The 72089-nt window shown below is 35.8% G+C and overlaps 3 protein-coding genes and 1 pseudogene across 4 annotated transcripts; 3 read left to right on the top strand and 1 right to left on the bottom strand.

Annotated features, from left to right (window-relative positions):
* Positions 1-24755: 24755 nt before the first annotated feature.
* LOC100777132 (cyclin-A2-2) lies at positions 24756-31648 on the bottom strand. Of its 2 annotated transcripts, XM_006596057.4 has the most exons (12): positions 31485-31647; positions 30765-30981; positions 29777-30035; positions 29317-29453; positions 28929-29021; positions 27855-27988; positions 27055-27130; positions 26877-26953; positions 25823-25856; positions 25563-25712; positions 25333-25467; positions 24756-25196 (listed from the first exon to the last, which is right to left on the bottom strand). In XM_006596057.4, exons 2-12 carry the CDS (start codon positions 30954-30956, stop codon positions 25098-25100), a joined length of 1386 nt encoding a protein of 461 aa, XP_006596120.1. In that variant the 5' UTR covers positions 30957-30981; positions 31485-31647; the 3' UTR covers positions 24756-25097. The 2 variants fall into 2 exon arrangements, with proteins under 2 accessions (XP_006596120.1, XP_040865027.1); XM_041009093.1 differs by lacking the exon at positions 24756-25196 and having other exon boundaries at positions 25331-25467; positions 25563-25647; positions 31485-31648.
* A 12262-nt stretch (positions 31649-43910) lies between these two features.
* On the top strand, positions 43911-44623 carry LOC100776598 (protein SOSEKI 2-like; the record flags this gene model as incomplete). Its single annotated transcript, XM_026125389.1, has 2 exons — positions 43911-44022; positions 44109-44623. Coding segments are annotated over 2 exons (627 nt in total), but the record flags the coding sequence as incomplete, so codon positions are not given.
* A 3845-nt stretch (positions 44624-48468) lies between these two features.
* LOC121173437 (uncharacterized) lies at positions 48469-57395 on the top strand (annotated as a pseudogene).
* A 2864-nt stretch (positions 57396-60259) lies between these two features.
* LOC121173436 (secreted RxLR effector protein 161-like) lies at positions 60260-61090 on the top strand. Its single transcript, XM_041009032.1, has 2 exons — positions 60260-60368; positions 60441-61090. The coding sequence occupies exons 1-2, from the start codon at positions 60260-60262 to the stop codon at positions 61088-61090; spliced, it is 759 nt and encodes a 252-aa protein (XP_040864966.1).
* Positions 61091-72089: the final 10999 nt, after the last annotated feature.

The raw sequence follows: 72089 nt of genomic DNA, 5'->3' as shown, positions 1-72089 counted from the left end.
ACGACGGTGCGGGACTTTGAGAGCTGCTATTGTAATGGTGGTGCGACTGAACCCTCCTCCTCTGAGTGCTTGTGAGGGCTTTGCATATAGGCAAATTTGCTTGCCACTTTTATCTCAACTATATTTCTACACTTACGTGACTGTTTATCAACATGATTACTCTCTTCAGATTTATCTGTTTGGCAAATCAAAGATTTTATCCCTTGATAACTTCTGGACTTCAATTACGTGATTGTTTCCTTTGATTAAGTCTTCTCCATATTTTCTTTTGATTATGCTTTTTTTCAAAATTATTTAAAATACATTTTTTAAATAAAATTACACGAGATAAAATTGAATATTCATAGTCAGATGCACCAGAAGGCCCACAACAGTCACAAGTATTTAATTGAGTAAAATATTTCTATTGTTTAAAAATTATAAGGCTTAATATCCAAATTTGGTACCTTAATTTATTTAAGTGTCTTAATTTTTTGACAACTATTCAATTAAGTGTCTTAATTTTTTGACTATGCAATTAGGTCTTTTGCTATTTAAAATTACTTCAATTGAATCCTTTTTGTCCGATTAAGACGAAAGCGGTTAGGTTGTGTTTACCAGTATTATTCAATTACAAATAGTTGAAGTAAAAAGTCAACACTAGATTTATTATTATTTTAAATTTAAAAATAAAATAAATATAATTTATAACTATTAAAAATAGGAATTTTTTCATTTGGTGTACATATTTTTTACACAATTTTACTCTCCATTAGTTTTTTTACAATTGTCCCACTACTTTTTAGTTAGTTACTTTCTTTCCTAGTTTTTTTTACTTCTAAACCTTTCTTATTTTTTATTTTTTTATTTAAAATATATAGAGAGTCTCTCTTTCCTTAGTTTAAAAGATAAATAAAAATAAGGTTAAAATATCTTTTTCATCCCTATAAATATCGAAAAATTTTGAATCTATCCCTTAAAATTTTTTTATGTGTTTTTCATCCTCATAAAATTAAAATATGTTGTTTTTTTGCCCGAAATTAGGCTTGGACGAATCCAAGCCTACACAACATTTTTTAAAATTTAAATTATAGGTTAAAATATATTTTTCATCCTTATAAATATGGAAATGTTTGGAATCCGTCCATGCATATTTTGAGTCTTTTTTTCATCTTTAAGAAATTGAAATATGTTATTTTTTTGTTTGAACGTAGGTTTGGGTAAATCTGAACCTACGTGTCATTTTTTCGTAGGTTCCATTGATAACTATGAGAGTATGTGGTTTTTGAGGATTAAAAAACACCACAAAATGTAGAAAAAGCCCACAAATTTGTAAGTATCTCTTTCCTAACCTCCTTCTTCCCTAATTTTCTTAATCTTCTCCATCCACCAGGCTAATCCGAGTGAGAGATGTATTCTGAAGTCAGGTTGTTGAGTTTGTGAGTGACATTTGATTCCAATAGAACATTAAAATTGATATTCGTAACATTGAGTTTGGGAGTGAAGATGTTAGGTTTTTGAAAGTAAAGAGAATTCAAAGAAGAAGAAGAAGATGACAGAGTCAATAAGGTGGTGTTGACCATTGCAGTTGAATAAAATATTTAAAAAAAACAAAATTATTTATTTAAATTCCAAGAAGATGAAAAAAGTTAGTGAAGAAGGAAGTAGGAAAGAGAAATTTAAAAATGGAGGGGGGGGGGGGGGTCTGCATTTTGTGACGATTTTTAACCCTAAAAAATTACCTACTTCCATAGTCATCAATGAAAGAGTGACATGTAGGTTCGGACTGGTCTGAAAAGTAATAGTTTTTAATTTTTCAAGGATGAAAAAGAGACTCAAAATTTTGTAGGAACAGATTTTAAATATCTCGATTTTTTTATATTTAAAGGACAAAAAACCATATTTTAGCATAAAATACAGTTAAAACCTTCCACTTTATTTGTTATTAATTATTTTTAAAAAAATTCAATCACAAATCAGAAAAACAAATTGAAGTCCCTTTAGAATTTTCACAAGATCAAATACTAACATTTTTTAGTATTTTGAAGAACAAGATAATGAACAAAATTTGACATAAAAAAGGCAATTAATCACAAATTTTTTAGCCAATTACAACATAAACAAATTTGGATACTTGAATAGTTCAATAGATCTGGACCGTGTTAGCAAAGAGCGTGAGGCTCTCGAGAGGACTAGGGGCTTTGTGAGCACAATAGGCAGAACTGGACACACGACTGGGGAGATTGGGCACATGAGATTTGTGCAGTGGAGGCGGCACGTGAGATGGCTGGCAGCGACATTTGTGCGGTGGAGGCAACATGTGAGATGGCTGGCAACAACATTTGTGCGGCGGAGGTGATGTGCAAGATGACATAGGCATCGTGTCGTCAGTAGGGATGGACATGGATTGGATTTTTAAGAATCTAATCCACATTCAATCCATATCTACTTAAATGGATTGGATCTTAAATTTATATTCATATTTTTTTAAAAAAAATTTGGATTCAAGATCCAATCCATTTAACTGAATATGGATTTGGTCATATCCAATTTATATCTACTTAAATGTTATAAGGATTTTTTTTCACAAATTTTAGTAATTAAACACTAAAAAGTGAAAATTTTGCATTTGTCCATTGAAGAGCTATTTTCAACCGATCTTAGTTAAGACTATTTTCGATCGATCTTGATTATGGTATTTTTGACCTACCTTAACTAGGGTGATTTCGACTGACATCGACCCAAACATTTTTAGACCGACGTCAACCAGGACTATTTTTTGGCTGACACCGGTTAGTTCATTTTCGGTCGACATCAATCAATGATGTTTCTGGTCGATCTTAGGTAGGGTTATTTTTTAGTTGAGGTCGGCTAGGGTTTTTAGTCAATGTCGATCGGTGGTATTTTTTGCCTGATATCGACTAGGGATTTTTCGATCAACATTGATCTTGACAAGTTTTTGGCCGACATTGGTTAAGGTTTTTGTGGCTGACATCGATAATGTTTTTTTTTTCCGATGCCGGTCATTGATATTTTTTATCCAACATTAGCCAGGGTTGTTTTTTGGTCGACGTTGGCTACGTTTTTTTTGCTGATGTTGGTTGAAACTAATTCTTTTATTGGTGTCAACTAGGGTTTGTTGGCCAACATTGACCTTAACTATATTTCCTTCGGATGTTGTTGGCTAGGGATATTTTTTGTTGACATCAACTAGGGTTTTTTCTATCAACTTCAATTGGGGGAATATTTTGGCCAACATTAGCTAGGTTTTTTTTGGCTGAAGTTGGTCGATGTCAGCCAAAAAAAATCCTAGTCGACGTCGGCAAAAAAATAGTCTTGTCTGAAGTTGACCAAAAAAACCTTAGCCGATGTTAGCCAAAAAATCTACCCAACATCGACCAAAAATAATCTCAACAAATATTGGCAAAAAAAAAAAACCTAGTTGACATCGACCAAAAACTAACCTCGACTGGTGTTGGTCAGAAAAAATTTGGACGACATCAGCCAAAAAATAGTTTTGATCAATGTTGGCCAAAAAAACCCTTACCGACATTAATAAAAAAGAGTCTCAACCGATGACAACTTAAAAACATGATCAGTTGAGGTTGGCCAAAATAAATCTAGATGAGATCGACTAAGAAATTGCTCCTAACGAAGTTGGCCAAAAAAATCTAGTTGTCATCGTCCAAAAAAATTGTATTGGATTTAAAAATCCAAACAAATATCCAATCCATATCCAATTAATTGGATTGGATTTAAAATCCAAAAAAGAGGATTTGGATGTGAAACCAAACCATTTAAATGGGTTTAAAGTGGATTAGATTGGATTGGATATGGATTGGTTTTATATATTTGAATTTTTTAGCACAACCCTAGTTGTTGGAACCAAACTATAATCTATAAAGATGGTGTGGGACTGGTTTGATTGGTGACAATGGTGTCTAATGGTGGCGTGTCGAGGTTGGTGGTGGTTTAGGTTGGCACTGTCGATGGGGTGGCGCAGCGTTGGTGTTTGGTTGGAGTGGTGGTTATGGAAGGTGGGCGTTGGGAGTTTTGAAGAGAAGATCTGTAGTGTAAAGGGAAAAGGGCCAAGGGGTGGGTCACAAGGGTTTGGACCTCACAAAAAATTAAATCAATAACCAAGTGCCGCGTATGTATATGAGGTCTCAAACCTGTGACTTACGCGTTATTAGCACGACGTTCTAAGCAAGTAAGCTAATAGGCCAATTATGTTAAAAAAGAATTAATGTTGTTATATATAACACTAAAATTTCTAATATATATTTAAGATACATATAAGTTTATATAATAAATTTTGTAACAATTAATTTTGATCTAATAATGTATTTTTTTTACATATATAAATTTTTATTAAACCTATTATTTTTATTTAAAATTTGAGTGAATAGGCAATTTAGTCCCTGAGATTGTAACCAGTTTGCATATTAGTCCCTGACTTAAATTTTAATTCAAAATAGTCCCTAACTTTACCTCCGTTATACAAATAAGTCCCTGCTGTTAAAATCTAATTTCCTCCGTTAGTCAAATGTCTATTTGGCAAACCTCAGTCCACGTAAGCATCCCAATGTGGCAAGTTTGAGTCCAAGTCAGCAATCCTATGTGGCAAGGACTGAATTGAAAAATTAGGGTAAAAAGAAATAAAAAATGAAGTAAACGCATTTTCCCTTTCACTGTCTTACTGCTCGTAGGGTTTTTTTAACTGTTTACAGTTTGTTCTTCCCTCCCCTGCATCCTCTTTGTTGGTGATTGTGAGTGTTCGCGCTTGGCAGTCAGGTTGGTGGTTTTTTTGCGTTCATTTCGTTTGCATTATTTTGGTGGATTCATTTGGGGTTTTATATGTTCAAGGGGTTTCATTTGCATTGTCTTCGCGCTTCGAAGGGAGGTTTATGATCCTTTATTATTTTCGTTTATGATGCTCTGTTTTTATAGATGACATTGCATGTTGTTGTGTGATGTGCCTATGTTTGAGTTTGAGTTAGGTTTTTTATTTCCTAATATATGACAATGTTTGTGGTTTCTGATTGTGTAGAATGAATGACAATATAACTTTAATATTGCACCATGGAGGAAGATTCACTCCACATGCCAGTGATGGAAAGGTTGAATATATAGGTGGAGAATTTGACATTTGGGAGGATATGATTAATTTTTACTTGATCACCATTGATGCAGATGTTGGTGCTGGAGAGCAGAGAGATGTTGGTGAGCAGAGGGATGCTGATGCTAGTGAGCAGAGAGATGGTGGTGAGCAGAGGGATGCTAATGCTGGTGAGCAGAGAGATGGGGGTGAGGTGAGCAGAGGGATGTTGATGCTGGTGAGCAGAGAGATGGTGGTGGTGAAGAGAGAGATGTTGGTGATAGTGAGGAGGAAAAAGGAAGTTGACAGTGATGTGTGGTTTACAAATTTCTCTTGTATGATGAATGAAGTTGAAGCTGAAGTTGAGACAGATGGTTATCATTCAGAGGAGCTTAATATCCCCATTAGTAGTGATGATGAAGATGAGGATGTTGAAGTTTATCCTCAATATAGTCAAAGTAGTGGAGTTGGTGAACAGAAGTTGGAATTAGGGATGGAGTTTGGTACTCTAGATGAATTTAAATATGCCTCGAGGGAGTATAGCATATTGATGGGCAGGGAGTTCAAGTGGAAGAAGAATGATAAACAGAGGGCTAGAGAAAAATGCAAGAAAGCATTTTGTGATTGAGAAATCTACTGTGCAAATAATGAAGTTAGAAACTCTTTTCAGATAAAGACATTTAAGCATAACCATAATTGCTGCAGAGAAGTGAACAACAAACAAGCAAATAGACAGTGGGTGGTCAGTAAACTTGAGGGCAAACTCAGAATGCAGCCAACCCTTAAATGTGTTGAAGCTTTGGAATATTTCAAGCAAGAGTTTGGAGTGCACATTGAAGTTACAAAGATGTGGAGAGCCATGAAAGAAGCAAAGCAACTAGTGGAAGGGAATGAGAGGGAACAATATGCCAAAGTATTTGATTATGCACATGAATTGTTGAGGAGCAATCCTGGATCAACAGTTAAGATCAACACAGTGCCAAGTCCAGAAGGTCCACCATAATTTCAGAGGCTATGTATTTGTCTTCCTGGCTGTAAGAAGTGGTTTGTTGCTGGATGTAGACCATTCATAGGTCTAGATGGATGTTTCCTAAAGAGTGCATTTGGAGGAAACTTGCTCTCTACTGTTGGGCTTGATGGCAATAACCACATCTTTGTTATTGCTTATGCTGTGGTGGACATTGAGAACAAAGACAATTGGAAATGGTTTTTAACTTTGTTACATGAAGATCTTGGGGATTATATACAGAATGGGTGGAATTTCATGTCAGACATGCAAAAGGTATGACATGGTGTGATTTGTAATTGTTATCATAAGTTAGGTATTTAATTGAAGTTAATGACATAAGTTAGGGACTAGTCCAAAAGTATTTACTACTTTGCTACAATTTTTCAGGGACTTATTCCAGCTTTACAGGAAGTCATGCCTGGTGCACCTCATAGATTCTGTGTCTTGCATCTTTGGAAAAAATTTACAAAGCAATGGAAAAGCAAGGAACTTAAAGGAATTGTGTGGCAATGTGCAAAATCCACTACTGTTGCTGAGTTTGAAGGCCTTATGGCCCATTTGAAGACAATCAACTGCCAGGCCTGGGAGTATTTGAATAAATGGCCCAAACAAGCATGGACAAAAGCCCACTTTAGTACAATACCCAAGGTGGACAATATATGCAACAACACTTGTGAGGTATTCAATTCCAGAATTCTGCAGTATAGATGCAAGCCTATTATCACAATGCTTGAAGAAATTAGAAGTTATATCATGAGAACCATGGCTGCCCGCAAGGTTAAACTTTCTGGAAAGCCTAGACAATTATGTCCAGTGCAGTATAAAAGACTAGAAAAAGAAATTCATTTTGCTAATCAATGGACTCCCATTTGGTGTGGTGATAACATGGGTCTGAGATATGAGGTCCACATGTGGGGGAATAAGGTTAAGGTCAATTTAGCTGAATGGACATGCACTTGTGGAGTATGGCAACTAATAGGTTGTGTTCTTTACAGTTTTTTTTTTCATTCCTAACCTATATGTGTGCTGATTTTACAACTTTGATGTAGGGATACCATGCCGACATGCCATTGCAACAATAACTCACAAAGGAGGGAAGCTTGAGGACATGTGTCATAAGTGGCTGTCAATAGAAGCTTATAATAAGACATACCAGCATTTTATTGAACCAATCCAATGACCACAATATTGGGCCCAGACACAGTATACACACCCTGTTCCACCATGTCATACCCTAATTTCGTCCGGGGACCTTTGCTTGATGACATGCGACCTTTCTTTGGTCCTTGTGAGGTGCTTGGCACCCATCATTAGGCAATTTGTGAAATTCCAGGACATGCCGGAAAACCAAAAAATATTGATGCACAATCCGTAAGTTTCCGTGACACACTAGAAATCAAATGGAAGCATCGTTGCATAATTAAGTGAGGTTCCGTAACATTCCGTAAGTCAAAAAGGGGATAATTATGTAATCCGCAAGGTTCCGTAACATTACGGAAAGAAAACAAGTATCGTTACGAAATTCGTAAGTTTCCGTAACTTTACGAAAAAAGAATCACAAAAAAAAAAGCAGAGGGGGTGTACTTAGTAAAAATGGGGGTGTAAATAGCACCCAGGCCCACTTGGGCCCTCCAGAATATTCCTCCAGAAGGCTGTTGCTTCTGGAGGAAGCAACCTGGCTCGCCTGGGCGAGCTGAGCTCGCCTGGGCGAGCTGGGCGGCAAGCACCTCCCTTATTTTGCTATAAATAGGGGAGGAAGTGAAGAAGAAAAGGGTCCAGCCCCTTAGGCACTTCTCTCTCTTTCGAATTTGCTTGGAAAAATTGTTTCCGTGAAGAAAATCTAAGCCGAGGCGCTTCCGAAACGTTTCCGTAACGTTTTCCGTGAGGAATTTCGCGAAGGTTTTCGACCGTTCTTCGACGTTCTTCATTCGTTCTTCATCATTCTTCGATCTTCAACGGGTAAGTACCTCGAACCAAGCTTTTCGATTCATTCTATGTACCCGTAGTGGTCCACATTGTGTTTCGTGCATTTTTATTCTCGTTTTGTTTACTTTTTATACCCCTGTTGACGTGCTTAAGCCATTTTACTTAAGTCATTTCTCGCTTAACTTAAAAATAAAAATCAATTTCCACCGAACGTTTGAATTGTATTATCCGTTAACTTCGGTTAAAATAAATTCCGACCGTTCGGTCGTGCCGTAACCACGTTGGAAATCAAAAAAGAGGTAAAAATAATATAATAATCAAAAAAACATCTTTTAGCAAAATAAAGCGGAAAATCAATCGGACGTTTTCTCTTTGGGATTTCTCATTCTTAATCGAATTGATTAATAACTAAAGTGAAACTAAGGCTAAAATCAACTCGCCTAGTCAAGCTCGTCCATAAAAATAGGCTTTTGAAGTTTGTCATTTCAATTTCTCACTAAGTAAAATGGATCATTTTCAAGGTCCAACGCCTTAAAATGATCACCTCTTAAGTAAAAAAGAATCACTTGATAAGAAAGAACTACGTAGGTCTGATTTCCTCATCGCAAATTGAGGAATACGTAGGAGCAAAGGGAAACACCCTTGTCGACCACAAAAAAGGAAAAATATAAAAAGGGTATAAAGGATATAAGGACATAAAAGGGAACATAAAAATCAAAGTCATGTTTGCACATTCGATTAAAGGCTGCCGTCCCTTGGGACGGACGTGTGGGGTGCTAATACCTTCCCCGTGCGTAAATACAACTCCCGAACCTTTCACTTAAAAGTTCGTAGATCGCGTCTGTTCCGGTTTTTCCGACGTTTTCCTCAAATAAACGTTGGTGGCGACTCCGCGCGTATTCCTTTCGTGGAACACGCATCCCGCGAGTCTCGCGTCGCCCTCCCGCCGTAGGGTAGGTTGCGACAGTTGGCGACTCCACTGGGGACTGTTTTTAGAGAGTTAGGCCATTTAATCTTGTGCAATGTTTTACCGTGACTTATCCCTTTGTTGGTTTCCCTTCATTATGTTCTTATGTATATAAACTCTTTGTTGCTTTTAGTGCGTTTTAAAATGTATGCATGGGGTAAATATTTATTCATTTGATGCACACAAACACCAACACTATTTGCACACACTGTGAGTGAAAAAGGGCCCTATACCCGGGTTCATGGGAACATAAGGAGCGGAGGTGAATATGTGATCATGCTAGGTCTCTGACTTGCTTGATTACAGTGAACCCTCATCTAGAGCTTTTTTCTTTGAAACCTTATTGTTGCTAGTAGTCCCTATTGCTGCAATATGTTTTTTGAAGAGAATGATACCTCTAGAAACTATCAAAAGAGATATGACTACCTTGGGGGTTATCACTAAATGCCTAGTTAGTTCTCTCCCTTATAAGTCCCTTAAATAGGGGCACGAGCAAACACGCTGCGTGCCATTTTTCACACTGCCATGCATAAGTATCATATACCCTTTTGCTTATGTTCAGTGAATATTATCATACTGTGTACATTCCCGCATTGTGTCTTTTGCATAGGCATCGCATATGGGTTCTGTCTTGATCCCTTCTGTATACAAACCAACGGAGGGTCCGTGTCGCCTTCTTAAAAACGTACGTTGGGGCACTTTGCTACCCCTAGACATTGTGTCTAAGAAGGGGACGAATTCCCCGGACCCCCGCATTCCTAGATTGCATCTGTGTTATATGCATTCCTTCATGCATTCATCCATTCCACCCATGAGATATCAGAGTTTTGATTTGCACCAGCTTTTGTCTCACTTTAGCAAGCATGGGAACAAATCAAACCGGCAAGAGGTTCTACCAAGTCAAGGTTAAAAGCTTAGATACCACCAGCATCAAGGAATTAGGGCGGTTGATGGAACCTCTCTAAATGCAAGCTTTCCGCAAGACTTACGGAAAGATCTTAGAGTTGACCTTAGCAGAGGTATCCATAGAAGCCATTGCATCACTCACCCAATACTACGACCAGCCTTTGAGATGCTTCACATTCGGAGACTTCCAATTAGTACCAACCATTGAAGAATTTGAGGAAATTCTAGGATGTCCTCTCGGGGGAAGAAAACCATATCTTTCATCCAGGTGTCTCCCCTCTTTGAGCAGAATTGCAACTGTGGTCAAGGATTCAACAAGAGGTTTGGACCGCATAAAACAGACTCGGAACGACATAGCGGGCCTACCACGGGGGTACCAAGAAGACAAGGCGAGGGGTATGGCCAATCAAGGAGATTGGGTCCCATTTATGGATGTGTTAGCTTTGCTAATTTTTGGGGTTGTCCTCTTTCCAAACGTGGATGGTTTGGTGGACCTAGAAGCAATCGACGCTTTCCTTGCCTACCACCATAGCAAGGAAAGTCCGGTGGTAGCTGTCTTGGCAGATCTATTTGACACATTTGACCGAAGGTGCGAAAAGAGTAGCGCACGGATCATCTGTTGCTTGCCCGCCCTCTGTGTTTGGTTGGTTTCGCACTTGTTCCAACAAGACACAAGACATCCATGTCCGCTCCTGAGCCATCGCTCGTGTACTGAAAAGAGGAGAATAGATTGGGACCAGCTTTTGGCCGGGATAGGAGGTAGAACAATCAGTTGGTTCCCCCGATGGAAGGAAGGAAAAGAAGGAGTCCTTTTCTCATGTGGAGGATACCCAAACATTCCGCTGGTAGGAACGAGGGGTTGTATTAACTACAATCCCGCACTCGCTATAAGACAACTAGGGTACCCCATGAGGGGAGCACCGATGGAAGAAAGCATGTCTCCTTTCCTTGTGAGGGATTTCGGCGCACAAAATTCCAAGACTATACAAAGAATCCATAAGGCATGGGAAACCCCGTTAAGGAAAGATCAAGAACTTAGAGGCATTCGTAATGGCATCATTGGTGGCTACCATGAATGGCTGAAAGTTCACATACGAGGTTTATATTGGCTCGCCAAGTTAAAAGTCATCAGCGAAGAGAGTTTTGAAGCACCGGAAGAGGACGAAGAAGTCCAAGCTCTCAAAAGCGAGTTAGGAAAGGCGAAACTTGCCAAGGAGAAGTTCAAGTTGGCCGCAACACACATTCGGAAGGAGTGTGCCGGGTTACGGGAAGAGAATGCAATTACCGCAAAAGCCCTTGAACAAGAGACCAAGAGGGCTCGCAAGGAAGAGTATGGCCGGAATAAATTTCGCGGAGCTCTATGGGGTAGCAATAGTGAACTCAAGCTGCGAAGGGAAGAGATGGACCAGTCGCGAGCACATAGCATGGTTCTGAAAGAGGAGTTAGTTGCTTGTTCAAGGTCCAAAAGAAGCTTGTCTCAGCGTTTATGCGAGACGGAGACCAACATGCTAGCTATCATCGCCAAGTACCAAGAAGAGTTAGGTCTAGCCACGGCCCACGAGCATAGAATCGCGGACGAGTATGCTCAAGTATACACGGAAAAAGAGGCTAGAGGAAGGGTGATCGACTCTTTACACCAAGAGGCAACCATGTGGATGGATCGGTTTGCTCTTACCTTGAACGGGAGTCAAGAACTTCCCCGCTTGTTAGCCAAGGCCAAGGCGATGGCAGACACCTACTCCGCCCCCGAAGAGATTCATGGGCTTCTCGGCTATTGTCAGCATATGATAGACTTAATGGCCCACATAATTAGAAATCGTTAGGAAACTTGTATGGTCTCTCAGACCTTGACTAGATACGACTTTCTTTTTGAAATAAAATGAGTTGGTCCCATGTTTCTACTCCAAAAAGCTTGTGCAAATCAAATCACTCCTACATTTCATCTCTAGCATGCATTTTTTCTTTACCCACTCCTCACGTTTGGTTTTTTAGGGAAAAACACCATAACTAAACGCGCCACAAGGCATCCCTATCGCACCAGATCCAAATCTAGAACGATGGGTGATCAAGAGGAGACGCAGGAACAGATGAAAGCCGACATGTCGGCTCTGAAAGAACAAATGACCTCCATGATGGAGGCCATGTTAGGTATGAGGCAGCTCATGGAGAAGAACGCGGCCACCGCTGCCGCTGTCAGTTCGGCTGCCGAAGCAGACCCGACTCTCTTGGCAACTGCGCACCATCCTCCCTCAAACATAGTAGGACGGGGAAGGGACACACTAGGGCACGATGGCAGCCCTCACCTGGGATACAACCGAGCGGCTTACCCTTATGGATTGCCGCCCAACTACTCACCACCCGTCTTGCAAGAAGATGCGGGCCACATTGCTTCTCCCGTCCTTGAAAGAGAGCCTCCTCAACAGCCCGACGAAGTCCACAAAGACCCTCAAGACTATGCTCGAAGGGATGTCGAGTTCTATCCCCCGATCCCCGAAGGGCCGGCACCAGGCACGTTGCCTCAACCCAACATCGCGGCGCCACCAATAGTTTTGTCCACGGAAGGACCGCCCCCAGCAACTGAAGAAAGGAGGAAGCTCGATCTCCTTGAGGAAAGATTGAGGGTCGTGAAAGGATTTGGGGACTATCCGTTCGCAGACATGACGGATCTTTGCTTAGTACCCGATGTTGTTATTCCCCCGAAGTTCAAAGTGCCGGACTTCGACAAGTATAAAGGGACGACTTGTCCCAAAAACCATCTCAAGATGTACTGCCGTAAAATGGGCGCCCACTCTAAGGATGAAAAGCTATTAATACACTTCTTTCAAGATAGCTTGGCCGGAGCCGCGGTAGTGTGGTACACTAATTTGGAAGCTTCCCGTATCCGTACTTGGAAGGATCTGATTACTGCCTTCCTAAGGCAGTATCAGTACAATTCTGATATGGCTCCCGACCGCACTCAACTGCAGAATATGTTCAAGAAAGAGGGTGAAACCTTTAAAGAATATGCGCAGCGGTGGAGGGATTTGGCGGCACAAGTAGCTCCTCCCATGGTTGAGAGAGAAATGATCACCATGATGGTAGACACTCTGCCAGTGTTCTACTATGAGAAGCTAGTAGGTTACATGCCGTCCAGCTTTGCGGATCTAGTATTTGCCGGGGAAAGAATCGAGGTAGGATTGAAAAGAGGAAAGTTTGATTACGTTTCCTCCACAAATGCGAATGCCAAAAGAATCGGGGCAACAGGGGCAAAAAGGAAGGAAGGAGATGCCCATGCCGTCTCTTCAACACCCGCGTGGGTCAAACCCCAGCAAACGCCTCATGGTACCCATCAGTACGCGCAACATCACCCGAGCTTCTCGGCTCATATCGGGAACGCCTCTAGTTCAACACCCGTGCAGCCTAAGGAACTCACCCAGAGGGAAGCTCCCCAAGTTCCAACTCCGAACACGACTCGCCCGGCCGGTAATTCCAACACGACAAGGAATTTCCCTCCGAGGCCATTTCCGGAATTCACCCCACTCCCAATGACGTACGAAGACCTTTTGCCATCCCTCATCGCCAATCATTTGGTCGTGGTAACTCCCGGAAGGGTCCTCGAACCCCCTTTCCCGAAGTGGTATGACCCTAACGCAACTTGCAAGTACCATGGGGGTGTCCCGGGGCATTCCGTTGAAAAATGCTTGGCCCTTAAATACAAGGTCCAACATTTAATGGATGTTGGATGGCTGACTTTCCAAGAGGATCGGCCCAATGTGAGAACCAACCCGCTCGCCAATCATGGAGGGGGAGCGGTTAACGCCGTTGAGTCCGATAGGCCGCACAGGTCTAAACCTTTAAGGGATGTGGCAACCCCTAGGAGGTTTATCTTTGAGGCCCTACAAAAGGGAGGTGTGATTCCCCATAGTGGGTGTAAGGAGGACTCCTGTTTGCTGCATTCCGGCGAGCTGCATGACATGGAGACATGTTTGGGAGTAGAGGAATTGTTACAGCGGATGATAGATCAAGGTCGACTGGAAGTCGGCAGTGAAGGAAAAGAAGAGCAGCATATATGCATGCAGTCCACGGAGGGGAGCAGTGTTGCGAAGCCCAAACCCTTGGTGATATACTTCACTAAAAGCGCAGCTTCACAAAAGCCCGGACACCCCTTAGTAGCCAAACCTGTTCCTTTCCCGTACCAAAATAGCCACGCAGTCCCGTGGAGATATACACCTCCGAGGGAGAAGGAAGAAGAAGCCACTGACGTCAGCTCGTTGTCAGCTAAAGTAACAAATATCACGGGACTGAGTGGTGTGACCCGTAGTGGTCGTGTGTTCGCGCCTCCGGACCTACCAATCCAACTCGCGGACGTCAAGGGAAAAGGAAAAGTGGTGGAGGAACAAGATGGCGAAGCACCCCACGCTTCGAATAAAGATATTCCGGCAAAGGGCCCCCCGGAGAAAAAGGATGGTAAAAAGGAGGTGTCGCTAGAGGAAGCCAGCGAGTTCCTCCGGATAATTCTGCAGAGCAAATTCAAGGTTATCGAACAGCTCAACAAAACCCCGGCCAGGGTCTCGCTGTTGGAGTTACTTATGAGCTCCGAGCCTCATCGGGCTCTGCTAGTAAAAGTTCTGAACGAGGCCCATGTGGCCCAAGATATCTCGGTAGAAGGTTTCGGAGGGCTGGTCAACAATATCACTGCCAACAACTATCTTGCCTTCGCCGAAGAAGAAATCCTTGCCGAGGGGAGAGGGCATAATAAGGCTTTACACGTATCAGTCAAGTGTATGGACCATATCGTAGCCAAGGTGCTCATCGATAATGGTTCCAGTTTAAACGTGATGCCTAAGAGCACTTTGGAGAAATTACCATTCAATGCTTCCCACTTAAAGCCGAGTTCAATGGTGGTTCGTGCCTTCGACGGCACTCGCCGAGAGGTTAGGGGAGAGATCGATCTACCAGTACAAATAGGCCCTCACACCTGTCAAGTCACCTTCCAAATAATGGATATTAACCCCCCTTACAGCTGTCTGTTGGGGCGCCCGTGGATCCACTCAGTGGGAGTTGTGCCTTCTACACTCCACCAAAAGTTGAAATTCGTAGTGGAGGGGCACTTGGTCATCGTGTCTGGCGAGGAAGACATCTTGGTAAGCTGCCCATCCTCTATGCCTTATGTGGAAGCCGTAGAAGAATCGTTAGAAACCGCTTTCCAGTCTTTTGAGGTGGTCAGCATTTCCTCCGTGGACTCCTTCTCTGGGCAGCCTTGTCTGTCCGATGCAGCAGTAATGATGACCCGAGTTATGTTGGGGAACGGTTATGAACCCGAAATGGGTTTAGGCAAAGACAACGGCGGCATAACTAGCCTGATAAATGCCCAAGGAAATCGTGGGAAGTATGGTTTAGGCTATAAGCCCACTCAGGCGGACATGAAAAGAAGCATCGCGGGAAGGAAGAGCAGTGGTCAAAGCTCGCGTTGGAGACAAGAAAGTGAAGGAAGCCCGCCCTGCCACATAAGTAGAAGCTTTATAAGCGCGGGTCTGGGAGACAAAGGTCAAGTGGTCGCGATATACGAAGATGATGTTCCGAGTACATTAGATTTGGTACGACCATGCCCTCCAGATTTCCAGCTGGGAAATTGGCGAGTGGAGGAACGCCCCGGCATTTACGCAACGAGCATAATGTAAACCTTTACGGTTTTAAAAGCTCTATAGTTGGGCCTAGGCTTTAGAGTTTTTCCTTTTGTTAAGGCTTTGTGTCTTTTGTTGTTGATTTTATAATACAAGGATCTTTTTCATTTGTTCCTACGTCTCTACCCATTCTCATTCATTTGCATGTTTACTTCTTTTTCTGAAACGGCAGATCCGATGACGAGTCCCCCGAAGGTACTAATACCTGGGACCCGCCTATCGACTTCGAGCAAGAAATGAGTCAAACGGAAGATGAAGGAAACGAGGATGTGGGACTTCCCCCAGAATTAGAAAGAATGGTCGCCCATGAGGACCAAGAAATGGGGCCTCATCAAGAAGAAACAGAGCTGGTAGACTTAGGAATTGGCAGTGGAAAAAGGGAAGTAAAGATAGGTACAGGTATTACCGCACCTATCCGTGAAGAATTAATAATCCTGCTAAAAGACTACCAAGACATCTTTGCTTGGTCATACCAAGATATGCCCGGTTTGAGTTCTGACATTGTACAGCACCGATTACCTCTAAATCCCGAGTGTTCCCCGGTAAAACAGAAACTGAGAAGGATGAAGCCCGAAACATCCTTGAAGATAAAAGAAGAAGTGAAGAAGCAATTTGACGCTGGATTTCTGACCGTCGCTTGGTATCCAGAATGGGTTGCCAACATCGTACCGGTTCCTAAGAAAGATGGGAAAGTACGAATGTGTGTGGATTATCGGGACCTGAATCGGGCCAGTCCCAAGGAAAATTTTCCTTTACCACACATCGATATCCTCGTAGATAACACGGCCAATTTCGCTTTATTTTCCTTCATGGACGGTTTCTCTGGTTACAATCAAATAAAGATGGCGCCCGAGGATATGGAAAAGACTACTTTCGTCACCCTGTGGGGGACGTTCTGTTACAAGGTGATGTCCTTTGGACTCAAGAATGCCGGGGCAACTTATCAACGGGACATGGTAGCTTTGTTCCATGATATGATGCATCAAGAGATCGAGGTCTACGTGGACGACATAATTGCTAAATCTAAATCCGAGGAAGAACACCTTGTCAACCTGCGGAAGTTGTTCGAAAGGCTTAAGAAATATCAATTAAGGTTGACCCCCGCTAAGTGTACCTTTGGGGTCAAATCAGGGAAATTGCTTGGTTTCGTTGTAAGCCAGAAAGGGATAGAGGTAGACCCCGAAAAGGTGAAGGCTATCCTTGAGATGCCAGAACCCCGTACAGAGAGGCAAGTCCGAGGTTTCCTGGGACGCTTGAATTATATTGCCAGATTCATATCGCAGCTCACCGCCATTTGTGAGCCGTTGTTCAAGCTCTTACGCAAAAACCAAACTGATAGCTGGAATGAGGATTGCCAAGAAGCTTTTGGAAGAATCAAGAAGTGCCTTATGAATCCTCCCGTGCTTATGCCACCAGTACCTAGAAGGCCTCTCATTTTATACATGACAATCTTGGACGAGTCAATGGGGTGTATGCTGGGGCAACACGACGAATCCGGGAAGAAAGAGCGCGCTGTTTACTACCTAAGTAAGAAGTTCACCACCTGTGAGATGAATTACTCCTTGCTCGAAAGAACGTGTTGTGCTTTAGTATGGGCATCCCATCGCCTAAGGCAGTACATGCTGAGCCATACTACCTGGTTGATATCCAAGATGGACCCGGTTAAGTACATCTTTGAAAAGCCAACTCTCACAAAGGAGGGAAGCTTGAGGACATGTGTCATAAGTGGCTGCCAATAGAAGCTTATAATAAGACATACCAGCATTTTATTGAACCAGTCCAATGACCACAATATTGGGCCCAGACACAGTATACACACCCTGTTCCACCATGTCATACCCTAATTTCGTCCGGGGACCTTTGCTTGATGACATGCGACCTTTCTTTGGTCCTTGTGAGGTGCTTGGCACCCATCATTAGGCAATTTGTGAAATTCCAGGACATGCCGGAAAACCAAAAAATATTGATGCACAATCCGTAAGTTTCCGTGACACACCGGAAATCAAATGGAAGCATCGTTGCATAATTAAGTGAGGTTCCGTAACATTCCGTAAGTCAAAAAGGGGATGATTATGTAATCCGCAAGGTTTCGTAACATTACGGAAAGAAAACAAGTATCGTTACGAAATTCGTAAGTTTCCGTAACTTTACGAAAAAAGAATCACAAAAAAAAAGCAGAGGGGGTGTACTTAGTAAAAATGGGGGTGCAAATAGCACCCAGGCCCACTTGGGCCCTCCAGAATATTCCTCCAGAAGGCTGTTGCTTCTGGAGGAAGCAACCTGGCTCGACTGGGCGAGCTGGGCGTCAAGCACCTCCCCTATTTTGCTATAAATAGGGGAGGAAGTGAAGAAGAAAAGGGTTCAGCCCCTTAGGCACTTCTCTCTCTTTTGAATTTGCTTGGAAAAATTGTTTCCGTGAAGAAAATCTAAGCCGAGGCGCTTCCGAAACGTTTCCGTAACGTTTTCCGTGAGGAATTTCGCAAAGGTTTTCGACCGTTCTTCGACGTTCTTCATTCGTTCTTCATCGTTCTTCGATCTTCAACGGGTAAGTACCTCAAACCAAGCTTTTCGATTCATTCTATGTACCCGTAGTGGTCCACATTGTGTTTCGTGCATTTTTATTCTCATTTTGTTTACTTTTTATACCCCCTGTTGACGTTCTTAAACCATTTTACTTAAGTCATTTCTCGCTTAACTTAAAAATAAAAATCAATTTCCACCGAACGTTTGAATTGTATTATCCGTTAACTTCGGTTAAAATAAATTCCGACCGTTCGGTCGTACCGTAACCACGTTGAAAATCAAAAAAGAGGTAAAAATAATATAATAATCAAAAAAACATCTTTTAGCAAAATAAAGCGGAAAATCAATCGGACATTTTCTCTTTGGGATTTCTCATTCTTAATCGAATTGATTAATAACTAAAGTGAAACTAAGGCTAAAATCAACTCGCCTAGTCAAGCTCGTCCATAAAAATAGGCTTTTGAAGTTTGTCATTTCAATTTCTCACTAAGTAAAATGGATCATTTTCAAGGTCCAACGCCTTAAAATGATCACCTCTTAAGTAAAAAAGAATCACTTGATAAGAAAGAACTACGTAGGTCTGATTTCCTCATCGCAAATTGAGGAATACGTAGGAGCAAAGGGAAACACCCTTGTCGACCACAAAAAAGGAAAAATATAAAAAGGGTATAAAGGATATAAGGACATAAAAGGGAACGTAAAAATCAAAGTCATGTTTGCACATTCGATTAAAGGTTGCCGTCCCTTGGGACGGACGTGTGGGGTGCTAATACCTTCCCCGTGCATAAATACAACTCTCGAACCTTTCACTTAAAAGTTCGTAGATCGCGTCTTTTCCGGTTTTTCCGACGTTTTCCTCAAATAAACGTTGGTGGCGACTCCGCGCATATTCCTTTCGTGGAACACGCATCCCGCGAGTCTCGCGTCGCCCTCCCGCCGAAGGGTAGGTTGCGACACACCACATAAAAGGGTCCAAAGAGGAAGGCCAAAGAAAAATAGAAGAAGATCTGTAGATGAAGACAATGTCACAGGACATAGGCTAAAGAGGAAATGGGCTGACTTTACATGTGGAAGGTGTGGCCAAACCAATCATAATATTAGAAGTTGTAAAAATATTGGAGTTCCTGTTAGGCCAAAGAAATATGTTGCCCCATCAACTTCAAATGAGGATGACCACCTATTATCTCAAGATGAACAAGCTTTGAATGAGGCTGAAGAAGCTGCTGCTCATGTTCAACAAGATTCGGTGGAGATTAATTTATCTCAGCCTCATTTGTCACAAGATAGTGATTTGGAGTTGATGGTAAATATTTGTCACAACAAAGTAGTTTTATCTTAACCTAATTTGTTGCAGCACTCCATTTTTATATATTACAATTATTCATGTTTGGCATTTGCATGTAGGTCCCTGCAACTATTATTGTTCCACCAATAACAAGGAATAAGCTAACTATAACAAGAGACAAACAAAGGAAGGTTGCTGATAAAGATGATGCAATATAAAGAAAAATGAAGACCCATTTTTTGTTGCATTTTGATATTAAGAAGTGTAGTTGTATATTTTGAAAGCTTCACTGGCATGTGAAATGATGTAAACATTATGGCTTACTGAACAATTGCTTCTAACTACCATGCTTTGGGATGTCAAACATTATGTGAAATTGATTTAATGTCATGTTTCTTCTCTTTCTTTTATAAATTATACACTGTGTTGGATTTGGAGTTGGAGTAGGACCACCTAGTTTAGTGCTACTTCAATAACTTCAAAAATTTATACAGCAACAAATTTATATTTAATAAACTGCAAATTTCAGCAACAAATTTCACCAACAAATTATATTTAATTGAAATGGGTAATTGACAGTAGCAACAAATTACTTCCTACTACAAATTCTTCAGCAAAACAACAATTACAATATCAAAAGATGCTATTACACATTTTACCTAAAATACATTCCCCCTAAAACTAATATTACAATTAAAAATGAAAAACCTAACAACACAATGTTTGCCAAATTTCTCATTTTCTTCTGCAAAGCTTCAATTTGTAGCCTCAAATCAGTCACTACCATTGTTTCTCTTGAGACAGAAGACGAATTAGAAAGTTGATTTTCTTCTTCAACCCTGAAAAAATTGACAGTTATCTAGGTCTGTTTGAGGCAATGCACAAGTATAGAATAGCCTTCCTGGGTTCCTCCTTGTTCTTGCAGTTCGAATAGTTGCACGTCTTCCATGGTGGCATTGCCGAATGAAACTACCAGAAAATGCACAACAACTGCCACTTGCAGACATGGAGAAATCAAGTGAACAAGCAGTAGCGACTGAGCGTCAGAGGAGAAGAAGAAGAAATGACTCAACGTGGGAAACCAGCAGCTTCGTAAGACTCAGCGTGGGAAACCAGTAGCTTCGTAAACCCTAATTTATTTGGGGAAGAAGAAGAAGCAACCTTGCGTGAGAGAGAATTTATAGATGCAGACCTCAGTGCCACGTTGGACAGTCTACGTGGCACTGAATTGCCACCTATGCACCTCACTAACGTCGTCACCTGAGAATTTAACGACAATGACTATTTTGCAAAACTTATGTAAAGTTAGAGACTATTTTGAATTAAAATTTAAGTCAGGGACTAATATGCAAATTGGTTACAATCTCAGGGACTAAATTGCCTATTCACTCTTTAAAATTTATATATATAAAAAACACATTATTATATTAAAATTAATTGTTACAAAATTTATTATGTAAACTTATATGTGTATTAAATATACATTAGAAATTTTAGTGTTATATATAGCAACATTAATTATTTTTAACATAATTATTTTATTAGCTCAGCGTGGAAGTCACAGGTTTGAGATCTGCATGGACCATTAATTTTAAATTATTTAAAAAAAATGTATTTTTAACTATCCGTATGGGTCAATCCATATGAAAAAAGGAAGGAATGAAAAAGAAGAAGTAAAAAAGGATAAAATTGGAAATTTTTAAAATATGTTAAGTGTAGAAGAAATTCAAATGGTGTAACAAAAATAAGCCTCAATTGTATAGTTAAAAAATAAAGAGATTTAATTAAACACTTTTATTAAACTAAAAGGACCAAATTAGATATTAAGTCAAATCATAATAATAATTTAAAATTAGAAAAGATAAAATATGTGAGCACATATATAAAGGGAAAATAGGATGTTTTTAAGGTCATCAACAATGAAAGATTTTGAGGAGTTTCTTAGGATAAACAATTATTTTTTATTTTCTTTTATTATTGGAGCAAGTCTAATTGACATTATGAGTTTTTTTAAGTTTTGGCATGAGTATTTTATATAAGCATTTAATCTCCAAAGTTTCTTCAGAATAAAAATTAATTTAATATGTTTTAAGATACTCAAAATGAATATCTTAAGTTTTGGTGATTAGAAATGTCTTAAGCAGAGATTATAAAGTAAAAATGTTTGTTGGTATAGAGACTAAATAAATAATTAAATCTTTAAAACTATATTTAGTAGGAGAAGAAGAAATAAAGGAAAAAAAGGTAGGTAGGTGAGAGAGAAAAGAATAGAAAAATAAGTTGTTTAATATAAGAGTGAAAATAGAAATGAAATATTTAAATTAAAGTGTGTTATGTTAACATAAAGATTATTTGAATTGTTATCATTATTATTATTTGGTTTAATAATAGTTAATTATTAGTGAAATAATTTGCGGCTCTGTGAGCGTGAGGGAAGCAATTCTTTGCAGCACACAAAATCAGGTCCTCTCTCTTCTTTTTTTCTTCTTTTTCGTATATAGCCGACATTGGAACTAGACGTAACACACAAAACGAGGCTATTTCTTCACAAATCTTTGCATATCACAATTAGGACATTTATTATATTCTTTGGTACTTAAAATATTCTAGGTTGAGATATCTTTATAACTTTTAGATAAAATTACATTTTTTTTGTCTCCCATTTTAGTTTTAATTTCACATTTGGTCCCTCGGTAATTTAATTCACTAATTTGATCCTCCTATTTTATAAAATCCTGCAATGTTGGTCCCGGACGCCTCAATTGGACGTTGACTGTTAAGCAGTGACGTTGACTGCCACGTGTCAACGTTTGAGAGGCACCTTGAAACTGCTTGTGTTTTTCTTACCCATCTGTGGTAAATTTTTTTTACGCTGAAAAATCCCTAAAACCAATTTATTTAAATGCGCATTTCCAACACGACATCGTCTTCATCATTGAAGCATTTCCGACATCGTCTTCATTTGAGAGACTTTTTTTCACCCATCTTCTGGTTCAGCTTCATCAAAAATTGACCACAACAACAACAATGGAGAAACGCGAGGGAAAAAGGAATGAATCAGCATTACTGTCGTGTCGGAAGATGCAAACGCGCTTTTGCCTGGCGAAGCAGAGGAATCCACAGCGGTGGTCCCAACAAAAAAGGTTGGCGCCCTTGGCCTTGGTGATGACCGCGATGGTCTCGAAGAAAGGAAGTCTGTGGAACGCGATGGATTCAGAGATTGAGATGAGGAAGTCTCGTGACTCCACCACCGTCATTGAGAGCACGGGCTTCTTCACGAGACTGTTGGATAGATCGATCTATCCGGTACCAACTTTTACACACCAAAGACAAAGCATTTCGGTCACTGTGTGACACCACATAGTCAAATATGTGCTCTATTACCTCGTCCGGGAAATAATTCATCATCTTTTTTTTCTTTTCTCTCACTCAGTGATCCTAACTCACTAATTTTCCAGGAAAATTTTCATACTCCAAAAGGGGAAGGGGATAAGGAAAAAAAAAAAAAAAGCAATCTTAGAAAGGTAAAGCTTTCAAACTTGAAGTTCTACTACATCATGGAGAAGACCAAGATCTAAAAAAAGAAAAGGGGGGGGGGGGGGGGAACGGAACAGAACAAATCTTGGCACAAATAAGAGTGAGGTAATGACAAGATCTTCAAATCTAGAACATGAGGGAAAGGTCAGAAAAGAGGATACTGATAAAAAAATTTAAAAATTTTACATTTCCTTAGTTGGATCTACTTGGAGGCTTAGCCAAAAAGAGCTCAATTTTTTTCTCAGGAAAAAAAAACTAGAAAAGAAGAAAAAATGGAAAATGGTGAGGAAGTGTTGAAAACCAAAGCAGAAAAATTATGGCCCTGCAAATCAAATGGTGATGATGACGATTTCCAAACAGAATAAAAGGACAAAAAAAAGAAGTTGGATAGATTTGAGAAAAAATTTGCACATATGTTTAGGGTTTTTTTAGCATAAATTTTTTTTACTGATGGGTAACATACGCAGAGTGTCTCTCAGACGTGCAGTCAATATCTCTGCTTAACGGCCAACATCCAATTGAGACGTTCGGGATCAACATTACATGATTTTATAAGACATGACGATCAAATTTATGAATTAAATTACCGGGGGACCAAATACAAAATCGAAACTAAAGTGGGGGACCAAAAGTACAATTTTTCCTAAATTTTATCCTATTCTATTTGGCTGATGTAAGTTGTCACATTTTCTCACTATAAATATTAGTTCTTGTGAACTTCCATTAGTTTCAATCAATACCATTCTCTCCAAATTTTAATTTTCCAAATTCTCCTTCTAACCTTCTGTCAGTATCCGATTCTACATTTTCCATCTCATGGCGCTATACAACCCCCGAAGAAATGTTTTTACGTGGGACCAAACCCACGAAATTGCATCTTTCCACGCATTTCTTTGCATTCCAATCTTCTCTGGTTGCTCCGAACCACACCATAAGAAACTAGTTATTTTACAATTCATTTTATGTTTCAATTTTTATATTGAAAAAACATGAACGGTGCAATTCCAAAAACAAGATTTAGTCAATCTGATGTTATATTCTTATTAAGATTGCAAGATGCCCTACGATCCTCATATCTTGCAATGTTATCTATTCGCACGCCATATAAAAGATAAAGTAAATCTACACCAATTTCACGGTAATTTTGTTTATTATACAGATGGTTTCATCCTTAATTTCATAGAAGGGAGCGTTTGATAGGATAGAATTTTTTTTTTATTTTTCAAAAATCATAAATTAAAAAATTTAATTTTTGATGTTTGGTATATATTTTTTAAAAATAACACGGGAAATGATATTTTCACGAATATTTTTTTAATCAGTTTTGACAAATTTTCCACAAAAAGATGAAAATCTTATTTTCTCAAATTTAATTCTTAGAATCTTAGAATTTGAGTTTAGGCGTAACTTAATTTCTAACTTAAAGAGTGAAGGTTGCCCCTCACTTATATATTATAACTTGACTTTTATTTTTAGTCGATGTGAGAATTGAATTTTTTTTTTATTAATCTTGAATATGGGACTTGGGTTTTTCCCCATACACTCCCTCACGCCCACAACTTCTTGGGCCATGAAAAATAAATGAAGAGTGACCCTTTAGATTAATCTTGAATGAGTTTAAACCTAATTCAACCCGGAAAGATAGCTCAAGGAGTGAGAATTATCCTTCACTTATATAGTCTAATTTGACTTTATTTTTAAATGATAAGCGATCTTTTTTTTTTAATTTTTTTATTACTCTTGAATATGGGACTTGAGTTTTTTTCCAACATTAATTTTGCTTTGATTACAATAAAAATGTTATTTTTTCTTAAATTATATAATGTGATAAATATTTATAATAATATGTAAAAATATGGTAATCAAACAAACAAATTTTATTCATCTCAAAAAACATGATTCCCTAGCATTAAAAATTTCTTCCTACTAAATGCCTCCTGAAAGTAATCGTGAAGCACTTGATATAGCAAGCTGCCTAAGGGCTACCTGAAAATGGAGTACAAATAGATGCCAAAGTACTACAATTATCTGCTTCAATTGTATCATGATGTAACAATTTTAAGTTACAAGATCTAGAAGTACCAGAGCTTGGTACCATCCTACAAGTTACAACTACTGATCAGACGGTAATTGCGAATTAACAATAGCCAAATAATTACAACCAAGGATAATACACCTTTCCTCTGCATCAGAAATTCCGAAAGTCAATATTTAGTCTTCACATATGCATCATTTACAGTTTTAACTTGAGCCTCGAAAAGTGACTGCACCGGTTTCGGAGACAAATTTGCCACACTCTTGAACTGTCATAGAAAACAAAATTCACTGTCATTAAGCTAAAACAAACTTAGTTTTGGAGATAAACGTAATAAGCCTTGTGATATATATTTAGCAATTGGAGCATGTGACTACTTCATCTTTTGGAATGTGCATTTCTACCTTCTGCTGTTTATATTTTTCGCGAATAGCATTCAGGGAACAGCCTTTCGTATCAAGTTGCAAATCTGCCAGTGCAAGGACAGTAGTTTTAAGCTCAGACACTTTGTAATTTGTATAGTGTTCCATGGTTGAATTCTGCAAATAAATGCACGGGTGAGTCTTTGGATCTATTTACATCCAAACAATAAGGAAAATTGTCAACTTGCAAATAGTCATAATAAAGTACAGACCCATGGATGTTCTGATTGGTTGAGAGTCCATCTGGCGATTAATACCGCAGATGCAGCTATAAGGGAAGGTAGAAACTGCAAGAAGCTGTATTCAACAAGAGTAAGCTCTGCTAAATAATTTGCCAGAAATTCCAGTTCAACATAAGAAACCTGTATAACATGGAAAATTTACAACCAAATTGGTTTTGTTTGTTTCCCTTTTGGGCACAGTAAAAAGTTAAATTGTGGATGTTTAATAGCAGCTACAGTCTACAGTATACCTTGTAAGAAGATTGTGCTGCTAGGATGAACCTCCTGAAAGAAAGACAAGATGGTCATAGTTCAGTTATGCTTTAACTATATGACATAAACGACGCAAGTATGCAACAATAACAAAGCCTTTTCCCATGAGGGGTCGGCTCCGTGAAACAAATGGTGTCATGTTCTATTGTAAATCATGTTTATAGACAAACTATTTTAACTGAGTCTCTTAACGATTTTTCATATTATTTTTTCTCAATCTTCCCTTTGTCTATGGTGATTTGAGTTACCCTCCATCAGATCTACTCTCTTTAGTGTGGCTTTTACAGCTCTTCTTCAATCAAGCCTAAGCCACCTTGGGTGAGCTTCTACCATCTTTATTATGTTTAGTATGCCTGTTCATCCGACGCAACATTCTCATTTCTACTACATTGAGTTTATTCTCTTGTTAGCTTTTACTACCCAATATTTAGTTCCCTACATCATAGATCTTATGCAGTATAATTTTCCAATAAGCTTGAGTACCTTTTGGTTACAAATAACGTGAAACACTCCATTTAGTCCAACACACTTGAATCCTATGGTTTACTTCTCCCTCTATTTCTCTGCCATTTAGTATAATGAAACCCATATAGTCTGAGTGACTTTTGGTATGGTTTACAATTTTCACCTCTAAGGTAAGATTAATGGTTTTCTAATTAACTTACATTTCAAGTATTCTGTCTTATTTCTACTTCACAAAATCACGTACTTCCAAAGCTTATCTTGACATTTCTAACTTCCCATTTATTTTCTTTCTAAGCTCTCCAAGCAGAGCTATTAGTATGTTTGAGTATCCATTCAATCGCCGACCAGTGAGATTGGAATTGGCATTCAACATGCGTAGGAAAGTGAGAAACATGAAAAACAAACATAAAGAGAATCATTTACAAAAAGCATGCATCTTAACATCGGCTCTAGAATATGCTTAGTGGGCACATCATTTGAATGAAAATTGCACATAATAATAATAATAATAATAATAATAATAATAATAATAATAATAATAATAATAATAATAATAATAATACGCACCTGAGAAATGTTTTTGTGGTGGGAACAGATAACTGAAAATGCAACAGATTTAGAACCCCACTCTCCATTTTCAATACCTATCAAGTGCCAATGGTTAGGTGTTTTATATATCACTAGCAGCTGTAATAAATACAATTTGAAAAAATGAAGGTTCCAACAAAACTACCAAATGTTATACCTCTGCTTTTGTGTACGTATTATCTGTGATGAAGCAAAATTCTTCCACTCGAGGAGCACAAATCTCTTCATACTTTCTTAAAGCCATGAAAAAGAATGACAAGCAATTTAGAATTTTCTCGCGACTTCGAAAAATTTGAAATCATATCATATATTATTGGTTGTCCCTATCAGATTAACCAAGTGCATTCAAGATCAACAATTTAACATTGACTAGAATAAATTATAATGCAGCAATTTGAGTGTATTCTAATACTGTACAGCTATTGTAAAAAAGCAAAGCAAAACAATAAAACACTTTCCAAAGTGATAAAAAACTTGGAGGAGCCATACCATGAAAGCTAGTAATTACAGTTTAAGAGCCCAAGACCTTGTAAACCCCACACTAGAATCCTATACTTCCAATGTGGGACTCAGTCCCATACCTTGCAATTTGATCCTAACACAAACACATATTTGCTGGGAGTTGCAAAGATTATTTATGGAAATCAAAATAAAATTCCCTTAAAACTTTGTTAACTTTATCATACAGAGAATCACGAGGATAAAATTTATACCACGTGGAATCTGTTAATGGACAAACACATACAAGTCAAAGACCTACAAATAAAGTAATTATACAATTCATCATACTAGATTGAGGACGTAAAATATATTGTGATACCAACCTCATTATAAAATTCCTCAGTATTCATAGTTATGAGTTCAGAGAGAAACATCAAAAAGCTTAAAGCAGAGCATGTGGAACTTGCATATTACTTGATCAGGACGAACTGGACATTTATAAAGTATTGTACTTACGATGCAATCAGCATGCAAGTAACACCCAGCAACTGGAGCCTTTGTTTCTGAACCAAACTTTGAGAAAGAAACCGATCAATGAGATTCACAGTAAGGTAAAGAGTATCTGGAACTAGCTTATATTCCTCAGAAACCTGAAAAGAGAATATAAAAAAGCTTCAGCTATAACCCATTCAGCAGCCAAGGATTGAAGCAACTGATGCAAAGATTGAAGCTAACAGTAATAAAAGAATTGTTTTTTATTTCTAATAATGTGCCTTTATCATGGATATGTTATAAAAATTCAGCTCTTCTCAGTATGAATTATTCAACTGTTCCCATTGAAATCTGTCCACAAGAATGCAGTAACAAGATTTTTTGTGCATAATAGGAGAGGCATGGAGGCAGTAGTTGAGATGGTGACATGGAAGTCAAGTACCGAAATGTAACACCAGATTCAAAAGAGAAAGAATGCATGTTTTTAATGTTTTTTATGAACTTACAAAATTATTACATGGAGAAGAAAAGGAAACTTGGATTAGAAATTAGAATAAAGTTTTCTAATTCCCACATGGCGAACACAAGGGAATATTAAATAATCCTTTTTTTCAGAGATGAGCTCGTAAAAATTTAATAAAAGGGTGAGCCAATGCCTGAGTTTTCGACCTAGTGGGATCTAGGGAGCGTACATATACACAACTTACTCCCATAAATTGAGAGGTTGCTTCTAGGAGTTGAATTCTTAATCTCTTGGCCATGAGGCAACAACAATCTTACCATGGTACCAAGGTTCACCCTCAACTTATCAAAATTTGACATTAACTGAATAAATAACATGGTTGGGGAGTAATGAAAAATTTAACTCTGAAGAAAAACACATAGTATTGTATTGTCATGTTGATTACTTCAAAAGTTTCTCTGCAATAATCTAGAGGAAGAATCAAAGAAGTGCAACTGTCAAAATTATACGAAGACCAAAATTACATACATTGAGGAAGATGAATTGTATTACACAGATAGATTTGCAACAAGTGGCAATAGGAAAAGCTTAAGATGCCAAGTAGTATAGATGTAAAAAATTGCCACGAGACTAACCTCCACAAGCCAATCAATCAGAATTCCTCGCATGCTTGGAGTGATATCTTGCTGTAACTTGTCCATGTAATCACTTAACGGTCTCCTTTCAAACTGGAAAGATTTAACCAAAATTTAATGTCAAACTTTTGTAGTGAAACTTATCCATTTTTTCCTAACTTCTATATTTTAATTTAATTTATTCAACAATAATACAATGCTACTGAATAAACATGCTCTCCGCTTTTAATACTTTGAAAGAATGTTATAAAGCAGTCAGACAGTCACTGAGAAAAACAGAAATCACAACAATGGTAAAGAGAAGCTACTGCAATGTCGCCAGTCAAGTAATCAATAATAGTATAGGGGCAATAATCCAAATATTGAATGACATTTCTACAACACTAACCTCCCTGACAAATATATTATTGTATATATCAGGGGCATATGAACTCCAAACTTGAGGATCCTTTAACTCCACTGAATCAATGTCCACAATGCCCAAACGTTCTGAAAGTTTTAGTTTCTCAGTAATCATATCAATGTCTGCATAATCCAATAAAAAAATCAGTTAATTATGAAATGCTAACTTGCATGTTATCCTTTTTGTTGCGACTATTTTAATGCTTTAGCAAAAAGGCAATCATATAAGTTTTATACATGTGAGTAAAGTAAACAAGTAAAAAAGAAGACATACAGAAGAAAAGGGCACAAACTTATGTTACAAAGAAAAAGTTACCTCATTTTCAACCAGAGAAGTGTTATTATAAATGTCAATTTTACAATCATTATTGCATAAATCGCATACCTATATAGTCTAGTAAACTAGAAATGCATACTAGCAATGACACATAAGATTATTGAAAAACCTTTGTTTGGAGGGCTAAGGATTTCATCAGACTTCATAGAGTTCTGCATTGAAAGCAGAGGACCTGCCATAACAGACATAGAGGGTTGCACTAGCTCTGTGTCTTCCGGCCTTTCTACAATAGCATCATGTGTCTGTACCATCGATATTGTGGATAAATCTTTTGCTAACTCTGCTCTAACATCTTCTTGAGTTGACAAAACTTGAATGGAGACATTGGAAGATCCCTTTGTGTTAGTCTTCTTGTAACCTCCTCTTGCCTATATAATGCACAGATATTACCATCTTCCTTAAGGCAACTTATAAATATCCTTCAATTGCATTCTAGTCACTGAATGTTTGAGTTGCTCTTTAAATTTACAAAATCTTTATTCAGCTAGTTCTTTATAAGAATCCAGTGTTATCAAGTGTGGATGGTGGAATACGGTGGAAGGCCAAAATTCTGCCCATCTAAACAAGCCATTGCAGCCTATGGCGCTGCCATAATGGGCCTCCCTTCATAAATTGCCTTTGAGGATTGGCAAAAAATCCGTCATGCCATTCTGCCACGGTGGCTATGGTGCCGCCATTTAACATAAGAAATCAAAGTGAAATACAAGACGAATTAAGGTATTAGAGCATTGCAAATTCAAGAACTACCTTGTGCACAATTACCTAATTTCTTCAAAATAAGCCAATAAGATACTCAAAACACCCACCAAACTAAGTTGCTTACTTAAACCATGTTGATGACTTCAACAAATGTAGATGTCTATGTGAATTAGAGGAAGAAAAAAAATAAGTGTGTCATAGGTTTTAAAAAAGGGTGTAGGACCGCGATTTCGGCTGCAATGTTAAGGTTTCTGGGGTGTACACCACCGCTACGTGAATGCAATTGTGGCCCCGTGAATGCAATTGTGGCCGCATAAGCTGCATTGGTCCCCATTTCTTACAATATCAAGAAACACAACCAAATTGCAACCAACCGCAATTTAACTTACACTGCATACCTGTGATTTTCTGCTTATGTTAGATACATCTGCTAGTGCTGTCCTACTGTTGTTTTTACATTCCTTCTTGAAAGACGGTCTAGAAGAGGCAGAGACCCAACCCAAAGCAGCTCTTGCCATTGCTCGAGTGACCCGAACACCACGCTCTTCACCCTCTCTTACACCACCCATTACAGCATTTTCTCTATCCATCTTCTCATGTCAGACCAACACCAACCTGAAAAATCAACAACACTTCATGTGAAAAAGTGAAAAAACCTAGCTCTTTACCGTTTCTAGAGACTAAATAAATCACCACAACACAAATATCAACAATAACTTTCTTTTTTATTTTTATTTTATTTTTTAAAAAAGAAGCATCAGCGTCGTGAGTCCTGAAATGCAAATAACATAAGTTAATTTCTCAAGAGCTTAACCTCTCTCTATGTTATTAAAAATTCAGCGAGTGAATGAACGAGAACGAGTGTGTGAGTGAGTGAGTGAGTGATGATATCTTTAGAATTCAGAGTGAGAAATTCAGCAACGAGTTTTTCTTTTTTTCTCTTCTCTGTTTGGTGTGTGTGAGAGACAAAATAATTCTGTTGAATTAAAAATTCAAATTGCGGTAACGACGCGCGGCGACAACGACGGTGGTTAATCGGGACGCAGATCTGTGCATGAGAATCGTAACAAAAATTTCAAAGAGTGAAGGCTCTGGAAAAGGAACGCAAGTGTGCTTACTCTGTTTGTTTGTTATTCAGAGCTCATATTTCGCGTCGCGACCTTGAAATTCAACGAGAGAGAGAACGAAACAGAAGGGTGTGAGTGTGAAAAAAAAGAGCACAGCTGCACAGTGGAATAAAAGCTTAGGAGGAGCGTGAGCGCAGCAGCGAGAGCGGGAGTGAGACTAACCACAGTTTAAAAAAAGTTAAAAACACGTCAAAATCCAAAACGCCACCATTAAAAAAAATATTGCTTAGATTTTCTAGCGTTATTTTTATTTTACCATTAAGATTAATTTTTTTTTATGTCTACAATAAAGGTTTGGATTTATTAAGTTAATTATAGACGAAAATTTTTAGTTTTAAGTAAAAATGTTTAAAAATTGTGTTTATTCAGTTGTAATTATAGAAAGAAGACAAGTCTTAAGTACATTTTTTTTATTATTTTACATTATTCATTAGTATTTTTATTTTATTTTATTTTATTTTTCTCTTTTTACACTCTGAAAATAAAGTCAATAATGATAATAATTTTCTTTTACTTATTAATCCTTCCTATTATTATCAGAACATAAAAGAAATAAATAAATAATATATATATATATATATATATATATATATATATATATATATATTATATGACCAAATATTCAACCGTGATTGGTTGTAATAAAAGCGATCTATAACTTAAAAAGTCAAGCGTTCCATCATAAGAATTTTAATTTAACTACACGTATGTCTATGATATAAATTGTGAAATTCAAGTGAATTAAATGGTTAAGATTCTTTTTAAATACTGTAAGAATTTATTTCGCTTTTTATGTGCTCTAAGAAAATATTTTTTTTTGTAATTATTTTTTTGCGTGTGTTAAAAAACGTATTAAGTATAAATAAAGAAATATTTTTTTGTTTATTTTACAGATTTAGTCAAATATATTTGTGAAATAACGCATAACAATGAAACCCGATATCAGTGTTGTTAAAATTGTGATAGAATGCGATAACTGAATAAAACTGCAGAAACAAAAAAAAATTAATGAGATTAAATCAAATATCTTTGCAATTATTTAAAATTTAATGGATGAATTATATTAACTAAAACTGATATGATAAATAATTACATGTAATTAAACCTTCAGGGTTGCATAAAAAAAGTTAATTTATTTCATTAATGAAATAAATAGCAACAAGAAATGGACTTCCTGAATTTATTTCGAAGTAACAAAATCACACGTTATAATCTACATAGTACTATTTTGTTCATAATTTTAAAAAATACATCGAAAATAGCTAATTTCATAATCATGACCTCTTAGTAAACCCCAACAAGCACCAATTTTGCTGAAAGAATAAGCTCGAATTTTCAAGCCCAATAGAAAATGGTCAAATTAACTCATCAAAGGGGGATGTGATGCGACTAGAGATTTTGTAATCAAAGGTCAATTGCTTGCAGAGAGAGCTTAAACTACCATATTATAGTGACCATTTAATAAAGTATGGTTCCGTGTATGCAAAACTATCTACTCATTATAAATAAAGAAATAATTTTTTTAACAAATCTCAAAATCATTGACTAATGAGAATAGGGTTTTGCACAGTACGCTGTGAATTCAAATTTCACGTACAACTAAGAAGCCAGTAATTTTTTTTATTATTAATTCATTTGTAGATTTGGTTATCTATGATTAATATTGTAAGAGATATAAATAAAATAACATAATTAATGTTATATTAAAAAGTTAAAATGATAATTATTTAGGGATAAATTTTTTCTCATATAACAATTATAATGAGACGAATGAAATATATTACTTTTAAGATACTTATAGTAAAATTTAATAAATTTATTAAACAAATACTATTATAGTGATTAATGAAATAAAAAATAATAATTTTTTTTATTGAAATGCATAAAAATACACACTCATGATTTTCAATCAAATGCTTCTCTTTTTAATTCAACTGAGCCAAACCTAATGTATTATACATATTAATTTTGTGATTAGATAAAAATGTTTTTACATTATTATTGCATGAGCTATTTACTCATCAACAAATAATTCACTAACAAGTAACAATAGTCCGAAGTTTTACGTAGCATACTTGATTATCCTTAAGATGGACTTACATCCTTTGCATATTATAGGGTAATGTATGTCACATTCGTGTCTTGTATTGCTTAGACGGCTCACATTAAACATCTTTTATGTTTATGTGGGCTTCACTACATTTGTAGTCATTCATAGTTGTACAATTATTTGAGTACCAAAGTTCCCTGGCCCGCCAATGTGATTGAATTGAAGGTTTTGAAACACAAGGACATTGGAAAATGGGTGGATTCAACTACCCCAACTGCAGCAATAGATTAATTTTAAGTTGTTGGAATAACGCTAGTATAGACACATTGACCATGATAATAATGCTTATGGATTGACCCACCACAGTAGTCTCCTTCATTCCCCGCTCCCCATATGTCCTATATGCATATTTCTTAAGGGTACAAGGATAAAAAGGATGAGATGCTCATTGTACATCCCAAAAGCTGAGGGCCATGTGGGGACAATGATGAACGTGCCTTAATTCACATCTTTTTATAGGTTTTAATTTAATTATATCATACTTGAGTCTAATTACATACGAGAACCATTATAAACCAATGGTAGGCACATGTGGATAAAGGACTTCCTGTATGCAAAGCCACGGATTGGCGGCTTCTGTGTTTTTCCAGAAAGGCCAAAGAAAAGGGTACACAATTGTATCCCCACATAGTAAAAGGCCAAGAATTTCAAGGCACCTACTTTTTGGCCCGCTCTGGTTTGAGTACAACCAATCTTGGGACTTATTTATCTTTCAAGTCTACATTGAAGTCACAACAAAGAAAATTTAAATTTAAAAACAAGTCTAAATCTTGGAGCTTCCACTAGGGTCCCGGATCTAGAAGACTAGAACTCTATCTGGACAATTAAAAAAAAAAAATCCTTTTCTTCTTTTCACTCGCAGCATGTTTAGCATGTCACGTGATGGATCCACATCCTCTCCGGTTAACAAATTTCTAATCATTAAATTAAATTGGGAGTTAAGATACCATGTTTCGAATTAACAACTATTGTTGTTCTAAAAAATATAATATATTTTTAATTTAATATATTTTTAAAAACAATAATATTTAGTCTCTTTCACGCATGAGACTAAAATTCCTTTTTCCGTTCATGCGACTACTTCTCCTAGCATGCCTAGTGATGGACGACGAATGCCGAATGTCGATGGATGACTTCTCTCATCTATTGCTTCTTTTTTTTTCTGACGTGGTTTAAATCTGATGAGGTCACCATTGTCCCTCCACACGTTTTCCGGCGAGGTAGCTTTTCTCTCGCCCTTTTTCGGTGATTTCTGATAAGGTCACATTCTTTGCGAGTTTCTTATCAGGTAAGGTACTCTTTTTGACGCGGTTTCTATTTTTGTCCCTTTTCTAGATTTCTATTGTGTGTTTTTGTCTTTTTGGCTTTTCGCAATTCTAGTGTAAGATGCCTCTGAGATTATATTGTGTTTTTAGCTTTCTCCTTTTTTTTTTTGGATAACAAGTTGACTCGATGACTTAGAGTGGATCTTGCTGCATACGGCCTCTTTCCTCAACAAAATCCACCGTTTTAGTGTCGGATTTCTTCCAATGTTGTCATGGGTAGAATTGAAGACGTTTCTACTATTTTAAAAAATAAAAATAATTAAGTTCGAAACATGACTAAATCTCAGCCCCCAATCTAATCTAATGGTTAAAAATTTATTAATTTGGAGATTCTCCAATTATTTTCAATGGGAGAGGAATCGGATCCGTGGATCTTGGTGACTATTGCACTTTTCCTTCTTAAATAATTCAATCTTACTCATTATGATAATTAAAATAGGATTTAATGTATTTTTAATTCTTATAAGGTTTAATAAAAATTTTGTTCCATTATGTTTGAATGTTATTTCACTTTCATATATTAAGTTATAAAAGTTTTATTTTAATTCTTTATATTTTCTAGAGTTTTATTTTGATATTTTTTTAATTTTTCCTTAACAACATCAATATTTTAAATTTTAGATGATTTAAATATCTTTTAGTCATTATAATTTAGGATTTTTTTATGTTTAGTCCTTCTAAATTTTTTTTTTAATTTTAGTCATTATAAATTATGCTTATTATATTTATATCATTTTAGATAATATTTTTTTTCTTAATTAAAGCATTATTTAAAATATTTTAAAGACTAAAATTAAAAATTAATTTTAAACTATAAGAACAAAATTATATTTAAATCATTTTAGATTAATTAATTTAATATTGTGACCTAAAAACCGTCACTATGGAATATTATACACCTTCAAAATTTTCAATCTTCAGAGATTCAAATATTTGGGTGCTTCCTGGCTCCACCTGGTCCTTCGTCTCCTCTGCCAACGCGTCCCCCCTCCCCCCATCTCCAACTTTCTGGCTCTAGCCACGTCTTCGTCAACATCAAGTTCCAGAGCCTCTCCTACCATCACACCATGTCACACCATCCAAATCCAGATCTGAAGATGAAGGGAAAGTAAGACGACGAAACGGCGTGCCGTCGGAGGGGCCACCAGATCCGTGACCTCCGCACGTCCCAGCCCCGTGACCGCGCGTGCGCACCATCACCAGCTAGACCAACCTCCGTGTTAGCGCAACAGCGGCGACCCAACCACCGCATCGCCGTGCGCATCCCTCACCACCTCCATCCAGATCCGACCCAACACAACCCCAATCTACCTTCCTCGGACCCAAACTGTTAAGATCCGCATTCCCCAAGTCACCACGTCGCCAAAAATCATTGTCGCCGAGGCTCATTTTCACGAATTCCACACTCGTTGGAGCGCTTCCACCGCCTCCAATTCCACCAAGTCCATCCTCCATGTTACTGTTTTTATTTATTTTTAATTCTGAGAGAAACTTTGGTTCTTGGTTCATGGAAAAATTGGTTTGGTTTATGGAGAAATTGTTGTGCCAATGGAGTTCTCTGCGTTGGATTTTTGATATTGAAGTTGGTAACTGAATTTCGAATCTAGGTTTGAATATTAGAGATTTGGATATAAGTGGGGTATTTTTATAAATTAAAATTATTACAGTGGAGACTAATAACCGCCACAAAATTAAGACCAAATGTTCATATTTACACTATTTTTTGTGTAAATAGTTCTTAGTTGTTACTATAGTAATTTAATTATTTTAAAATTTAAATTAGACACTTGAAATGAAAATTTTAAAATTTAATATATTAAAATGAAACAATACCGAAAATTGATGAATAAAAAATAACTTTAAACCTTCTTATAAATATAATATATTAAAATTTTAATTAATCTTATAAAAAAATATGTTTCTATGTGTGAGATTATTATTGATGCTTGCATGAACCTACTCTCTTTAAATTCAAACTATAAAGTGTATTTTGTTAGAAGACAAAGTAATATAGGCTTTTTTTTTTTTTTCTATAGACAAAGTAATAAACATGAGAAACAACAACGAAGAATTGACGACGGTATTACCAAAATCATCATCGTTATAAAGTTGGTGACATTTTTATAAATATCAGTAAAATTACAACGACGATTTTTAAAAAATGATGTTGAAGTCTGAAATCGAAGACAGTTCTTTAGAGAATTGTCGTTGAACTTGCTAATTCAAAGATGATTTTTCGAAAATCGCCTTTGAAGGTAAAGTGTTTTGGCTTTTATACTCGTGTCCTTTCTTAGTGTCTCACTAGCTCGCACCTTCTTAGAGTCTCTTTGCGCCCTCTCTCACTCGCATTGCGGTTAAAGGTGTCTAGTGGCACTGTTGAAGGTTTTCAATGCTGTTGTCGAAGGTGTCTAGTGTCGTCGTTGAAGCTTTTTTCCGGAGAAGAAGTTTATTGGTTACATATTAGTGACGATTATTCGTGTTTTTTCTGTAGCCTCCAGAGAAGAAGGTTCCTCACACCATCGAGAACACAAGGGAACTCGACGAGATCGTTTGCAAGCCCGACGATGATAAGGTTTTGAACTTTTATTATTAGGGTTTTATTATTATTTATGCCTTGTGTATTATTGTCCTTAGTTTTAATGTGGCGAGGTTGCTAGGTTTCCAATAACGCCCTCGTAGGCTTCGTTTCATTCGAGGCTCAGGTCCAGGTTTATGTGTTCCGCGACTCTAAGGAGATTCCTGTTGAACAGATTCTTGATCAGCTTGGTCTTTCTGCTTCCGGAAAGAGACCTCACAAGGGTGTTGCTCCTAGTGTCGCCGGTGCTGGTGGATTCCCCAATTCTGGCATCACGTGCTTCCTTTTACCTGCTACTGAGTGTGAATATACTCTTAATGCGGTATTCTTTGTTTTACAATTTTTTTTACTATCTTTTGTTGTGGTTTCAATGTTGCCATGGATTGTTTACAATTTGGTAATTTGTGTGTTTTTTGTTTTTTTTGTAGCTATTGGATGAATTACAGACGGATCAATGGTCGGTTCTGCATGGTCGTCACCCTGCACACTACACTGGGGTTGCATTTAGTGTTTTTGCTGGATTGCCGAGTGCTTGTAATCCTGGGACTAGTGCTAGAATCATAGCTTTGGTTGGTGGGCATGCACAGTAGGACCTAGCGTGGTAAATTAAATTGTTGTTTTGTTCTTTGTTGTGTAAGTTGATGACATTTTCCCTGTTGGTGTTAGCAATTAAAGGGATATTCAACAATCATCAAACTTTGTGTTAGGAATGTGTTGATGCAATCCTACCCCCCAAGGGTATTGGATAGAAGACTCCAAGAGGCTTGGGCTAGAGCTACTAAAGAAGGCCCTAGGGTTCTCATGAACCTTAGGGTAGATTTTTGAGCCCATGGGTCAAGGTTGGATCCACTCTTCTTTGTAAATATTAGAATAGGTTTTTCCTTCTTTTGGGCCTTGTATTTTGACCATTCTATTAGTATAGGGTTTTAGCCTTGTATTTCAGGGCATTTTGAGTAGTCTTTGTAGTAGGGACTTTTTTTTTGTATTTTCATGTATTTTGTCAAGGAGGTGAGCTTAGTTTTTAGATGGGTGTGTGTAGTTAAGCTCTAGCTTCTCAAGGAAGCTTCTCAATGAGGTGAGCTTAGCTTTTAGATGGGTGTGTGTAGCTAAGCTCTAGCTTCTCAAGGAAGTTTTCTCAAAGAAGCTTCTCAAGGAAGTTTTCTTAAGAAAGCTTCTCAAGGAAGCTACCTAGTCTATAAATAGAAGCATGCGTAACACTTGTTGTAACTTTGATGAATGAGAGTCTTGTGAGATATACTTCAAAGTTCCACTTTTCTCCCTCTTTTATTCCTTCAATTTCTTGCTCCCCCTATCTCTTTCTCTCCCTCTTTCTTTTCCTCCATTGAAGCATCCTTCCAAGCTTCTTATCCAAGGCTCATCTTGATGGTGAAACTCCTTCTTTCATGGCTTATTCCCCAGTGGATGGCGCCTCCTCTCACCTCTTCTCCTTTGTCTTTCGCTGCATCTCCATAGTGGAAAATCACCATTAAAGGACCTCATTGAAGCTCAAAGATCCAGCCTCCATAGAAGCCCCACAAGCAAGCTTCCATCAAGTGGTAATCAGAGCACAAGACCTTCAAGTAGGTGCTCCTTAAACCTCCATTATTTTTTTTTGCTTTACCTTCTCTTCCATTGTTGTTTCTTCATTTTTTCTCCATGTATATCCTCACATGTCTTGTGCTGAATGTTGTTAACATGATTCTTTAGAGTTTCCACCGATTAAACTTGCTATAGAAGGTAGATTTGATTTTCTATGGTTCAAATTTCTTGTTCTTGAACCATGAATTATGTTGAGTTTAGGTTCCTTTGAGTTTTGTCTTGTTATTTTTTTGTGGCTGAAACCTAAGCCATAAAATTCTTACAAAAATATTAAAGTAGAAGAAAACCTCAAAAATCTAGAGTGACTTGTTCACCTATTGTAGTTTTGTCATAGAAGTCATGTCTAGTCATGAAACTTGTCACATAAGATTTCTTATGTTGTGCTGAATTTTATTTTCTTGTTTCTTTGTCTAACTCATTTGTTCATGAGTGTATGAAATTCTTTTAGCCTATTATTTGATTTGATTCAAATCTTTCATGTTAATTAGTCCTTAACATGTTCATGCAAAATTCTTAGAGAGTCTTTGATTGTGAACCTTTTCTTGAACTTTTAGGTTTCCTTATGATTGTGTCTATTGTGAATTTGAGTTTTGGTGATTGAATTGCAGGCTGAAATGTTGATCCTAAGTGAATATTGAACTTCTAAAACTGTGGTAAACAATCCTAGTGAGTTCAACATACATAGGAAGGTTGAAAGTAAGCCCAAGGCAATCTATATACCATGCTTAAAAAAAAAATCTCTGGTGCTGGCAGCTTGGACATACAAACTTGTAAAAATTACTGAGAATTGGTTACTTCGAATTTTGAGCTGAGATTTTTACTGAATTTTATAGACATCTGGAAAAAAGTTAGAAAAAAAGAAACAAGTGATTTTGATAAAAGGAAAAAATACGAAAAATCACACAAGTTGGCAGGAAAATCAGTATCCAAAAAAAAAGGTGAAAGGGAAGTGTGCTTGTTGTTTTGGCTCAAAATTTATTCTATAATTGGAAATTTCAATTGAAAATTAGTGTGAAGACAAGTGCCAAAGCTAGAGGTTTGTTGAGTCTTTTTTTTATAGTTTTTTTTACTTTACTCTAGAGCCATTCTAAGTTTCTCTTTGAGTCCTAGCTTGCTTCTATGTCCTTTTCATTGCTTTAATTGTTGAGTAATCCTTGAAAAATTGTCTTGTTAAAACTCCATTGGTTTAGCTTTCATTTCATTTTTTTTGTCTTTGGTTATTGCTTGTCTCTTTGTTTCCTTGTTTATGGGTTGCCTTATAGGGAATTGTAAGGAGGATTGGTGCCATCCCTTGAAGAATTTGAGTCAATAAGAAAGGGGCCAACCACCTTAAGAGCTATTGGACTAAGAAGCACTCCAAATTGAGTGAATCACCAAAGAGAGAACAACCACCAAAATTGAGGACCGTTTTGTAATTTTGTAATTTTGTAATTTGCAATTTACTTACCTTCATTGCTTTCAAGTTTTGTAACAAAAAGGCCTTTCATTGGAAGTGTGTTAGGAACCTCCAATAGGTTACCAAACTTCCATTTGTGTGTAATAATTTTAGGCAATTTTTCCTTAGGATAGTGAGTGTTTTGTTGGGAACCTTGAATGTGGTTATCCAAACACTCTTAGGATTCGCCTAGTTTACATTTCTTGCTTACTTTCATAGCTTATTTCCTTTACCTTCCATTGTCAAACTGCCTAGATAGCTTTCCTTTTACCAATTAGTTTTTTACCTTATCTTTCACACCTCTTTTAGTGTTTATTTTGGCTAGTTTCAACCATAGTTTCTTTTACCTTTTGTTTTCAAACCTCCAACAAGAAAGAACCACAACTTAGGAACGAACATGAGTCATCATTCATCTAGTGTTAATGGCGAGGGCACTAGTTATAAAGACCCTTTATCTAAAATCTTAGATGAGTTGAGTTCCCTCAAGTTATGGAAAGAAAAACAAGAGAGAAAAGAAAAAGGAAAAAAAATAGTGGAAGAAATAAGTCAAGATGAAAGAAAGAAAATAAGAGAGGAAGAAAGAAGAAAAATAATAAAATAAATGAAAAGAGAAAAACATGCCTCCTATAGTAGTCATAACTCTTGCAAAAGCCTAAGTGAAGAACTTCGTGACTGTTATGAAGGAAGGCATAGGTCACATCTTAGACCTCACTCCCATAGGAGAGAAAAGGAAAGAAAGCCTCAAGAGGCTAACATTAACCTCCCATACTTCCATGGGAAGGACAATGTAGAGGCTAATTTAGATTGGGAAATAAGGGTAGAGCAACAACTTAAAAGGAAGTATACTTCAAAATCTTATGGCTCTTACTCTTATCTAAAGAAAGACCAAGGTCAAGGCATCTTAGGGGTGACACCTTCGAAGCCCAAAGATGATAAGGGGAAGACAATAGAAAATCAACCTCTTAAGGCTAGTATGCAAGAGAAAACTAGCTCCATAAAGTGCTTTAAATGTCTTGGAAGAGGGCACATTACTTCTCAATGCCCCACCAAGAAAACCATGATTATGAGGGGCCAAGAAATTTATAGTAGCCAAGATGAGGCTACTACTTCACCTTCCTCTAGTGAAAGTGAAGAAGTAAAAGGGGAAGAATCTAGTGAAAAAATCTACCCCCAAGAAGAAGGACAACCTTTAATGGTTAAGGAGGAGTGTAAGGAGGTAAGTGTCTCCTCCAAGAGGTTAGCTAAGAAGGAAAGTCATTTTGAAATAAAGACAAATATTAAAGAAACTTCCCCTCTTAGACAACCTCCACATCTTCTCCTTTGTAAAAAAACACTTGTTAGCACTGCCACACCTCTTGGGCTTGAGGTTATTCCTCAAGTAAAAGAGTTGTTGGATGAGGGTTTGGTTCGTAAGATCTTAAATCCTTGTGCTTTGTTGGTGCCCAAAATAGGTATTATTAGGCACCAAATCCCTACAATAAATGATATGATGAATTTGTTGAGTGTTGCAACCCTCTTTTGTAAAATCAGTCATGCACCCAACGTCTTCATGATTCATGTACATAGGGACTCATTAGGTAGGTTTGTTCTTATTTTTGGTTTTAATACAAACTTAGGTGCTCATATGGGACACCTTGGGTTTATTGTGTTTTTTTTTGTAGGAATAATCAACATAAAAATACAGAAAAAGGTACGCTTTATTGCATTACATTCCTTAATTTTTTAAATAGTGATCAAGGGGTTCCCATGGACCATAAGAGAATAAAGGTCATTCCTGATTGACCCACTCCACCAAGTATAAGGGAAATCTGGGGCTGCCATGACTTAACAAACTTTTACAAAAGGTTTGTCCCATATTTTTCTATACTTGTAGCACCACTCATTGAGTTGGTGAGGAACCATGTTCCCTCATGGGAAGATGTCCATGAAATGAGTTTTCAGACCTTACTCTACTCTAACATACCCAACACTACTAATACATATGTGATCCTTTCCAAGGTGGAGGGGATGATGCAATCCTACCCCCCAAGGGTATTGGATAGAAGACTCCAAGAAGCTTGGGCTAGAGCTATTAAAGAAGGCCCTAGGGTTCTTATGAACCTTAGGGTAGATTTTTGAGCCCATGGGTCAAGGTTGGATCCATTCTTCATTGTAAATATTAGAATAGGTTTTTTCTTCTTTTGGGCCTTGTATTTTGGCCATTCTATTAGTATAGGGTTTTAGCCTTGTATTTCAGGGCATTTTGAGTAGTCTTTGTAGTAGGGACTTTTTTTTTGTATTTTCATGTATTTTGTCAAGGAGGTGAGCTTAGTTTTTAGATGGGTGTGTGTAGTTAAGCTCTAGCCTCTCAAGGAAGCTTCTCAAGGAGGTGAGCTTAGCTTTTAGATGGGTGTGTGTAGCTAAGCTCTAGCTTCTCAAGGAAGTTTTCTCAAAGAAGCTTCTCAAGGAAGTTTTCTTAAGAAAGCTTCTCAAGGAAGCTACCTAGTCTATAAATAGAAGCATGCGTAACACTTGTTGTAACTTTGATGAATGAGAGTCTTGTGAGACATACTTCAAAGTTCCACTTTTCTCCCTCTTTTATTCCTTCAATTTCTTGCTCCCCCTATCTCTTTCTCTCCCTCTTTCTTTTCCTCCATTGAAGCATCCTTCCAAGCTTCTTATCCAAGGCTCATCTTGATGGTGAAGCTCCTTCTTCCATGGCTTATTTCCCAATGGATGGTGCCTCCTCTCACCTCTTCTCCTTTGTCTTCCGCTGCATCTCCATGGTGGAAAATCACCATTAAAGGACCTCATTGAAGCTTAAAGATCCAGCCTCCATAGAAGCCCCACAAGAAAGCTTCCATCATGTGTGGCCTTAGGAACAATTAGCGGTTTTGTTGTCAATTTATGTCAATTGGTAGTATGTAAGTTTCGTGGGTGTTTTGGTACTGCTCATGAAATCTGCTCATTGTGTGCAAAATTTGAATATGTGCTTTTTGTCACTTGCATGGAAGTGGAGTATGTAAGTTATTTGTATCACTGATTTGATTGATTAATGTTTTATCTTTCTATGATATGTACATGTACTTTTATCTCGATGGCATTGATAACATGGAGTTATTAAAAGATTAATTAATTTTAGTAGCCTTTTCCTAAACAATGTATATATTTGTCTATAAAGACATTGAATAAGATAAGTGAGTTACAATAAACTTATTGGTATCTTTAATTTTTATCGATACAAAATGCATATAATTGTCATTGTAGGTATCTATAGTTGGTATCAAGTGGTTCTTACACTCTCACAAAAAATGTATATATTTGATAATATAATATTTTATAATTCTCACAGTGTGTTTAATTTTATCGATAAATTTTGTATTTGATACTATACTCTTACACTCTCTTTGTGTGGCATGATCTATGTGAAGATGATTTAATTCTACCAACTCATGGAAATGAATATGTTCTCAAGGGTTCTAAGCTCTTTGATGAATCAAATTCAGGTAAATATCTTTTGCAAGTAATAAATTGTGTGCAAAATTTGAATATGTATTTGAATATAAGAGTCTTGGTGAATTTTGCTTAACAGATTGTTTTAGTCCCATTAGCAAGGTTAAAACACAAAGTGTGAAGCTGCTGTCGACGCCAGCTTCTTCTTGGAGCCTGGATGAAGGCTCATCCTCTTCTAGCCTGAACAGAAAAAAGACGAGAATCTCCCAAGATGATGAGCTTTCCCAAGATCCACACATCGGTTCCTCTAATGTTTCTCCAGAGTCTAGAGCTGAAAAGAGTGATGCTCTAAGCTTGGCATTGATAGAGTACAAAATTTATGAAACCGATGGATTGGCAGATGCTTCAACTAAAACTAAAACTTTGGAGTATCTGATTAGAGCTGATGCTAGTAAAGTGAACAACTTTAGGATTCTGGAGGAGGAGGGCATGCATATGTCGACCAACACGAGGATGAAAGCTTCAAATTTGCTTATGCAACTGATCTCATGTGGCTCAATATTAGTGAAAAACCATAGTTTTGGCCTTATTCCTTCCTATAAGCCCATGTTTTATAGTTCAAAATGTCCTTTCTTTTGTGTTGGGGGAGTTTGATTGCTTAGTGATTGAGCATTTGTAGTTTAATATTTTTCTATTCTTTTTATCTCAATTGACATCTCTTTGACTTTTATTTTTTCACCTTAACTCAGTTTTGGTCTAAGGCAAATGATTGAGGTTAATTGAGAACTGTAGTCAAATTTAAGATTTTGTGCTTACTTGACCTATCTGTCTTATGCAGGGCCTAGAGGACACTAAAAAACTCCAAATGACGTGTGAGTAGCCCCTGGAAAGATAAGAAAAAGATCTTCAATTTTTTACAGATATGATTTGGCCAATTCTACCATCTCGAGGGTCAAATTAAGCTTGGAAGTCAGAACCTCTGCACTTGAATAATTGGGCTGCAAGTTTGAGCTTTTGTTTTGTGTAATTAGTTAGTTAGGTAGTTAGTTAGTTACTAACACTCTATATATTATTATTAGTAAGTTAGTTAGTTAGTGACTTGGTTGGAACTTCACAAGACTTCATTTTGAATAAAACTTGATGTTCAAGCTTTCTTTTTTATTTCTTTCTATCTTTTTCTTTCAGTTGTTCTTCATTCTTCTTCCAGTTGTTCTTCATTCTTCTTCATCTTTTCACTTTTGTTCCACCATTTTATTGCACAAAATTTTGTGGTTTCTCCCTTGGTGATGATCATGGAGGGCTAAACAATTAATCAATCCAAGGATCCACTCCAAGCAAGGCTAAATTTGAGTTGTGGTTTGGTTTTTCTACTCTTTGTGAATGTTCTCCTTTCTTTTCAATGAATTTTTGTTTTTCATGATTGTGATTATGTTTAGGATTGAAAATAGATTAAGTTATGGATTCATTTCCTAATTTCGAAAATTAATCACATATTGTTTGGATGATTGCCATTCTAATTTGTGATTTCAAACAATTGAGAGATTGATTCGATTGAACTTTCTCTAATGCATTTGAGTGAACTTTTACATTGAATATCATTCGTAGTAACTGTGATAATTCTATTTACATTGTTTGGAGAATTGGATTGATGCTTTTAATCTTGATTTGTGTTTTGTTCTTATTCTGTTTTGTTTCTTCAATTCTGTTTTGTGTATTTTCGCATTCTTTTACAATTGCCTACAGCTTGTTCAATGAAATTCCCCCCCTTTTTGTTTATAAGTGAATGAATGAAGGAACCATATTGAATCATATTTCTGAGTTCGACCTAGGTTAATCCTGTGCTACAAAATTTTCTAGTTTTATTTATTTCAAATGATTCGACAGTCATTATCAAAATTGGCGTCGTTGTCGAGGATATGATTCATTGTGTGCCAACCTTGATTCACTCACAACTGACTTTATCATAGAAATATAAGTTTTCCTTTGCATCTTTCTGTTGGAAAAAAATAAAACACATTTCTGCATGTTGTGCATTGTTCTGCATGTTCTGTTCTGCATAAGGTTCTGATCATTTTGTACACTTTGCATTGAATAACTGTTTGACAAAAATCCCCCTTTCTGTTTATAAGTGAATGAATGTAGAAACCATATTGAATCATATTTCTGAGTTCGACCTAGGTTAATCCTGTGTTACAGAATTCCCTAGTGAATTTGTTTTTCAACGATTCGACAGTCGTTATCACTTAGTCGATAATCCAAAGCTGGTGAGTCTTAGATTGAAAGACAAAGAATATTTTAGTGTAAGCTTAGTTGAGAGTAAATTGAAGGAGGGAGATGGACATAATATTCTGAAAATGCTCTTCTTCCTACAATGATGAGAGGTAGGTTTTCATTTCAAATTTTCTTATTTGTGTGAGAAATGTACTAGTCACAACCTACCACTTATGCAAAGGTGAGGAAATAGCATATGGGTTGCTTCAGGTCTGATGTAGTAATATAATAGGACTAATAATTGGGATGTTGTCATTCTTTAGATTTTAATGGTGATTTTGCCTGTTTAGGCTAAAAAGCTAGATTAGTTAAGTAGTAGTCCAAAGGTGATAATGCTTGAATCTGGTCATATAAGGCTAATTGAGTTGTTGCCAAATCTGGTCATATATTTCTTTTTTATAGACACTTCTACAAGCATCATATATTGATTATTGGGTTGTTGTCACCCAATACAGTAATTGATGATGTTATATATGCTACCTCACCACTTCGATCAATTAAATATTTTGTCAGATCCATGCTCATGTTTAATTAATATGTAGGCCATACACTATTAGTTGATGTTCCAAGAGATACAAACATTAGCAGTATGTAACATTTTAATTTCTTACACGTTATATCATACAAGCAACTTATTGTGTAGCTTTCTAGTTACTATACTAACTAAAGTTTTTGCATTCTATCACCGTCAAGCATGTCATCAAGGATGATCTTACTAAGAACAAGCTTCGGTTGGGTACTAAGTTTAAGCAACTACCAATTATGAGTAATAAACAATAATATTTGCGGCTTATATATCTTTGTCACATTATGTTTTTCATTTTTATTGTTATATCTTTATTTCTACTTTATGACATGGTATTATTTATGGGTTATTAATTATTATGGCAATTAAGTGTATACATGGTTTCTTTTTACCCCATTTGCATTATCTAAATTCTAAAGTCGTATGTAATAATTGTATATTGTTGAATACATCATACTGTAATTCCCTAATGCTATATATATATATATATATATATATATATATATATTATATCTTGGTAATAAAAAATGTTTTCTAAGACGGTTTCATGAAGAACCGTCATAGAAGGATGAAATCTAAGATAGTCTTAAAACTATTGTGAAAAGTATTGACTTTTCATGACAATAACTTTAAAGATGGTTTTCAAATCGTCGTAAAGTGTGTTATAAACCGTCATGAAAAATGTTTTTTTTAGTAGTGCTGGGACTCCTATATACTTGTTAGTTCTCAAACTTTTAATTATGCTAATTTTATATTGAAGTGCCTATGCAAATGAAATGTTATAAGTATTTTTTATAAAATAAAAAATGTTATTTTTGGTTCTTATTATTCTTAAAAGTTTTGAAAATAATTATTATTACTATTTATTAATAACATAATATGTATTTAAATGTGTTATATCATGTGCCATTTCAAAGTAATTCATATTTAGATACATGTCACGTCATTAATAATAAAAATAAAGATCATCGAAAATAAATAAATTTAGGAAGATCAAAACTAATAATTATTTTTGAAAAACAATTAAAATAAAAATTGATGAGCAAAGATTATATATATAATCCTTAAAATATTTATATTTTATGATTTATTTTTTTTAAAATGTTGAAACTTACAAATGTTTAATTTCATACTATGCATCAAAGGCTACTTAAAAGAAACTCATGCAATATATTAACACTTACTATAGTGAGTAAAATAAAAAAATTTGTCACAGGTGATATATATACTACTAGAAAAGTGATTTTAACATCACTACGTTAATATCAATTTTTGAACAAATCAATGTTAACAAGAACGCGATGACATACTCATAAATAACATAGTTCTTTAACATTGATTTTTAGAAAATCAATGTTGAGTTTCTCGTGAATAACATCGGTTTGATTTTAAAACCATCATTCTTATTTTAAAACTGATGTTGTTGAGTCTTTTATAAGAGAAGGTCTTGAGCCCAAATTCTTTGTTTCTCTCACTTCTGTTTGGTCTCTCAGTTTTACTCTCCTTGCGGCGCTGCAACTCCCACTCTTGTTCTCGAACTCTCATTCTCACTCTCCCCGTCGTGTTGTGTTTGTTTGATTGGTCTTCTTTCGTTAGGTACACCTTCAAGAGCTTTGATCTTCTTCGTCGTGCATGACACACACTTCCTTCTCCAAAGAAAACAACAAAGCTTTCATCATTCTCAGCGCCAACGTCATCGAAACCTCCATCTCTTTCCATCTGCTCTCCAAAGATGTTGATGTTTCCTCCAAGGAGCTGAACCGTCGATTGTCCCAAATCACCAACATGGACTTCTCTCTAATCTCTTGTTCGCATGGCAGACTAAATGAATTTGTGTTTTTGGTTCTCTTTTAGGTGCGATTCTGATTCTCTCCTCTCTAATCTCATTGGCTTTGGTTGTATTCATTGGTGCCATGATGTTTCCCAGTCTGATTACAACAATTATTAATTACTAAATACATTATTACCATTACTAGTTTAACTATTACTGTCGCGTTTGGTTCTTTGATTTTTTTTTCTTTTTCATACTTTTAGGATCAATGGATTTTAGAGATGGAGCTCACAAGTTGTCTCATTGTATTGTTACGGTAAGTCTTTAGTTTTTCATATCCTTACTTTCCACCCGCTCTGTTTGCTTGAAATTAGAGACCATGTGATGTTCTGCGGCTAATTCTTTGAATTTATATCTCTTTCAAATATCTTGATGTCATAGACATTTTTTTAAACTCCAATAGGGATTGACTTCAAAGACTCCAAGTGCTGCGTACTCAAAATTAGACCAAGATGAGAGTAAGAAGACAACTATCTAGACACTTAAATAAGCTGGTATTCTATATCTAAATGCGTGTAACTGGTAATTTAAATCAATAAATTACCTATTCTGTAAGATAAATAAATTATGCTCATGATATTTTTCAATATAACTTGACTCTATTAATAGGGTCCACGCAAGTGTATCAAGGTTTCAATCTAAATGCTTGTTTTTGTTGCTTCCTGTTTCATCTATATATTGTTGAACACGAGTTTTAACTTAAATGGTTAGTCTATGCAACTGAAAATATACATTTTTGTTCAACCTAAAATTTAAAAATGCATTCATTGTGGGTTTTAAGGCTTATACAAATCTCGGGCTTCAGCTGCTATGGTACTTTCTGCAAATAATTTTCAGCGCATGGTATTTCATATCAGTCGTGGGTAATTTGTTTGAAAGCTATTTCACCTTTTTTGGAGTATTAAAGAAATACAAGTCTCTTCATTCAGGAAAGGTTCGGTACCTTGCCATTGTCATAGAAAGTGAAGAAGCTTATCAGATTTCCAAAGTTGTTAAACTTTTGCAGTGGCTTGACTCTATTGGTGTAAAAGAATGTGTGCCTCTATGACATAAATGGTATGAAAAGTTTTGGAGAATCAGCAATGTTAAAGTTTCTTTTACTTGGGCCATATAATAGTATTTTCTTTGAACTCTTCATTCTAGGAGTATTAAAGAAGTATAAGGAAACCATATTTCAAAAATTGAAGAATGCAAAATCCATTGAGGTACCATATAATTGTTTCCCAACAGATTGCTTCTTTCTTAACATATTAATAAATTTGTTTCCTGGTTTATGATTTAAAACTTCCTGGTGTGTCTTGTATATTTGCCATATTAACCGGTTTGGGTATGGCCCTCTTTGCCCCATTTTATTTTGACTAAACCTTGATTTGGATTTTTTGGAGATGATGTGTCCTAGATTAAATTGGTTTTATGCATGAAATTTGTTGAATACATCTGATCTCATTTCCAATTGTCCTTGCCTAAAAAATTTCGTAAATGATGGGGCTTACCTATTGTATTTGACTATTTGTGGATGCATTATCTAAGAAATTATGGATTAGAAGACAAAATACATGCTTCTTTTTATATTATTTTTAGGTGAAAAAGGAGAGAACAAATTTTATACCTAAACCACACTTATTTTTCTTTTTCTTCTTCCAATAATAAGAAAATTGTTTGTATTTTCTTCCTTTTCTTACTCATCTAAACAATTTCCTTCTATTATTTTTTTTAGGTTTTACTTGTGGAATCCTTTCTAATTGTTTGCTTTCTTGTTCAAGTTTTCATTTACTAGACATTGTGAAATATTTTTTATTCGTTTGGCACAAGATAAATTTTTTGTTTTCATTTGATACTGTCATGTCATTCGTATCAATAGACAATATCTAATGAATGATAAAAAATCTAGGAAACAAACATCAATCTAATAACTCTACAATATATAATTAAAAGAAAGAATCACATGATTAGTATCAAAATTTGTGTCTTGAAATGATGTATGGTTAAACATGGTTTCAATTTTCAATTCCTCCTTTTGTTTGGGCTACTTCCAATCATGTCATAGATTAGTGTTGGCCTTGAGTAGAGTTGAAATGCTCAAATTTGAAATGTATTTGGTGACTACTTTGAACTTTTCTGAATATCAAATTGTCTTTGGAGAAATCACCTAGTAATATAGGCTTTAGAAAATCTACCAAATATCTTCTAAGTATTTGACATACAATATTTTTCTGGCCATTCAGTTTTGATGTCGTTTCTTCCTAGTTTTCTTTTAATCATCATGAAACTTTTATTAAATCTTAGCTGGTTTTACTCTGGCTTTTTTTAGTCATGCATGAAAATTTTCAATTTCTTGCATGCACAGTGTCTTCGCTAATCTTTATTATTTTGTGTACACAATTCATCAATTAGTTAATAAAATTCATAGATCAGTTTTATTAATAATGTTGTATTGAAGGTTCATTGTTGAATTTTTTGCATACCAAACTGACCCATAGTTTTGACTTTTGACAAATGACTCTTTCCTAGGACGTAAATCTGAAACTATCCAAGTAATTGTATTTTGACTAATTTGAATATAATATTTTGTATTGCCTGGATTGGTTTTATTTTCTATTTGCAGGTTTAGGTTAATTAACAAAACAAACAAAATTTATTTTAAAAAAATTGCAAAAACAACATTGGTTTTGGAAGAACATATGCTATAATGCAACTTTCAACATCGGTTTTGACCAAAACCGATGTTGTACAGAGCAAAACAACACCGGTTTTGCCAAAATTGATGTTGTTATGCATCGTACAACATTGGTTTAGTCAAAACATTACAACATCGGTTCTTCTAGAACCAATATTGTTTTTGGATTTTTTGTATTTTTTGTATATTTTTTACTATACAACATTAATTTTCTTACAAGTCGATATTGTGTATTTTAAGATCGATTTTTTCATAACTAATGTTAACACACACACACACACACACACACACACACACACACACACACACACACACACACACACACACACACACACACACACACACACACACACACACACACAAATTATCTACATACATCTCAATTAATGAGGCCACATCCATATTAGTTATAAAATTGTAGGTTTTTCATTTTAGTCCTTGTTATAATTAAGTTTTTTTTTTCATTTAAGTCCTTTACTTGCAGCAAAAATTTATTTAAAGTAAATAAAGTTATTCCTTTTAACCCTAAATTGTAACCTAGTCGTCGAGGACCTCTGCTGTTAATATTGAGGGTTGGTTCTACTTCTCTTCTTTGTATACAACCTTTTTCCGTTGTGGTCATTTTCGTGTTCGTCGATTATGAAATAGAGGTATGCCTATTTGGTTTTGTTAGGGCCATTAGGCAACTATTGGACCAATAATTATTGATGTGTGTTTGGTTGTTCCAAAAGTGTACATTGCTGTTGGAGGGAGATCCCTTTGGACTTTATGCAAAAGGAAAAGAGTATTTTCAATTGAGACATCTTGTCAGCAACTTGTGGATTTGATAGCTATAAATTCATTGAATTGTGAAAGAGAAATGTTATGTTCATCAAACAATTATGTGAATGTATGAATACATGATTTTGATGATGTCAAAGTAGAATCAAACAAGGTTGCTTTAAAGGAGAAACATTGCTTCAAGATTAATACAAGGTTACTTCAACAAACAAAGCCTTGCTTCAAGATTAACTAAAGATCAAGCCTTGCCTCAAAACAAAGTATTTCCAAGACATCCAAGGCTCGGGTAATGTTAAAAAGGGTTTTGAATTTGAATTTTGAACCTGTAATTGATTACCAGATATTTGTAATCGATTACCAGCAACGAAACTCTTGAAATTCAAATTCAAAAGTCATGACCCTTCAAAATATAACTGTGTAATCGATTACCAAAAACCTGTAATCGATTACCAATGAAAAAATTCAGAAAAAGATTTTTGAAAAGACACATATCTTTAAACCATTTTGAAAAGGCACGAAGAGCCTATATATATGTGTGTCTAATTTCAAAAAGCAAGAGAGAGATATTCCAAGAGAACTTCATTGTCAAATTCTCTCTCAAAAACTCTTGGACAAACACTTGCAAATCTATTGAGAGTTCATCCAAGAACTTCAATTTGTATTATTCACTCTAAAGGAGAGAAATCTTTCTGTTCTTCTCAGAAAGTCAATTGTAATCAAGAGACTAGTTGTCTCTTGAATTATGAGTTTCCTGAACACAAGGGAAAGAGATTCCTTGGGTGTTCAAAAGTTGTAAAAATGATTTTTTTACAAAGATAGTGAAAAATCTCAAGTGGGTTGCTTGAGGACTGGACGTAGGCACGGGAAGTGGCCGAACCAATATAAATCAAGTTTGCAGTTATCTTTTCCCTTATCTCATTTATTTTATTGCAATAAATTTTGTCTTGCATATTTAGATAACATTATTAAATTGATTGCTAATTCTTCTTCTCCATTTTGAGCCTATCATTTAGAAGGGGATTAAAATTTTGTTAGTGGGAAATTAATTCGCCCCCCTCTTAAGTTATTGAGGCCACTTGTCCAACAAATTATAGGTTAACGACGACTAAAAATGGGAGCTTGACAATGTTCGCATAGGTAGATATGGAATATTGGGCCTGCTTAGGGTTGTCATATGTCTATTTGGGCTAAAATGCAAAATAATTGTAATTACTTAATATTTTTATATTAAATAACAATGGACTAAATTGCAAAAAATAAACTTTACAGCAAATAGATGCATTGCTTAAGTAAATGACATGCCCATTTGGAATATGTCCATATACATGAGGGTACCAAAACCCTACAAAATGAAAGGACACAAGAAAATTTTCCTATATCAAAATGTATGAGAGTCAAGACAAGAGTCACCCATTCCTATTTAGGAGAATTCTCAACTCTGACTATGCAGATAAATGTGCTATAGTAATTTATTATTGTTTTCTTTATATTCCACTATTTATTAAACATTTTTTTATCAGTAAGAATTATTAGTATCAGAAGATTTATAATAATTCACACATCTTACTCAATCAATCGAACTAGATTTTCTTGACAACAGTTATGTAATATGTACAATCATCATAAGTCATAAGTTCATAACCATTTCTTTTGTTTATTTCAACAAATCAGAAATTCACAGAGTACTTTTTTTTATTTATTCTGGAAGTGCTACTAACGGCCAGGAAAAAGAACAAAAAACTACCTAAAAAAGGTAGTAGCACACAAATCTGCTAACAATTGTAGCAAGATGAAACTTGGAGAAAAATAAAAAAAATTCTACAATCAACTAAGATGTCCTTAACATGATTAGCTAGAGTATCTGCAACAAAATTTGCCTCACGAAAGGCATGTTACCAAGTGACAGAAGAGAGGGAGGAACACACACTCCATATAATACTGTTGACCATGTAAGACACTGGATGGTTAGGGGGGCACCCTTTTGACAGAAACTGGATCGTCAACTTCGAATCCAATTCAATGATTAGTTTCAAGAATCCCCTGGAGGCTAAAGATGACCAATTGGATGCCAATTAGAATTGCTTTAAGCTCGGCTTGCATTATGGAACAAGACCCTTTTCCAACAAGAATGAAACTCTCCGTTGTTATCCCGAAGGACGCCACTAGCAATAGCAATTTTAGTTTGAGCTGAGTTCCATCACAATTCAACTTTACCCATCCTTAAGGGTGTCCATGATTTGTATTTTCATAACTATAAACATAACTAATAAATAACTAGATTACAAATGAGTATTATAATTATAACTATAAGTAATTTTATATAAATAGTTATAATATGATATAATCCGTTATTGTTTTTAAAATATGAATATATAATCAGTTATAAATAAATTAGTTATACCTAGTTATATAATATGTTATATCTAACACTAATTATATAACCGACTATAAATAAATAAAAATAAATTATATGAAATAATTATTTCTATAAATTAACTATAGTTTAATAACTAAAACTATTTTTAAATAAAAATAAATTATTTAAAATAACCATAACTATAAAATAGGTTATAACTACTTTTATATAATTAATTATAGTTATTTTTTTAAAATTAGTTATTTTAGCAGCCCTACCCATCCAGGCAGGGGGTGGGTGCCTTGTGACACGGACAGGCTAATGTCTCTAAATTGTCCAATGGGAAGTCTGATCTTGAGCGTAGTTTCCTGGATGAAAATAGACAAAGTTCTGGCTTTCCTAACTATGCTCGTATCAGTTTCCCACTTTTGAGAAAATATCCATCCATTATTCTTCCCTGGATATGATTCATGACTACTCCGAACATGATAATGAATATTCATGGCTGATTATAAATCATTAGGACAAGAGAGATTTATAATCAGCCAATCCTTGAAGTCTGTAGAGTAGAACTGGTGTTGCTGGCCAGGGATGATACTATTCTAGACACTCCTAAACTTGGGGTAGTCCTGAAGAACGTGCATATTATAGTCTCAGGCCCATTCCCACAAAGAGAACGACATAGGTCAGTATCGACTATTATGCCACGAAACCATCCAGTATAATTGGTGATGAGAGCTTTCGTTCTAACCTTCCAGAGGAAGCATCGAATACGTTGTGGACCTTACCTTCTCCAGATATAACTTCATGGACATAATCAATTAGAGTGTTTTGAGGTAAATAAGACTCCGATTGAGGTTGGATATACAAATGTAGTGCTTTGGTTTGGGACCATGGTGTCCTTGAAAATGGAGTAATTAACTAAACTTGAGGTTTGATATGGTGTTTGCAGCATGTGTGTAATTCATTTTGGGAGGGTATGTAAAATCTTTCGGCAGGGTTTTAAATGTTGGAATTTTAGGGGATCCTTATAAAATACCAATAACCACCAACAACAAATTACGTTACATTATCAGGAAGAGTTTTAGGAATACCTGGATCCATAATGATTGATCAACAAACGCAACGGAATTTGAATCTGTAGGTAACCGGTGACTTCATGGTTCTTCCTCAATCGAAATTGTAGAAACAAGCTTCATGATGTTGAATCAAGATTGATTCAAGTTGTTTTGATGATAACAAAGATGATGACAAAAAGCCCAAGAGAATGATTTCAAGATTGAGTCAAGAACAATTCAAGAATCACGAGAAATTTGATTTCAAGATTCAAGAAAAGATGAATTCAAGATTCAAGAGAAGAAATCAAGAAGACTTCACAAGGGAAGTATTGAAAAGATTTTTCAAAAAACAACATAGCACAGTTTTGTTTTTCAAAAGAGTTTTTCTCAAAATTTTCTAAGTTACCAGAGTTTTTACTCTCTGGTAATCGATTACCAGTGACAAAATTTTGTTTTCAAAAGCTTTCAACTGAATTTACAACGTTCCAATTAATTTCAAAATGGTGTAATCAATTACAATATATTGGTAATCGATTATCAGTGTGTTTGAACGTTGAAATTCAAATTCAATTGTGAAGAGTCACATCCTTTCACAAAAATGCTTTGTGTAATCGATTACAATAATTTGGTAATCGATTACCAGTGATAAGTTTTGAACAAAAATCAAAAGATGCAACTCTTCCAATGGTTTTCAAGTTTTTCTAAATGTTATAACTCTTCTAATGGTTTTCTTGACCAGACATGAAAAGTCTATAAAAGCAAATCCTTAACTTACATTTTTAAGAACAATCATTACAATCCTTTACAACCTTTGAATCTCTTTGAGCATCTTCTTAAATTTCTTCTTCTTCTTCCTTTGCCAAAAGCTTTCTAAAGTTTTCTGGTTTTTCCAAAACCTTGAAAACAAAAGTGTGCTATTCATTTTTATTTCTCCTCTCCCTTTGCCAAAAAGAATTCGCCAAGGACTAACCGCCTGAATTCTTTTTGTGTCTCTCTTCTCCCTTTTCCAAAAGAACGAAGGACTAACCGCCTGAATTCTTTTGTGTCTCCCTTTTCCCTTGTCAAAGAATTCAAAATGACACAGTCTGAGAATTCTTTTGATTCTTCCCTTTCCCTTATACAAAAGATTTCAAAGGACTAACCGCCTGAGAACTTTGTCTTAACACATTGGAGGGTACATCCTTTGTGGTACAAGTATAGGGTACATCTACTTAGGTTGTTGTAACTGAGAACAAGAGAGGGTACATCTCTTGTGGATCAGTTCTAGTGGAGGGTACATCCACTAAGTTGTTCAAAGAGAACAAGGGAGGGTACATCCCTTGTGGATCTTTGCTTGTAAAGGATTTTACAAGCTTAAAAAGAAATCTCAAGGACCGCAGGTCGCTTGGGGACTGGATGTAGGCACGAGTTGTTGCCGAACCAGTATAAAACTCTTATGTTTGTCTTCTTCTTCCCTACACTCTTTAATTTCCGCTGTGCACTTTAATTACCGCTTTTACTTTTGGTTAAGTTTATATTTCTGTTCTTTACTTTCTTAACAACATAGTAAAAGCCTAAGAAGGATAAATTTTAATTAGTAAAGGTCTAGTAATAATTAATTCAACCCCCCTTCTTAATTATTCCGAGGCCACTTAATCCAACAGGAACCTCTTTATTCCTTAATAGGACCTTCGTAACTCTTGAGGTACGTGCTAGAGGAGGAGCTGCAACCACTTTTGAGAAATCTCTTGAGGCCACTCCTGAGCCTCCAACACTAGTTGCAGATACAACCTCACCGCAACAGGCAGCAGACCCGTCCACTCCTGAGGATCAGACTACACCAGTCATGCCTCCGAACGCCTCTCCTATAACTACTCTTGTGGTTCATTTTACGGACAAGGAGGATGTTCAGACACAGGACACTCAGGACCAATCACATGACTTTTAAATTCCCGATGATACTTTTTGTGCTTTTTGATTATTATTATTATTATTATTATTATTATTATTATTATGGTTATGGTTGTAGTACAATATTCCCTTTTTGTTAGTTTTTGTGCATGGGTAGTTTACTTGCTCATCTTGAAGCATTTTGAACAATTTAACTTGGTTTTTAATGATATAGCAGTGAAGCAATTTTATTGACTTATGAAAATGGGTGTATGTCTTTATTTTGAATTGAGTGCATGATTATGATGGAGTTTGTGTTTCTTATCATGATTTTGAACAAGTGTGTATGTTAGACAAAGAAAGAACAAGAATGTGAACTTACAATTAGAATTGCTAGTCAGTAGACAAATTGATTGAGAAAGAAAAGCTTGAACAAAAACCGATAAGAGAGTGACCTTAAACTGTGAGTGAACGACTAGCTGTGAGTAATAATCTTTGCATGAATCTCTGAATTTTAGAATGAAATGTACAAACAAGAACATGATGAAGGCCATGATTGTACATACACAAGCCTTTTGACCAAAAAGCTTACCTTAAATTGTAATTATATCCTTTGCACCCTTTTTGAGCTGAATGATATTGTCAAAAATTTGAACCCTAAACTTAAATAAGTATCTCCTGATACCTTGCTTAGATTCTAGGAGAGCATATGGTTCAAGGCAAATTTACCCCAAATTTGGTGGAATGGAACTAATTGGATGCAAAGAAAGAAAGAAAGCATCAGCACACACAACACACAAGTTGTATGTTAAAAAAAAGAGAGAAAATAAAAGAATAAAGTGAGCTGATGTAACAAGGTCAAAAGCAAATGAAAGTGAAAAGCTAGTGGGCAAGCAAAGCACATGAAAAAGACCATTGGGATAAGTCTAGGATTTGTGCTCTCTTAGAATCTAAGCCTTTGAATCCTAGAAAAACCAATGAATTTTTGTAGCCAAGCCTCACTACAAGCCTGAGAAAGCCCTTCTAATTTTTTTTATACATTCCTGACTTTATGGCATGAGATGAAATTCAAAGATTGGACCTCTTGCTAGTTGTTATTAATGAATAGCTTAAACACTTGTGCTTGAGTGAAATAGTAGCCGTGAGACTGTGGTTTAAGTTACTTTCCTTGATATCTGTCTTATGCCTAACTTCATCTATTTGTTTAGGTTACATTTCATTCTTCTCTTTGGATAATTGCATACCTTGTGAAAGACAAGTGATGAGGGCATTTTACTCCATTCTCTTATGATGCAATCAGTAACCTTTGTTGCATACACCTTTGTATATAGTCATTGCATGTCATTGTCACTTGAGGACAAGTGAGCTGTTCTCTTTTTGCTTGAGGACAAGCAAAACTGTAAATTTGAGGGAGTTGTTAGTCGGTGAAAATGACTAACTTTTGTGTATAAAACTTGTATAAATTGTATCAAACTCTCCCAATTTACGGTTATTTTGTAGTGTTATAAGTATTTTCTGTTAAGTATAGGTAATAAATACTTAGTATTTTCATTTTGTGTGTTTAATAATCATTTTCTCTCAATTTCAGGTTAATTAGGCAAGCTTTGGAAAGTGCTATTTTTCACCTTCTCGCTATGCCAATCTGCTGGCTTAGCGAGCGTCCGCTAAGCGCAACACTCCTGGGCTAAGCGCCTAAGCGCGAGGAAGACTCTAGAAGAAGATGAGTTGTACAGGTTCGCTAAGCGCACCACTTCATCTCACTAAGCCCACTAAGTGAGAAAGGCACGCTAAGCAAGAAAGACGCACTAAGTGAGAAAGGCACATTAAGCCAAAAATCACTAACATGCGCTAAGCGGTCCATAAGTGCGCTAAGCGCACGAGCACGAACAAGGCCACCTATTTAAGCTTGAAATCAGATTTTAGAAAGGGAGTTTGGACTGGGATTCTAAGCTTTGCATGTCTTGGGTTTCTAGAGAGAGAAGGGTCCAAGTTCTAGAGAGTTTTGAGAAATTTTGCTGTGTGAAGATCTGTAGAGACCAAAGCTTGAAGCAGGAGCCGGTTTAAGAGATTGAGATGAGTCTGTGAGTGATTGTGAGATCCTAGAGGTGAAGGAGACATCCTCACCACTTGTATTTTTGCAATCTTTCTTCTTGTTCTTCTCTTTGTTGTTAAGAAGGCTTCCTGGTGTGGAAAGCTGAATCCTCTGTTGGATCTTCCCTGTAGGTACCTGATGTAAATATATTTCTATCTATTTATTGATGTTTTGTGTGTTCTCTGTGCTATCTGCTTTTCATTTTAGTATGCCTTTACCTTGATCACGTAGATGCATGCTTTGTTAGGGTCATTCAATAGTGGAAACTGGTCTGACTCTAAAGTCCTTGATAGTGCAGGGTTGAGTTGTCGTGCTTTCACGAGGAATCGGGGTGCGATAATTTAGTTGAGTATGTGTGTCTTAATGTGATCCTGGTTGAGTTTAGTCTTACAAGAGGAATCTATGGACGATGCTTGATCAGGATTAGGCTAAACTATCATGAGGAATCAGTGTTTAGTATATCAGGAGACACCATAAGAACACATGAGCATTGTTAGATAGAGAATATCTTTTTAGCATCAAGCACCTATTAGGAATACCAACGTGTTCTCTACTTGTTTTTACACATCATTTCTCCTCGCGTGATTTTCTTTCTTTTTTCACAAATAGTTTATACACTTATTCATATTCACACTTACCTTTACACACCAGACACCTATTTGCTGAAATAGCTTACCAAATAACACAAGTTCCCTGAGTGTTCAATACTCGGTTCTTACTGTTTTATACTACCTGTGCGATCCGGTGCACTTGCTGGAAGTCGAACAACTACTACAGATTTAATCCTATTGTGCCTCTATGTGGATGATTTGTTGATCACTAGGAGTAACATGTCAGAAATCAACAAAGTTAAGCAGCTGTTGATGAAGCAATTTGAAATGACTAACTTGGGCCAACTATCCTATTTTCTTGGCATTGAATTCAAGGAAACTGAAGCAGGTGTGGTGATGCATCAAAGTAAATAAGCAGCTGATTTGCTTGTGAAGTTTGATATGAGCAATTGCAATCCAGCTGCAACTCCAGCTGAAACAGGACTAATGATGAGCTTGAATGATGAAGGAGAACTAGCAGATGCTACTCTATACAGACAAATAGTTGGCTCACTCATGTATTTGTGTAATACAAGACTTGACATAGCTTATAGTGTTGGCATTATAAGCAGGTTTATGAAGGCACCTAAGATTTCTCACATGATGGCTGCAAAGAGGATCTTAAGGTATGTGAAGGGCACAACTGATTATGGAGTGTTGCTACCTTTTGGACAGAATGAATCAAATCAAAATCTGCTTGGCTATACTGATTCAGATTGGAGGAAGGACAAGGATGACAGGAAGAGCACTGCAGCCTATGTTTTCATGTATGGTGGAGCTCTAATCTCCTGGAGCTCGAAGAAAGAAGATCCCGTAGCATTATCTACTTGTGAAGCTGAGTATATAGCAGCTTCCCTTGGAGCATGTCAAGGTCTGTGGTTGAGGAAAATGCTGAAAGAAATGAAGATTCAAAAGAAGGAACCAATTTTCTTACTGATTGATAATAAGTCAGCAATCAGTCTTGCTAAGAACCCTATAGATCATGGGAACAACAAGCACATTGATACTAGGTATCATTTTATCAGGGACAAAGTTGAAAAAGGAAAAATCAAACTCATCTACTGCAAATAAGAAGATAATCTTGCTGATTTACTGACAAAACCATTGAAGAAAGCCAAGTTTGAAGAATTGAGAAGTAAACTGATGATAAAAGCTGATTGAGGATCATAATTAAAGGAGGGTGTTGTAATCCTAATCCATTTGTGGATAAATCAGTTAGTTTTCATTTGTTAGAAAGTTAATTATTTGGTTAGTAGTTTGTTGCTGAAAAAATAGAAAGTAATGTGTTGAGTTGTAATTTTTAGTTTTATCTTTTCAGCCTTTGACAATGATGTATAAATACAATTGATCATTCAATAAGTTGAATGAATTTATACATTTCAGAATAGAAACTCTCTCTCCTACCTTATACATTTCTCTCTTTTCCTGCAAGTGTGTGTCAAGGAACTCATATGTTCTTGACACTAACATGTTCCACACTTCAGTTGGTATAAATATGTTGACCATCTTGACTTGTTTAAACTTCAACCAATTAATTTTTTTTTATTCTCCAGACATCTGAAGGACTATTTATTTACTTAAACATTCACTTATATTTTATAACAGTGATAATATATTTTACTTTGTAAATTTTGTTGACCTTTGGATTAGCATCAACCATTTTGCATTAATTAGATATTCAACATCACAATAACAGTTTTATCAAAACATTTTTGCAAATGATATGTATCTTTTCTAGTATATTGTCAAATTATTATCCTTTTAGATGCTATATACATACCTTTGCAAGCCTTTACAATGTTGACTGTATCATATTATATTCATGACAAGAAGTTCAAAAATTGAGTGCATGATTGTTCAAATTTGACTGTGCCAAGTTGTCTATAATCACTATTATTTAGACTGAAGTGATATAATAATATAATCTTTGAATAGTATACGTATTTTAGAAACAAGACCCAGTGTTTTTTTTTTGTATATTTTACTTCTTAGTTGATGGACCCAGCTGGCTAAAATAGCCCATTAAACACTTACAAAAGGGTTATATTTCTTTTTATATTTCCTTTTTTCCACTTGGTTCATGTATTGGATTTGACTTTTGGGGCACTCGAATCGATTCAAACTTCGTAGTCTAACACACAGGTAATGTGATTCCTTTTTATTTTTAACTTTTTCTTACTATCAATCATTATGTAGCCTTATTTGTCATACATTTTTTGATTATTATTGTTGGTCCTTATCCTTTTTTCAGCTACCAAAAGAACCTGCAAGATCAAAAGAAAAACAGAAAACACAACAAAGCAACAAGAAAGAGTCTACACCATGAGTTTACGTGGTTCGACAATGTGCCTACATCCACGGGAAATGCAGCTCATCATCATCACATTGATCATGAAACATTACAAGTTTAATACAAGCAGCAACTAGCTTTGATCTCTCTTGGTTTCCCTTTTTCAAAACCTCTCTCAATCTCCTAGCTCTCTTTCTCTATTGAACTCTCTATTTTTTTGCAACAGCTTTGATTTTTCAGCCTCTCTGTTTTTCAGCCTCTCTCAAAGCCACTCATTTTGCATTACATGATCAAGAGTATATATACACTCTAGCTATGCTTTTGGTGCCAAAACCAATTCAGTTATCATAACTGAATTTAGTTATGACAACACCTCTTAGAGCCTTCTCACTTGTGCCTTTTTTGATTTTGAGTCACACACCACAAATCTCCACCTTGACTCTAAATCAGCAAGTGTCTATCTTGTGATTCAGGGCTACACTTCTACCAATTTGCTTTAGGCATCTTCAAAATTTATCAAGTCCAGGCAGTGCTTGAACTTGACACTAGAGAGGGACTTTGTGAACATATCAGCCAAGTTTTCTTCTGTTGAAACCTTCTCCACCGTCACCTTCTCAGATTCAATCACATCTCTGATGAAGTGTAGTTTCACATCTATGTGCTTTGTCCTCTCATGGTACATTTGGTGATTTGCTAAGTGAATGACACTTTGACTGTCACAATGATTTGTGACATAGGATTGTGCTATTCCAAGCTCATTTACCATACCTTTGAGCCAGATTGCTTCCTTCATCCTTCAGCTAGGGCCATGTATTCTGCTTCAGTTATTGAAAGTGCAACAACTGATTGTTGATTTGCTTTCCAACTGATTGGTGTACCAAACAAAGTAAACACATATCCTGTTAAGGATTTCCTTGTATCTACATTTCCTACAAAATCTGCATCTACATAGCCTGTGATTGCTGCCTCATGTGCTATCTTCTTGTACCTTAATCTAGCTTTCAAAGATCCATTTAGATACCTTAGTGTCCACTTCACAGCTTCCCAGTGTGCACTGCCAGGATCTCCCATGAATCTGCTTATAATACTTACAGCATGAGCCAAGTCAGGTCTGCTGCAAACCATTCCATACATTATGCTTCCAACACCACTGGCATAGGGTGTTTGATCCATTTTAGACCTTTCTTCAGCTGTTTCTGGTGCTTGAATAACAAATAGCTTTGTATGATGGCCAAGTGGTGTGCTAACAGGTTTGCTTTGATGCATCCTAAACCTTTCCACCACTTTCTTGAGGTAATTGCTTTGGGACAGGAATAGTTCACCCTTTACTCTATCCCTATGAATATCAATCCCGAGTATCCTTCTAGCTGACCCTAGATCTTTCATCTCAAATTCTGTGTTCACGCTTTCTTTGAGTTTCCTAATCTCTTCCTTATTAGCACTCGCTATGAGGATGTCATCCACATACAAGAGAAGGTAAAGAACACACACATTCCCATTTTTCAGGATATATACACAGCTATCATATCTGTTTCTAATGAAGCCATATCTAATCAAGAACTCATCAAATTTAAGGTACCACATTCGAGGGCTTTGCTTTAGTCCATACAAGGATTTTTTCAGCAAGCACACCTTGTTCTCCCCTTCTTGAAAACCTTCAGGCTGGTTCATGTAAATGGTTTCCTTCAGATTTCCATGTAGAAAAGCTGTTTTAACATCCAGTTGTTCAAGTTCCAAATCATACTGATTTACCAGACCAAGTATGATTCTAATTGAACAATGCTTCACAACTGGTGAAAAAATCTCATTGTAATCAATTCCTTCAACCTGTGTAAAGTCTTTTGCTACCAATCTTGCCTTGAATCTAGGCCTTTCTACTCCTAGAATGCCTTCTTTCTTCTTGAAAATCCACTTACATCCAACAACCTTCTGCTTCTTGGGTTGATCCACAAGTATCCAGGTCTTGTTCTTTCTTAAGGATTCCATTTCTTCATTCATTGCCTGAAGCCACAGCTGGTTGTCTTCACTTTCAATTACTTCCCTCCAGGTCTTTGGTTCTGAATTTTGAATCTCCTCATCAACACTCAAGGCATAGCATATAATATCAACATGACCATACCTCTTTGGAGGCTTTATCACCCTTTTTTCTCTATCTCTAGCCAATTGATAATTGGACAAGTCATGCTTAGTAACCAGCTCTTCATTATCTCCAGCTTCTCAGAATGCTCCACCTCAAAATTGGTATTCTCACTACTTAAGTTGTTATCCTTCTGCTCCTTACTTAGCATTGCCATTCTGCTCTCATCAAAGGTTACATCCCTGCTGATGATGCATCTTGTCTCACCAGGTTCCAATTTCCATAGCTTGTACCCTTTAACTCCTTCAGGATAGCCAATGAGCACACACTTTACAGCCCTTGCATCCAACTTTCCTTGTTTAACATGAGCAAAGGCCAGTGATCCAAACACTTTTAATCCTGAATAATCAGGTGGTTCACCACTCCAAGCTTCCATTGGTGTCTTGAAACCTAAGGCTGATGAAGGGCATCTATTAATCAAATATGCTGTTGTGTTTGCAGCTTCTCCCTAAAAGGTCTTTGGCAGTCCTACACTTAGTAGCATGCACCTCACTCTTTCCAAAATGGTCCTATTCATCCTTTCTACTAAACCATTCTGTTGTGGTGTGTGAGGGACTGTTTTGTGCCTTTTGATGCCTATTTTCCTATAAAACTCATTGAACTGCTCTGAAACAAACTCTAGGCCATTGTCAGTCCTTAAAATTTTTAATTTTGTACCAAGTTGATTTCCAATAAGAGTATGCCATTCTTTGAATTTTTGAAAAGATTCTGACTTATTTTTCAAAACATACAACCATACTCTTCTTGAGAAATCATCTATGATGGTGAGAAAGTATGAGCTTCCACCATGAGTTTTCACTCTAGATGGTCCCCATAAATTAGAATGCACATACTCAAAAGGCCTAGATGAAATATGAATACCCATGCCAAAGCTTATTCTATGTGATTTACCAAGCACACAATGATCACAAAATTCAAGTTTATCTAGTTTATCACCACCTAACAGATTTTGTTTCTCAAGTTCATGCAATCCTCTTTCACTAACATGACCTAATCTCAAATGCCAAAGTTTTGTTTTATCAATCAATGTATTACTAGCTACCGATGCATGCCCAATAATCGTGGAACCTTCAAGAATAAACAAGCCATTACTTTTATTCTTGTTACCCTTAGCTATGATTAAAGATCCATTTGAAATCTTAAGAACACAATTTAAAATTCTAGTTGAATATCCTAGATCATCAAACATGTTTATGGAAATAAGATTTCATTTGAGTTCTGGAATGTACCTTACATTTTTCAGTAGATACTCTTTGTTATCAAACATCTTTAGTCTCACAGTTCCAATGCCTTGTACCTTGCAGGGGTAGTTGTCTCCTAGCAGTACAGCTCCTGCTGGTTTCAGTTCCAGGGTCTCAAAATAGTCCTTTCTCGAGCTGCTGTGATATGAGCATCCATAATCCATAATCCATTCTGTTTGTGTTTTGGTATTAGAAGCTACTAAAACACTTGCACTGTCATAACCTTCAGAGGCTTCAACTACGTCAGCTGAGTCCAAAGATCCTTTCTTGATCTTGTCTGGGCAGTCTTTCTTGAAATGACTAGTTTTGTGACAATTAAAGCATTTGAACTTTGTTTTCTGGCCATTCTTTGAATCCCTTGACCTTGATTTGGACTTCTTTCCTATTGTTCCCTTCTTTTCATTCCTTCCCCTTGAAATATTCAGGCTTTCACCATTATCCTCAGATTTGGAGTCTTGTTGTTTTTGCATCTCCTTGGTCCTTATTGAGGTCTAGACTTCTTCTAGGGTAATGTCTTGATCTTTGCCATAAAGAATTGCATCCTTGAAATGTTCAAAGGATTTTGGTAAGGAATTCAGAAGCAAGAGAGCTTTATCCTCCTCTTCAAGCTTTACTTCAATATTTTCCAAATCATCAAGAATCTTGTTGAAATTAGCCAATTGTTCAGTGGCTATTCTTGACTCTGTCATCTTGAAGGTGTACAGTTGTTGCTTCAAGCATGGCCGATTTGCAAGGGACTTTGTCATATACAATGAATCCAATTTCAACCACATTGAGGTTGCTGCCTTTTCTCTTGCAACTTCTCTTAAAGCTTTATCTCCAAGGCATAGAATGATTGCACTTCTGGCTCTATCAATCATCTCTGATTTCTCCTTTGAGCTTAGAGATTCAAACATCTTTTCTTCTCCTTTAAGAGCTTTTGGACAACCATGTTGAATCAAGATTGCTTCCATCTTGATTCTCCATAACCCGAAGTCATTTTCCCCTGAAAACTTCTCAATATCGTACTTTGTTGTTCCCATCTTTCTTGAACTTGATCTTGTCCCCACAGTCGGCGCCACTTGTTGGTCCTTATCCTTTGTTTAGTTACCAAAAGAACCTGCAAGATCAAAAGAAAAATAGAAAACACAACAAAGCAACAAGCAAGAGTCCACACCATGAGTTTACGTGGTTCGGCAATGTGCCTACATCCACGGGAAATGCAGCTCATCATCATCACATTGATCATGAAACATTACAAGTTTAATACAAGCAGCAACTAGCTTTGATCTCTCTTGGTTTCCCTTTTTCAAAACCTCTCTCAATCTCCAAGCTTTCTTTCTCTATTGAACTCTCTATTTTTCTGCAACAGCTTTGATTTTTCAGCCTCTCAAAGCCACTCATTTTGCATTACATGATCAAGAGTATATATACACTCTAGCTATGCTTTTGGTGCCAAAACCAATTTAGTTATCATAACTGAATTTAGTTATGACATCACATATTAGAGCCTTCTCACTTGTGCCATTTGTGATTTTGAGTCACACACTACAATTATGTATATAATTATTCTCTAATATTCCTTTTTGACAGTCATTACAAAAAAATGAACCACCCAAATATTGTGAAGCTGGAAGAAGTTATTCGAGAAAGTGATATCTTGTACTTTGTTTTTGTGTACATGGTGAGTGACTAAACTTCTTGGTAGAGAAAGGCTAGGTTGGTGGATGCAAGATCTAATTTACTAATTTTAATGTCAATTTTTGGGTGATGTAGGAATGCAACCTATACCAACTCATGAAAGACAGGGAAAAATTGTTTTCTAAAGCTGAAGTTAGAAATTGGTGTTTTCAAGTTTTTCAAGGTCTTGGTTACATGCACCAGTGTGGATACTTCCATCGTGACTTGAAGCTTGGTACTTATTTTTTATTTCATCCACAATCTAGTAGATTATGGTTTTGGATGAACTAGGAGTGTTCATTTTATATTACATAGCATGTCATATATATTTTCTTAACATATTGTGCTCTTATTACTAGTTCTCTAGTTTTATCTGGCTAACGTGGTTATATGCATTTTGTTGTTTTGGCTCTTATTACATATGTGTTTTTATTTATTTATTTTTAGTATTAATTATCATTATCTTAAGTCCTTCAATTCATGTCAACAATTGATTTTATTTTCTTTATTTAGAAAATGAAGGGTACATTTGGACTATATTTGAATTTTTTTACTAGTTTGTACTATTTTTGATAAAATTAACTGAAATGATAATTAAAAAGAGAAATGATACTTATAAAATAAAATGTACAATAAATTATTTATTATTTCTGATAAAAAATAAATTTTAAAAAATTAATAATTATAAAAATAAAAATAAATCTATTAAGTATAATATTTCTAAGAAAATTTATGTTATATACTGATAATATAAAATGATTTGATATTATTATTCACTCACAAATTATTTTAATATCATGGCCATGCAAATAATGAAGTTCATATAGTGTACACGGACCCTTTTAGTCTTATTCTTTTCTTTTTCCTACAAATGTTGTAGAATTGTACTTGCAATACCATTTTTAATCTTTTTTTTTATGTGCATATAAATTACAATCATGGTTGGAGTCTGGAGCCATTTGTCCTTTTTATTAAGCACATCATTATGGATCTATATGCCTTTACCAATTTTCCTTGCAAAATAATTTGCATCAGTTCTCTTAGACGCATGTTGTCTAACACATGACAACAACTTTATCTAACGGCAGTAAATTAATTGCATAAAGTTCAGTTAAACATGGCCAAGTAAATATACACAATTTAATAGTATGTTAGGAGAATAACCTGATATATTTATGTTAATTTTCCATCAACAAAGTATAGCTACAACCTTTATATATATATATATATATATATATATAGTGATAGAACAGAGAGAATATACAAAACTACAACCATATACTAGTATATATATACTACCATCTGCATGAGGATGCAGCGACAAGTAAATGCTGCCCCTTTTCCTTTCATATTATCAATAGAAACTTATTAAGTTTTAATTGCCTTGATCGTGCCTTCATAAAGGCTTATATTATGCCTAAAAAAGATAATTTGCTATGAAAATAATCAATAGTACGTATTATTAAAATTTTCCAATATTCTTAAACTAATGATGCTACCAATTTTTTAACTTATCTCAGTAATTTTGTTAATTTTATCAACAAATTTTTATTTGGTAGAAGTATATTAAATAAGTGCTGAATGAAATTCTTTATTTAAATGCATCCTTAGTTTCTTTTCATAGAATAAAAAAAAATGCATCCTTAGTTTATGATTTTTAAGGATCCTTCAACTAGATTGACGTTTATAATTTTAGATGAATGACTGTATACTGTAGAAGCCTGAAGGCCAATGGAGGAAGACAATTTTTTAATATTTTTTTTAACAAAAAAAAATATAAGTCAGTTTTTCATTTTCTAAGTCAGTTTTTCAAGAACTGTCGTAAAAATTTTTGATTTTCTACGACGTTAGCTACAAAGACGGTTTCAAACCGTTGTTAAAAGTGTCTTAGAACCGATGTAAAATCATCTTTTTGTAATAGTGTATGCATCTGTATGTTATTTACCTTTAGACTTTCACCTTAACAACCTGGTCCATCTCATGCATCAATAATGGAATCATTGCGTCTTTGTTACTACAAAAAATGTAACTAGACTCCAATGACTACCACATCAGTACACTCAATGACATAGGTCAATATAGATAATCAATATGAAAATTACATATAATGTGATTTGAGTCATGTCTATTTCTAATTGGTCCAAACTTTATTCTTTATAGAGATCAATCCAAACACAACATAAATGTTGCAAATAAAACAAGCTTATAATGAAATGATTAACTTCAACTTTATTTTTGTAGAAAATCCAAACAATAAAATATTTGTAAACCATAAGATATAGAACATAAGACTCCCACTCAACTAAGGTACTATCAGGAATTACACCCATATGAGCATTGTGCTCATGAAAAACTTTAAGTGTCATACCTCTAGTAAGTGGATCAGCTAGCATGAAATGAGTCCTTATATGTTCTATACAAATCTATATTTTCTGGATTCTTTATTTAAAAACCAAATACTTTATGTCAACAAACTTTTACTTAGTTGAATCCTTAAGAAGATCGCTAAGATATTGTCCCAATAAACACCCAATGGCTACTTAATGTTGGCGACAACAGGCAAGCCAGTTATAATAATATAGCAATCATAAATTCTAGTATGATATTTCATAGCAAAATATTAACTCCACCAACATGGTTAAATGTGGATCTTTATGTGAAGTGATTGCTATTAAGACATTCTGAAAAGATCATAGTCAGAATACCCAATGATCTCTAAACTTCTAGACTTTTGATATGAAAACATGTAGTTTCTTGTTCTCTTCAATTAACGCATAGTGCACTTTACTACTTTCTAGTGTTGCATACCAAAATTACTCATATATCACCTTAGGAATCCCACAAAAAAATTATTTTAGGACAATAAAAAAAATAAACTTAAGCATACATGATAAATTGTAATATAACTGCTTTGCAACAATAAGCTGTATGATGACAGTAGGATGTCATCAACATACAATACCAAAATAATAAATTTAGTCCCACTAAACTTTTAGCACACATAATCATCAACCAAATTTACCTCAACACCATAAGAGACAATCTTGATGAATTTTGTAATACCATAGACGAGAGACTTGTTTAAAAGCATAAATGAATTTCTTTAGTTTGCATACCATAGACTTCAGATAATCTTAAACAAGGTTTTTTGGTTGTACCGTATAAATTGTTTCATCAATGTTTCCATTTAGAAATGTAATTTTTACATTCATCTATGCAAAACAATTATCAAAATGATCTACAGTGTCATTGTAGTTCGAAGAAAGTCTCTCTAAGAAATAAGAGAGAAAGTCTTTTTGTGATCCATGTCTTCCTTATAAAACTTTAGGTGACAAAACAATCTTTATATATCTCAAAATGACACATTGAATCCCTTTCAACTATAGATATTTATCTACAACTTATGGGTTTCACACTTTCAAGCAATTTGATGATATCCCAAATGTCATGTTCAACCATCGGTTTTATTACATCATTTATGGCATCAATCCACTCAAGAGCTAGAACACAACATGACTTGACTAAGGTTAATTAGACCTTCTCAGTCAATCTAATGTCATATTCATGTTCTTAAAGAAAATTGACATAATCATATATCAAATTACATTTTTCCTTTCTCTAGTGGATCTTCTTAATGACACTTTTTGAGGTTATTGAGTTTGAACTTTAGGTGGTGCTTGAGAGGGAATCTTAGTGTTGTCTTGTATTTTAATAATGTTAGGAGTAACATTATTATTTAATTACCATATCTGTTTCTTGAACAATGGTAAGTACAAAGGCTTATCTATTGCCAATAACAAATTATTCTTTAAAGACAACACCTTGTGTTTCCTTCCCCCCAAACTCAATTTCCTCAAGGAGTCTTGCATGTGTCAAACATGAACTTAAAGTGGGATTGTAAAACTTATACATGCGAGAGCTTTAAATGTAACAAAAACAAAATTATAACTAATTATCTTTAAGTCTAACTTACCTTCATGCAACCTATAAGACATTGCTTCGACTGAACATCCCTAAATGTGTATATGCTTAATGTTGGAATTTCCCCAACTCATATTTATATGGTAGTGACTACTTTAACTAGTACCCTAAAAGGATATAAATTACATTCTTTAATGTCTTTCCCCAAAGCGACTTTGGTATAGAAGAATTAAAATTCTTACCATATCTATATGTCGATGAAATACTACAAACAAATTCATGTGGTACAAAAAGGAAATTACAAGAGAATTCAACCACTTTATGGCACAACACGCTTAGGTCATATCTCTAAATAGAGAATTCAAAGATTTATGTTGGATGAAATTCTTGAACCTTAAGATTTATCAGACTTTGAAGTCTGTGTTGAATGCATAAAGGAAAAATGAAAAAACATAAGGAAATTAGTTGCCGAAAGAGCTAAAGACATCTTAGAACTGGTACATACGAACATTTGTGGTCCTTTTCCAACACCTTCTTGGAATGTGCAATAGTACTTTATCTCGCTCATAGATGATTACTCTAGATACGATTACCTTTATTTGATGCATGAAGTATAAGGGAAAAAAAGTAATATAACGGAGTACATAATGGAAATCTCTAACTTGGCATCTAAATTGAAAACAGTTAAGTTAGAGCTTGGTGAAGACCAGCTCCTGCATTTAGTTTTGATCTCACTTCTTGCACACTTTGGGCAATTCAAAGTGAGTTATAACAATCAGAAGGACAAATGGTCCCTTAATGAGCTTATACCTCACTGTGTGC

The sequence above is a fragment of the Glycine max genome, chromosome 14, assembly GCF_000004515.6.
Source record: "Glycine max cultivar Williams 82 chromosome 14, Glycine_max_v4.0, whole genome shotgun sequence".
Lineage (NCBI taxonomy): Eukaryota > Viridiplantae > Streptophyta > Magnoliopsida > Fabales > Fabaceae > Glycine > Glycine max.
Note: the sequence above shows the minus strand (reverse complement) of the source record. Positions and strands in the feature narration are given on the sequence as shown.

Excerpts from the sequence above, each read along its gene's own strand:
- LOC100777132 (XM_006596057.4), bottom strand. The coding sequence starts at position 30,956 with ATGGATAGAGAAAATGCTGTAATGGGTGGTGTAAGAGAGGGTGAAGAG. Across the intron at positions 29,454-29,776 it reads CCTTAGCCCTCCAAACAAAG|ACATTGATATGATTACTGAG; the intron begins GTTTTTCAATAA and ends TGGATTATGCAG. Across the intron at positions 25,857-26,876 it reads ACCACAAAAACATTTCTCAG|GAGGTTCATCCTAGCAGCAC; the intron begins GTGCGTATTATT and ends TCTTTCTTTCAG.
- LOC121173436 (XM_041009032.1), top strand. The coding sequence starts at position 60,260 with ATGTCAGAAATCAACAAAGTTAAGCAGCTGTTGATGAAGCAATTTGAA. Across the intron at positions 60,369-60,440 it reads ATTCAAGGAAACTGAAGCAG|CTGCAACTCCAGCTGAAACA; the intron begins GTGTGGTGATGC and ends ATTGCAATCCAG.